Source organism: Cornus florida, unplaced genomic scaffold (genome assembly GCF_030987335.1).
Source record: "Cornus florida cultivar Cherokee Brave unplaced genomic scaffold, ASM3098733v1 CherokeeBrave_3.0.0_Hap2_Chr06, whole genome shotgun sequence".
NCBI classification, from domain to species: Eukaryota; Viridiplantae; Streptophyta; class Magnoliopsida; order Cornales; family Cornaceae; genus Cornus; species Cornus florida.
The window spans coordinates 5,734,616-5,806,704 of NW_026775576.1; the positions used below are offsets into that span (position 1 = coordinate 5,734,616).

General features: G+C 39.2%; 3 pseudogenes; all 3 read right to left on the reverse strand.

The window, feature by feature from the left end:
* Positions 1 to 15,713: 15,713 nt before the first annotated feature.
* LOC132315295 (small nucleolar RNA R71) lies at positions 15,714 to 15,812 on the reverse strand (annotated as a pseudogene).
* A 15,676-nt stretch (positions 15,813 to 31,488) lies between these two features.
* On the reverse strand, positions 31,489 to 31,587 carry LOC132315397 (small nucleolar RNA R71; annotated as a pseudogene).
* Positions 31,588 to 50,744: 19,157 nt separating this feature from the next.
* On the reverse strand, positions 50,745 to 50,843 carry LOC132315327 (small nucleolar RNA R71; annotated as a pseudogene).
* Positions 50,844 to 72,089: the final 21,246 nt, after the last annotated feature.

Consider the following 72,089-nt stretch of genomic DNA (forward strand, 5'->3'; position numbering starts at 1 on the left):
GATATCTACATTCTTACTTTTGTAGAAAAGCATGCTAGATGTTTACTTTTCTCGTAAAGGGCATGGATGCATAACTTTTTGGAAATATTCTTGGTTTTTGGGGTTTTGTGTAATTATGAAAAGTAACTATTTTTAGTCTTAGGGACCATTTTGTAATTTAATTTGGAAGATATTTTCAAAAAGGAACTTTTTGCAATTTCCGAAAAATGTGACAAGTGTCACATTCTCATGGTACCACTTGTTGGCATTGGGGTGGGGAGACTTGGAGGCATAATCTCTTAACACATGGAGGGTGGAGATTCACCCATTTATTGGCCTAGGATTGGACCACTTGTTGGCTTAGTGTAATGACCCAGTCTTTTTCCTCCTTTTTCCATTTTCGGCGATTTTCTTTTTCCGTCTTTTTCCTATTTTGTCTTTTCCTTTTTTCGTCTTTTTCCCGTTTATCGTTTTTCCTTGCGTAACCTTACTTTTAGTGTTCGGATTTGATTCCAGTTTTGCATGCATTCATGATATTTGACTTCCATGACATTGGTATTTTTACTTTTTTTGAAAAGCATGCTAGTTGCTTACTTTATTCATAAAGGGCATGAATGCATACTTTTGGGGTTTTAGTATAATTATGTAAAATAATTATTTTTCATTTTAGGGACCTTTTTGCAATTTATTTTGGAAGATATTTTGAAAAAAGGACCATTTTACAATTTTTGGAAAGTGTGACAAGTGTCACACTCTCATGGAGCCATTTGTTGGCATTTGGGTGAAGAGACTTGGCACCATGACTTCTTGACATTTGGAGGGTGGAGATTCACCCACTTGTTGGCCTTAGATTAATGCACATGTAGCCATTAATTTGTGACAAGTGTAGGCTTAAGATTAAGCCTAGGGTGGAATATTAGATTAATGACAAGTGTAGGATCAAGATTTAGTCTTGCATTGTGTTTGTGAGTGAGGTAGTGCAAGAGTACATAGTGAGTGGAGGATTTCTAGCCCTTCCACACACCATTTTACACTTTACCTTTTTCATTTCATTGTCTCTCATGAGCCCTAGCCAATCCACCATTGGAGGAAAGCTTAGTTCATAGCTTATCCCTTCAATTTGGTTCACTTCCATTCACCTTAGACTAAAAACCTTGGGAGAGAAAAGATTACTCTCACTCTCCTCTTCAATAACCCTAAACTTGTTTTACGTTTTGAGCTTGGTTGCTTGGATTATAGAGATTCGGTTCTCTATTGAGGTAGGGGTAGTAGTATGTTTATATTCTAAGTGTTTTATAATCCTTGGGGTTTAATATATATTGTATACATGCTTTTAATATGATAGTCTTGCATATTATAGGAAACCCTCACATCTTGACTTAGGGTTTATTGATTTAAGCATGTATGATATGTGTAAACCATTTGTAGAAGGATTATATAATTTAGTGATATGCTAAATTCTAGTAATTTCTCATGTGTTATGATATAGAACTCTTGTAGAATTAAAAATGTATATGCAAATTCTATTGACCTGAATTGCTATATTTGTTGTGATAATAATTCTATATTCTTGTGAATTACAAATTGTGATTAATTTAGAAGCTTATAGCTAAAATGTTGATAATTAGTATATAGAGCTTATTGTTGAGGCATGACTTGAATTGATAAGTTTGTGGTATTGTATTATGCATAATATCATGAAGAGTACTTGTCCTTTAATATGCCATTCTAGACTTGGAACCCTAAGACATGGTTTGTATGGTTTAAAAGTACTTGTGCTTGTAAGGTGGTTGATATGCTTTATTATCTATATATATGAGTTTTGAACTTGATATATTTTGGATTATCTTGGGACATTGTTTAAGTGACATGGCTAAAGTTTGGCTTTAGTGCGGGAGGTATGAGTTCTCCCCAATTGAGATAGTGCGTACTAGGGTGGTCTTCCCAGCGGGTTAATGCCCGGAATAACCATTTTGTTCTTGGTTTAGTCCGAGACGTGATGTCCAAATATTCCACTAGTTGATTTCGCATTAAATTTCAAGTTGACAACCAATGCTTAATTGTAGCTTGAAATTTTTGTTATTGGCAAATTGATGTTGTCAAGTACATTGATATTGATATGTATTGCTAAAGAATCATTCAAGTTAGCTTAAGATGATCCCTTAGAATACCTTGAACATAGACGTTAAGTGGAATGCTCCCTTGTATTTGTCTATATTGATCTTGCAATGATATTGAAACTTTAGGGTATACGCATATGCTTCTTCCTACGAGTAACTTGATTACTCACCCTAGTGGTTTGGGTTGTTTTTCAAGTAAAGAGACCATATTCTTGGATGCTCATCATCCTTAGAAGCTTTTGAGCTATTTGAAACATTTTTGTATATTGACATGCACTTGTTTAACATGCCTTTCTTTTGGATGTTAAATTTTGTATACCATGGATGTATGGTATTATAGAAGCTAAGATGGCTTCCTTGATGTGTAATGTATATTTAAGAGCACTTGAAGATGTCTATTTTGTATGCATAACATGAGTCCAAGTGCCATGTACATTTATATCACATGTATGCTAATTTAATCCCATAGTTTGTCTTATGAAATTATGAGAATTCGAGGTTTGATAGGTCGTATTTTGTATATGACATGCTATGTGGCCATGGGCTATTGGAACACGTGTATTTATTCATTTTACATATGCGTACATGTTCACTTTGGCACACAATGCCATTTTTGATGAAATGAACACTTAGAGTAACATCCATTTTCACATTTTTGCTAAATCAGACCTCAAGGGCATTTTTGGTATTTCACTTAAAAAATAAATGTTGGTCTTGACATGGCTGACCAGAAAACATGATTTTAAGGGGGGTTACTTCACAACTTTTTTACAAAAAAGGCCCAGAAAGTCCTCATAATTACATTTTAACTCAGTTTTTTGCTAAGCCTTCAGCAGAACGAGCGCTCGAAGATGTCGCATGAGCGCTCGAAGATGGGGCAGAGAGTTTTAGCCCTTAGGCGTGTGCTGTACGAGCACTTGAAGCCCTTGCATGAGCTTTCGTGGTACTGTTCATAGGTGTGTGTGTGTGTGTGTGTGTCTTGGTTCAACACTGCACCTCTGACTTTAAATCATCATATCTTCTTCATTTTTACTCCGAATTGGTCCGTTCTTAAGTCTAAATTGACCGCGTCAAAATAAGCTTTTCAATGGTACCAATTAGAGTTTCAGATTCCTTTTTTAGCTCAAGATATTCAAATTTTAGTGGAGGGGTGTCAGTTTTTGGCTCGAACCAGGATAGGGTTTTTCTTCCTTCGACTTCAAGACTTGATATCTTTGCCGTCCGGATTCCAAATCAAGTGAATCTTGAGTCCATATTTGTTAATTTTTTGTTGTCTTTCTAATGGTATGCATGGTGGCATCCATTTCAGTTTGAAATAACCATTTTACCCTTGGTTCATTTCTTATCAGGTTTGACATTCTTGTTTCATTGCTTGGCTCATATGAGTTCCATGGCTTCATGGGGAGTCATTTTGGTGCCTTCGGGATGACTTACATCTCTAGAGGTCAGTTTACACATTTTGCTTCTGCATTTTGGATCCGTCATCAAGTCACTTTTCGGTCTTCACCGACGCACCGGGTTTATAAAACTTAGGCCGTCACAACTAGTATCAGAGCTCTTAGGTTTGAATACCTTAGGACGATGGGTTTTGGGTGCATATCATGCTTTTGTTGATATACTTTGATGCATTCACATGCTTTTAATTACATGTTTTGGCATTATAACATGTTTAGGTGTTTCTTGATAACACGCTTACTAGTATGACATGTCTTTATGCTTGTATGCCTATGTGGTTAAGAGCATCCTTGTTTGACATATATGCTTAATTGATTAAGTACTTAATTGTTTTAAGAGTTTTCTTTAATTGCTTTAGCATGACAGCATGTTGCATGCCTTGTCTTGCTTTGTGTTTCGTGCATTCATAGGGTGAGTTGCACTTGGTCATAATAACTTGTGTTATTGTCGGCTATCTTTATTTTGTACATTTAGCATCATGGTTATCACGCGTGGAGAGTCTTAACGTCAGGGCACTGAGGAGCAGGTGGCTGACACCGAGCTCACGAGGGGTCCGGGGAGGCTCAGGATTCCACTTCGTGGCGTGAATGCTAATCCGCCACAGGCACCGACTTACGAAAAGTGGGTTGCTCAGGGAATCACTCAGGGGATCACTGAATCCTTACAGGAGTTGATACGCAGGCAGGTGGCAGGGATATAATTTCCTGCACCGGCACCGATAGTCAATGAGGCACTAGAGTACTTTATGCGACTACAGAGGGTCAAGATTGATCCATTTGTGGGGAGTTTAGATCCGCTAGTCTCAAAAGTTTGGTTGAACCTTATGGTTTGCAAGTCGGAAAGTATGGCGGTACTTACAAATAGGCTGAGGATTTCTTTGACAGCTTCTATGTTCATGGGGGATGTAGATATTTGGTGGAGGTCTATGACCAATGTCCACAACGTTGAGTTGATGACTTGGAACGAGTTCAGAGATTTATTCTTCGAGTGCTTCTTTCCTAGGGCTATTAGGCGGGAGATGAGGACACAGTTTATAGGTCTCTATAAGGGTACTATAAGTGTCATTGAGTATGAGACACGATTTACTTCTTTCTCACGTTATGCCGAGGATATGGTAGCGACAGATGAGGCCAAGGCAATGAAATTTCAGGATGGGCTACATCTTGACATCAGGCCATGAGTCTCAATTCTTGATTTGAGGACTTACAGAGAAGTGGTCCAGAGGGCTATGCTAGCTGAAGCAGAGGAACAGGATGAGTTACGGATCAGGGGTTCACACAAGCAGCCTCGCGGATATAATCCATCATCTTCTAGGAGTCAGTGGAAGAAGGCCAGGGTAGGGAACAATACTCACTCACAGGGGGCATCGCAGCAGAATCGTTCTGCACCCACAATTCCTGTATCATCGAGATCAACCTAGGGAGTGGTTTGTTACCATTGTCAGCAGCCAGGGCATATCAAACCTCGCTGCCCACAGTTTCGAGCACAGGTCAGTCAGACCTCAGTTTTTACAAAAATAGGGCAGGGAGCTTGTTTCTATTGCAAGCAGCCAGGTCATCTCAAGAAGGATTGTCCAAGGTTGTTGAATAAGTCACGTGGTGGCACAGATTCACAGATGGTACCGGCACAGTCTGTAGTGGTTTAGTCTGGTTTCAGAGTCCCTCAGGCACCACAGCCAGTGGCGCTAGTTGGCACTTATCCAGCCAGGGGTTCTACACCTACTGCTTTTACACATCAGTCAGGCTATCAAGGCAGTTCCCAGCAGGGCTCAGGGACTCAGGGACGAGCCTACACTCTTCCACAGGCGAATGCTTCTGCAGGCACCTCTTCAGTTCAAGGTATCTTTCTAGTTTTCAGTTCTTAGGCATGGGTTCTTGTTGACACGGGTGCATCACATTCTTTCATTTCTACATCATTTGCACATTCATTGGTGCTGGAGGTCACACTTCGGGATAGTCTTCTTTGTGTTGACACACCAGTTGGGGGTCCAATGTCTTTGGATCGTGTTTGTCGGGGTTGTGCTATTAAGATAGCTGGGCGGACCTTAGAGTTCGATTTTATTGTTCTTGACATGACGGGCTTTGACGTCATTCTTGGGATGGATTGGTTGTCATTCTTTTGGGCTACGATTGATTGCTTCCGCTAGAGGGTATCCATTTGCACTCCCAACGGAGATTGTTTCCATTTTATGGGAGATCGGAGTGATTCCCACCTAGCGATGGTTTTCAGTATTGGTGAGTGGAGTCGCCACAGATCCTACATGGCTAGTTTGCTAGTTGACGAGAATAGCAGTTTGGGCCGTCGCAAGTGTGCAGTTGTTGAGGAGTTTGTTGATGTCTTTCCAGAGGAACTGGCACAGTTACCTCCTTTAAGGGAAGTTATTTTTGACATTAATGTCATTCCCGGTATAGTGCCCATCTCTATGGCACCGTACCGTATGGCACCGGTAGAGATTGATGAGCTTGATGATTTGAAAGTTAAGGGCTTTATTCGTCCTAGTGCTTCACCATGGGGAGCACCGGTTCTTTTTGGGAAGAAGAAAGATGGGTCTTTGAGACTTTGCATCGATTATTGTGATACCTCTCAGATCCGAGACATGGGTTGATCAGGCCCAGGCCCAAACCTGAGGGAAATATCAAACAATTAATACTTTAATGAACACAGAATACAAGATGAAATAATAAGAAGTGATTAAAAATAGCTGAATTAAATTCTAATGAAAATCCTTATAATATAATTATTAAAATCCAACCTCTAAAACCTCCAATTAATTAACATCTCGAGAATCCATCTAGTGGACCCCTAATAAAAAATCCCAACTGTAAACGAAATAACTGAAAGACGATCCAAAGCTAAAAAGTAAGCAGTCCTATGTAGTCGGTGGAATAGAAATCTGTATCTGCTCTGCACGACCAAGCTTTAACCCTGGAACTGATGAGCACCTGAAAATAATAAAAGAGTGGGTTAGGCCCACATGCAAGTCCTGATCTACTACGATCCAAACAAGAATCCGATACGCAGATACATCTTAGATAGACTCAACAATATCTAGAGTAGTCCATATATGTATATATTACACACTATAGGACGCTCACTAGTCCAATAGGTCTGTCTCAGCCTGAGTAGAGATACCATGCAAATCGCACATTACGTGGTCATGTGTACCTAGACCTACCAGGGAACAGCAACTACTATCCAGCTATCCATCCTAGGTGATATACGCACCGTAACCATGGTCCTGAGACTCAAGCTCATACCATGGCACCATAACATAAATACATAAAGTCCGTGTCCTCCTAATACAGAATATCACCCATCTGATATGGTAGCCCGATATCTATATAACAATTCATCCCAGAAATCCAAATATGTCATTCAGTTGTTTACTAACCTGACACTCACAGAAGTCGGACTTAACTTTTATTGTTAATCTAAACCTCAATCCAGATTAGGTAGGCTTAATGTCTGAACCAATCCATACCTAGTATGCCACCATCCCATACCGGTGCATACTATCCTCCTGTTAACATAGTTGACAAAAATAGTATAATTATCTATCAACCACATTCCAAAATAAACATAAGTATAGTTTAACATGTGTGTCACTAAGCCATGCCTCCACTGAAAGACTCAGAATTCAAGTTTCAGTCCATTAAATTGATAAAACAGGTTTATGCAATTTGCTTCTCCAAACAGTACCATAACTGGTGCATTTATGTACAGATTTAAGCATCAGTTTATTCCAACTAAGCATACACATTATTGAATAAAAATATGCTTAAAACACAGCTGTAAAACATGATTCAAAACTGAAGATCATGTAAAGGCATCAAATCTCCTCCAAACAGTGTTGTAACAGATGAGATATATAACAGATTTAATTATCAGTTGATCCCAACCAAGCATACATATAATTAAATAACAGAATGCTTATAACTCAGCTATAAAACATGATTCAAAACATAAGATCATGCAAAGGCATCAAATCTCCTCCAAACAGTGTCGTAACAGATGAGATATATAACAGATTTAATTATCAGTTAATCCCAACCAAGCATACATATAATTAAATAACAGAATACTTATAACTTAGCTACAGAATACTTATAACTCATGCAAAGGCATCAAAATTTTAAAACAGTCTGCAATGCAAGTCAATTATTCAATCTTCCACATATAAATCTTGGTTTAATCTTATGTTAATTCCGTCTTCAATATTCAAGAGTAAAACATACTTCCTAACATTAATATAAGTTTTTAGCAATGCATTACACCATTATGTGACCTTTAAACAATTTTAGAAAACCCCGTTTTGCCAAACAGTCCCTAAAAAACTCGTTTCTGTGTGTTTTAAGAGAGAGCAGGCTTTTAAAATGGGAGCCTGCTCTATTTTTTCATCTAGAGCCGGCTCTAGGCTTTTAGAGCTGGCTCCACAACACCAATAGCCAACTTTCCCCTTTGGGAGTCGGCTCTAAGAGGTTTGGGAGCCCTCTTTCCCTCCTCTTAGCAGCCTCTTTGTTTCATCTTCCTCCTCTCTAATTTCGATGATCACCAGTCTTCTGAGTAGTTTTTAATACATGTTTTAAGGTCTATCCAGATTCCATATTGATCACAGAATAAGAATATACAACCAAGACTTGAATTTAAACGCAAGACATCACACAGCAGTAGCAAGGTTTCAGGTTAAAATTTTAAAGCAACTAAGAGCAGATTAATTTCACAAGTTAAAATACGGATTAAACATGCATAACAGATAGAATTAAGCCTTAGTTTAATCCTGGAGTCTTCCTAAGCATGCACAGAACACAGATTAAAGGGATAGAATAGAACAGAACTTGCCTTTGAGTTTCAGATTTGAAACTCTAATTCCACAGTTTCTGAATGCTATGCTAGTGTCCTATATTGCAGGTTTACTCCTCTGGTGCTTTGGTTCCACCCAGAAACAACCCTATTCTTTCCTCCTTGAACTGCTTTGTTAAGCACCCAAGGTTACTCTGTGTTTCCTCCTCTGTATCTCTCTGTGTGACAAACTTAAGCTTACGTTTGTTCTCAAACCCTAAACCCCAGTAACATTATCTATTTATAGGCTCAAAAAATTACCCTACTCTGTGTAAAATTAGAGCCAAAACCCTAATTCTAATCCTACACCAACCTTGAGTCGGCTACGTTCCCATAATGTGATAAAACCCATACTACCGTTAAAATAATTTTGCACTAAAACAATTATACAACTAATTAAATTAATAAAAATAATATTAAGACAATTAATGCAAGAGAATATAATTAACCATTTAAACAAATAATTCCAATTAAGTAAACAAAATAAAACAATTAACAAATAATTCCAATTAAATAAGTAAACAAAATAACACAATTAACAAATAATTCCAATTAAATAAGTAAACAAAATAACACAATTAACAAATAATTCCAATTAAATAAGTAAACAAAATAACACAATTAACAAATAATTAAATAAAACAATTAAGCAAATAATTAAATAAAACAATTAAGCAAACAATTAAATAAACCAATTAAGTAGATAATCAAATAATAATAAATTAAATTCCCGGAATATCCTTTTAAAATCAGGGGTATTACATTCTTCCCCCCTAAACAAAAGGAATTCCGTCCTCGGAATTCGCTCTTACTTTCTTCCAATATTTCAGGGAACTGCGAGTGAATGACATCCTCCCGTTCCCAAGTGGACTCAGCCTCATTGTGATGACTCCACTGAACACGTACCAAATGAATAACCTTATTACAAAGGATTTGATTCCGACGGTCGACAATCCGACATGGTGGCTTCAAATAAGTTGCATCCGGCTGCAACTCAATCTCCCCAACATCGATATGCTGATACCGATCCTCATCAAGTAGAAATTTCTGTAATATAGAAACATGGAATACGTTGTGTACGTGGTCCAAATGATCCAGCAGTGCTAACCGATAAGTAACAGCTCCAACTCGATTCGTAATCATGAATGGACCGAAAAATCGCGGTGACAACTTCCCTTTCTTGCCAAAGCGCATGACTCCTTTCATAGGAGACACTTTGAGTAGGACCTGATCCCCAACCTGAAACTCCAAAGCACAAGTGCGACGATCAGCATAGCTCTTCTACCTACTCTGGGCAGTACGCATGCGATCCCTAATAAGAGTTATCTTCTCAGAAGTATCCTTGATGAACTCAGGACCCAAGAATTGGCTCTCGCCAACCTCCATCCAACAAACAGGCGATCGACACGGTTGGCCGTATAACACCTCAAATGGTGCCATCCCAATAGTCTTCTGGAAACTATTGTTCTAAGCAAACTCCACAAGTGGTAAGTAATCCTCCCAGTGGCCCTTGAAATCAAGAACACATGACTGAAGCATATCCTCTATAATCTGATTCACCCGCTCAGTCAGTCAATTAATCTGAGGATGATAAGTAGTGCTAAGGTGTAACTCTATACCCAAAGCCTGCTGAAAACTTTTCCAGAATCCTGACACAAAGCTCGAATCCCTGTCCGATATAATAGACAATGGATGCCATGTAACTTCACAATCTTGGTAATGTAAAGTCTTGCCAACTGCTCTGAGGTGAAGTCAGTGCGAATAGGCAAGAAATGAGCTGATTTCATCAGTCTGTCCACAATAACCCAAATGGAATTGTGATCCTTGAAGGAATTTGGCAATCCTTCCATAAAATCCATAGAAATGCTCTCCCATTTCCAATCTGGTGTCGGCAATGGCTGTAGAGCTCCTGGCGGCCGTTGATGATCAATCTTAACCATTTGACAAGTACTACATCGTGAGACAAAAAGAGCAATGTCCCTCTTCATACCTGCCCACCAAAACTGCCGCTTCATATCTTGATACATCTTGTCGCCTCCTGGATGAACAAAAAACTCAGAGTGGTGAGTCTCAGTCATCACATCCTTCCTCAAATCATCAGCAGAAGGTATCACCCAACGGCCCTTGTATCTCAAACCTCCATCAGTCCTAACATAGTAGAATGAAACCTCTCCGGAAGCTATCTCTGCAACTTTGTCAATGCACTGCTGATCCGTGAGTTGTGCTTTCAAAACTTTGTGAATGATAGAAGGTGTGACTACCATGCAAGCCATGAAGGCATCCGATAATTCATCCACCTTCTTCAACGCATTCCACTCAGTAGTGAATAGAGCGGAAAGACTACCAACATGTCGGCGACTGAGTGCATCCGCCTCCACATTTGCTTTCCCTGGATGATACTATATAGAAAAGTGATAGTATTTCACAAACTCCAACCACCTACGCTATCTTATATTCAACTCTCGTTGAGTGAACAAATACTACATACTCTTGTATTCATTGAATAATCTGAAGGACTCACCCAACAAATAATGCCTCCAAATATGTAGGGCAAAGACTACAGCTGCCAACTCCAAATCATGTGTTGGATAATTAAGCTCGTGAGGCTTAAGCTTCCGTGATCCATACAAAATCGGTCGCTCATCTTGCATCAAAACACATCCAAGACCCTGCAACGAAGCATCCGTGTAGACCAGATACTCTATCCCGCTCTGTGGGGTAGACAAAACCGGTACAGAAGTCAACTTAGTCTTCAGCTTATCAAAAGCTTTCTGAAAATGTTCATCCCACACAAACCATACACCCTTCTTAATCAGATGAGTGAGTGGTCCTGCTATCTTTGAGAACCCCTGGATAAACCTCCTGTAATATCCTGCCAAACTGAGGAAACTCCGAATCTCGGTAGGTGAAGTAGGCTGTCCCCACTCAACCACTGTTGAAACCTTGGCTGGATCCACCGCTATTCCCCTTTCTGACACCACGTGACCAAGAAACTTCACCTCCCGCTACCAAAATTCACACTTCTCGAACTTGGCATATAACTGGTGTTCACGAAGGGTCTGTAAAACTATCCGTAGATGTCTAGTATGATCATCCTCAGACCTAGAATAGATCAAGATATCATCAATGAAAATAATGATAAATTGATCCAAATAGGCTTTGAAGACCCTGTTCATTAAATCCATGAAGACCGCTGGTGCATTAGTCAACCCGAACAGCATCACCCGAAACTCATAAGATTCGTATCGAGTGAGAAACGCTGTCCTTGGAACATCCTACTCCCGAACCCGAAGTTGATGATATCTAGACCGCAGATCAATCTTAGAGAAATAGGTAGCTCCCTTCAACTGATTAAACAAGTCATCAATCCTGGGCAAAGGATACTTGTTACGAATCATAACCTTGTTCAACTCTCTGTAATCTATACATAGACGAAGCGAACCATCCTTCTTCTTCACAAATAACACTGGCGCTCCCCAGGGTAAAGTACTCCTGCGAATAAAACCCTGGCTGAGTAGCTGTTGAATCTGATCCCTCAGCTCGTGCATCTCCACTGGTGCCATCCTATACGATGCCCTAGCAATAGGCGTAGTGCCTGGAGCTAAGTCTATCATAAAGTCGATTTCGACTAGGCGACAACCTTGGAATCTCCTGAAATACATCCAGGAAATCTTGTACAATCGGTATGTTATCTAATGATACAGTAGTCCCCCCCTCCATTTCCTCCTCCATATGGAACAAATAGGTGCTAGTGACCCCGCTAGAACCCGGCATAGCGACGACATACATGTCCTGACCAGGTATGGTGAAAATAACTGACCTATCAAAACAATTAACTTAGGTATGGTAGTGTGACAACCAAACCATCCCAAGTAGAACATCATAAGTGTGCATGTCCAGGACCAATAGATTGGCTAAAAATCAGAGTCCACCAATATCTAATGTCACAGGCCCAACACTCTCATGAAGAATGGTTGTATCGCCCAACGGTGTAGAAATACCCTGAGGTCTACTGCATACCCGAGTCGTCATCCCAGATAAAGCAACAAAAGTCCTAGCTACAAATGAGTGTGTAGCACCTGTATCAAACAAAACACGTCCAAGTGAACCATGAATAGGAAACTTACCCTCAACAGCCTGAGGTGCCTGCATATCCTGTGGCATGGGGTTGTACACCCTGCCTTAATGTAACTACTGTGGTGTGATGAGCGCTGAAAAGTGCATATTTAAACCCCTTAAGTTTAGGTATTCTAGAACCTTTATCTATCTTATTTTCCCATTTTGTATTGATTTCATGTTATTTCCATTTTCAGGTACTTATCCCCAAAATAAGCTAACTCAACCAAATAAGAGCAAAAAGAAGCAAAGTAAAAGGAAGCAAAGGGTAGAATTTCAGCAACTTCGATTGATCTCAAGAAAAGTTCGATCGATCCAACTTTTATCGATCTCTGCACTCCAAGATAGATCCAGGTCATGATGTCATCTTCAAAGATCCCACAAGTTCAATCGATCCAACATCATTCTCTGATCGATCGAACTTTCTTGTCCTTATCCACATGCCAGATCTTATCCAGCTGTACCACCCTACCAACTAGTTTTGTCCTTTTTCCAAAAATATCTTCAAAATATCTCAGATTTATTTTGATCCAAAAAGGCACCGCCATTGAGGATCGATCCAACTTCAATTCGATAGATCTCAGCCATGTTCGATCGATCTCACCTCAAGTTCGATCGATCGAACTTCCCAAATCCCGAGAAATATCCAAATTCCAGCTCATTAAAAGTTGTCTCATATCCAATCATTAGAAAATTATTGGTGTACGAGCCCAGCTAATTTGGGGTGATTTTTGACCTACCTATATAAGGAATATGAGCCACTTTTACACATATACACTTACTTAGACAAGATAATACTTAGTGAGGAAACAAAGGAGAAGAGAAGGCTAGAGACACCATTGGAGACTCTTCATCTACCAAGGAGTAAATTTCTTCCATGGAGCTTACCCTTGAGGGTTGGAGGTCATCATCTATGAGTGGCTAGACATCCTTTTGGGGCTAGAGTTAGCCCCAAGCATGCTTTCTACTTCTTGATTTAAGTATTTTTTAGGGGATTTGTATTGTGATTCATGTCTTGACCCTTATATATATATATATATATATATATATATATATATATATATATATATATATATATATATATATATATCTTGTTTATTCAATGATTTATGTGGTTTAATGCTTCCAATTGATCATTTCATTCTATCCATATGTCTATATATGCTAGAATAGATGTTCATGTGTTTGTCTCTATTTCTTGTGTTATTGATTCATGTCTATGTGTATTAATACTATAGATCTAGAGATTGTCAAGATACAGTGCTTACTGGCATGTTCTTGTGGTTTATTTGATGGTTCACACTCATTTCTTGTTGGATTGTACCTCTCCCTTTGTTTAATTAGTTTAATTTCACATCATTAGCTTAGTTGTATTGTAGTTGTTAAATGGGAGGACAATCCATGTTTGTTGTTGATGTTCCATACTTATGAAATCAAGTAACATATATCTCTAACCTTATGATGTGTTTGGATTATGAGCTTAAAGAAAGGATTAATGGCTTAATTTGATATGTTGTGCTATCCACCATGTTGTTTAGACAATATATGCTTAATTTGTCATCCATACTTGTTAGAACAACCACACACATACACTTTGTTGCAATGCATGTTCTTCCCCTCATTAATCATTCATTAAAGGTGTAGAAAAGTTATGCTTAATAGTGATCTCTAAACCCCAAGATATCTCTCTTTTTTATTCTCTCTATTGCATTATTGTTTACTTTAGTTTAATTTGCATCTAGTTTAATTTAACCAACCAACCACTATTTTGATCATTCGACCTACTAACCCAAATCTTGATTCCTCAACCTAGTACGACACCTCAATCCCTTGGGACGATCCCTTCTCACTCATACTACATAGTATAGGTGTTAAGCGGTTTATAAATTTAAATTATGGTGCCCACTTGACACTAATTTCCAAACTCAATGTTTTGTGCATTGTTTTGTGCGCACGCCGTAGAAGACACCATAGTTTTTGGCGCCGTTGCCGGGGATTGATTGATTGGCAACGTCGTATTTGTGGAATCAATTAGGAATTAGTACTCTTTTGATCGTGTCTTTACTTTGTTTTCAATTTTTGTTACTTATTATGTTTGTTCTTGTTTGACTAGGAGCATTAGGCTAAGAAGGTAAACAAAGGAGTATTCCAAGCAAAGAAGCTAAGCAAGCAAGGAAAAAGGCTAAAATCATAAATAAAATAAAAAACTACTAAGCTAAAAGCTAAAAATTTGGAGTTGAAGTGCTAAAGGACCTTTGTGAGCTTTTTCTTACTCAAACCCTTAGTTAAATCGTCAGCCCGCAAGGAGGCTTGTATTTCAATTCTTAGATAAATCTTAAGCCCACGAGGAGGCAATTTACTTTTCTTGCATATTGTTAAAGCATGGGAGTATGGGAAAATTGTATGTGGAGGAAGTTTGTTAATTGTTGATTTGTTGTGAAGGTGAAGTGTTTGTCATTATTGCTTGTTGTGTTGCATTGTGCATGCATGGTCGTAGATCATTTAGACCCACTCTTGTCCCTTTAAATTTTCATCTTGAATCCATTGTTCGAAACCCTAGGGGAAAAGGTAGTTCTAGTCAATCCATTTCATCAATGGAAGGACACAATGAGGACCATGTGGAGGACCTTGGTTACATTGACCAACAAGGTATCCTCCACCCCAATGTGCATCATGATAATATGCAAGTTCCATTAGGCATGCCAAGGCCATTCGTTCATCCACCACAACAACAAGGCCAAGTTCCATTAGGAATGCCAAGGCTAATCTATGCTCCACCACCTCCTATCATTCAAGGCAATCAAGGTGCCCATGTTGCACCTCCAATTGCTAATCCTCCCCTTGCTTTAAGAGATCACTATGTGCCTAATGAATATAATGCACCCACATGCATTCAATTGCCACCATTTAGAACACACCACTATGAAATCAAGCCACAAACCATTCAAATGCTTCCTAACTATCATGGACTTCCAAGTGAAGAACCTTACAAGCATTTGGATGAGTTTCTTGAAGTATGGTCCACCGTGAAATACACGGACATGCCGGAAGAGTCTTAAGGCTTAAACTTTTTCCATTCACCCTTAAAGACAGGGCAAAATATTGGTTTAACAATCTTAGACCTTTTTCAATAACTTCTTGGGCAGAAATGCAACAAGAGTTCTTGAAGAAGTACTATCCGGTTTCTAAAACCAATGCCATGAGAACTTCAATTAGGGAATTTTCACATGGGGATAGGGAAACATTTCATGAGGCATGGGAATGCTTTAATGAATTACTTAGGAAGTGTCCACATCATGACATGCCCAAGTGGCAATTAGTTCAATATTTCTTTGAGAGCTTATCGGATAATTACAAGGGCATGCTTGATGCTTCCATGGGTGGCTCTTACATTGATAGGCATGAGGATGACGTGTGGCATCTTTATGAGAGCATGAATGAAAATTCTTTGCATCGTACTTTATCTTTGAAGAATGGTAGAAATTCTAGTGGTAGGAAGAGTGTTGGCTTACATCAAGTCGACCACTCTAATGAAATTGCCGCCGAAATGAAATCATTATCTCAAAGGTTTGATCAACCAAAACTCGGCGAATCAAGTATCTTCCTTCCCTAACCATTCTCATCATGCATCTAATGAGACATGTATGACTTGTTCAAGTGTTTCACATTCTACTTCCAATTGTCTCCATGGACATGTGCAAAGTGAGCATCATGAACAAGCAAATGCTGTTTTTGCTAATCAAGGGAACAATCCTTATGGCAATCACTATAATCCTAGTTGGAGGAATCACCCGAATTTCTCTTGGAAAAGCCAAGCAGAGGGCTCAAACCCTTCCTAAAGTGATTTTCAAGGAAAGTACATTTCACCTCCACTAGAAGGCTAAGGTTCCCAAGGTTTTAGATCATCATACCAATCACAAGGAAACCAATTTTCTAATTCTCATTTTCCTAATCAACCATTATACTCCCAAGGAAATGTTAGAAGTCCCACTTTTAAAGAGAAAGTTTTGACCGCTTTGGGCACTTTAGAGGCAAACACATAATTACTTCATTCTCACTCTCAATCCATTGCTAAGTTAGAAACCCAAGTGGGGCAAATAGCTAGTACTTTAAATGCTAGAGAGAAAGGAAAAATGCCTTTGAATACCCTACAAAAGCAACAATGTGTTGTGGAGACTCATTCCTCATCGAAAGGTCACACAATAGAGCATGTCAATGCGGTGACTACCTTGAGAAGTGAAAAGATTGTGGACAACCAAGTGGGTATGTCTAATGAATAGAGTGAACCAGTGCAACCACAAGTTGACACCCGTCCCGTTTCATATCTTATTACTCCTTCATTGCAACTGCATGACCATAAAAATGAGAATGTGTTGAAAAGTGATTTGAAAAGTGATTTTGAAAAGAAAGATTTGCAAAATGATTTAAAAACTTCTTGTGTTGAAGAGACTTCAAAGAAAATTTCTGAAAAGGTTTTTGAACCAAAAGCTCCATTCCCAGATGCCTTAAAAAGATCCATTTCAAATAACAAACAAAAGACCAAAGTAAATGAAATTATGGAAGTGTTTAGGCAAGTGAAAGTCAATCTTCTACTTTTGGATGCAATCAAGTAAATTCCGACTTATGCCAAATTCTTGAAAGACTTGTGCACCCAAAAGAGGAAGAACAAAAGCCAAACACCTAGAAAAGTGGTCTTAACCGAGCAAGTAAGCTCAATTTTGTAGCATAACACTCTACCAAAGTTTAAGGACCCCGGTTCACCTACCACTTCATGTATCATTGGTGATCATATCATTAATCGGGCTCTTCTTGACCTAGGAGCAAGTGTTAATCTTCTTCCATACTCGATATATGTCAAATTAGGCTTAGGAGACTTGAAACTGACGTCGGTAGTTTTACAACTTGCCGACCGATCAATCAAAAAGCCTAAGGGTATCATTGAGGACGTCTTGATTAAAATTGATAAATTCTACTTTCTCGTTGATTTCATTGTCATTGACATGGAACTGGTCCCAAATCCTAAGAGCCAAATTCCCGTTATCCTTGGCTGTCCTTTCTTGGCAACCGCGAATGCCAACATTAATTGTAGGACGGGGATAATGAATATTTCATTTGGCCACATGAAGGTAAAGTTGAATATTTTCAATCCAACCCCCCAACTCATTTGACAAGCATAAAGAGATTAATGTTGTAGAGAAATGTCATGATCTTAAAAGTGAAGGAATTGAGTTTTTGTGTGAGACCAAAGTTTCAAAAAGTCCATCTTCAACCATGAAACCAAAGAAATTTGTTTCAAAATCTTGTTTTGAAAGGGCATAGAAGCCCAAAGATTGTCTTTACCAAAGACCGAAAACTTCTTTTGAGCTTAATCCAACAAGTCCCTTAAAGAACCATTTGTTAGGTGGAGTTCAAAGCACTTATCACTCCATAAAAGAGGAGATGCACTTATCACTCCAAGTCTAGATATTAGCTTTGGGTTTATATGCATTACTAGGAACTGTGATTAGGATTGCATGCACTTTTATATTGAAATTAAGCATTTTGCATAAGTTCGATCGATCTCAAAATGAGTTCGATCGATTGAACTTCCCACTTGCATCAAACCTGTATCCAAATCACTCTCTATCCAATGGTTCGAACAAAACCTGCATATTTCAGCTCTCTGTCCCATCGTTCGAACTTGTTCCTAGATTGAATTAAACTTCTTCGATCGATCCAACTTCATCTTGGATCGATCTGTAGTTCCAACACTTAGAAAAATTTTGAACCTGCATCCACTTGCATCCAAAAGCCTCTCTGTCTCATCGATCGAACATTTCTTCAATTCTATGCATTTTCGATCGATCGAAGGTATTCTGTGATCGATCTTGGGGAGATCGATCTTTGTTCTTTGTTTTTCAATTTTGACTTTGTTTTAAATTCCAAAAAATTATTTATATTTTATTTTTTTTATTTTCTAATATATATATATATATATTATATATTTAAAAATAAATAAAATAAAAAAAAATCAAAAATCATAAAAATACTTTGTCACTTAAGAGGAGAGATTGATGTTAGTTCGATTGATCTGAGATTCAGTTCGATCGATCAAACTGGCAAGGGAATGTTTTTAAAATTGATTCAGGGTCATTCGATCGATTCAACTTGAATCGATCTCAGACCCTCGTTTCTCCTTCGCCGATGCATCCCAACTCTTCCCCATCTCCAGCAAGCATCCCATACGTCGAATCACTCTCTCTTCTCTCGGATCTTGACTCGCATCTCACTCCCCTTCGCATCTCCACTTCTCTCTTCACTCCAGTAAGATCCGAGCCTCCCTCTTGTGATTTCAAGCTTCAATTTGTTCCACACATGTTTTAAATGCTAGATCTAAGCTATTTTGATGCTGAAAATCTCCATTGATGAAGTTTGAAGCTCTTTGTATATATGTGTATATATATGTATATATGGTTGTTTATCTTTAGAGATTTGTTTCGATTTTTGGGAGTATGGGCCTCATAAAGTGATTAGGATTAATGTTTTATTGTGTTGATGGGCCCACGACCATTTTCATGAAGGCCCCGTGCCATCCACGTCACAGATCTGTGACTTTGCGAATTTCACTTCACTTTCGATCGATCGAACTTTTTATTCAATCGATCTGTAACAGATCATTCTCACTCATTCTTGATCGATCGAACTTGAATCGATCTCACATTTTTGTGATCGATCAAACTTCACAGATTTATTTCACACATCTTACACACCATCTCTTGTGTTTCATGCCATCTCATACATGCCCAATGCCTATGTTTTCCACATTGGATGCATTCTATACTTATACTGTCTCCCATGTTTCACATCATGTCACTTATTCCTTGTCACTTAAATAGATTCATGTTCCCTATCTGTTTTGTCTATCCTATTTGACATACATGATTCTATGAACTGTGTTTTAATTCTTTATATCGGCACAAACTTCTTGTGCAAGTTTATTTCCTTTTATTTTGTAGACCATGGCTAGGGTCAAGACTGTAGCCTGCGGACACTATCACCATAAGGGCAGGCCGAGTTTGGATGACGAGGCGGGTCCATCTCATGCCCAGGAGCCCACTCCACCTTAGTGTCCAGTTGACAGCCGCCTACAGTCTTCAGATGGAGCATCTTCTTCACAGGGTGATGCTGAGGTTGAGCACATACCATTTCCACCACCACAGCCAACTCAGCCAGCCCAGGAGTTAGACCAGCCATTACGAAGATACTCACGCCTTCGAGTGGCGCATGAGTCAGTCTTCGACACAGATTTCTTTTCTCGGTCAGTGCTTACCGGGTCAGCATATAATGATATCTTCAGATGGGGCATCTCAGCCATACTAGCCCCTGTCTCATACCCAGTGTACCTGAGGTTGGTCCGGATGTTCTACCAAAACCTCCAGCCGACCCCGAGTAACCTGGCGGAGCTGTGGACCACCATTGTTGGCTACCCAATCCGCATCACTGTGGACACATTGTCCAGATCTTGCCAGTGTCCACACGTCTACCCTCTAGAGCTACAGGACACATATCCCACTCTTTACAGGCCCATATATGCAGACCTGGTCGTTTTACTCACAGGTCACTATGCTAGTGTCGAGACCTATGCCACCCGGACCTATCTTCCAGATGACCTGTGGTTTTTCGACTCTGTCCTGTTCCGTAACATCTTCATGGTTGGCCATAAGACACAGAAGCGCGGCGACTATTTGATAGCTCTGTACGCATTCTGTACAGGGCATTGGTTATCTATTCCAACACTCATCTGGAGCGTCATGATGAAGCTGTATGTCGACCACATCAGCAAGCCAAGCCCAAAAAGGCTAAGTATCTTCCATTTGGCAATCTCATCACCCAGATTCTACGAGACCAGCGTTATCCCTTCCAGCCACAGGTGAACGACTCGGTCATTTGCCTCCCTTTCCTTTTTCTTAAAATTTTACGAATGAATTTTTTTCGTTTAATTTTCTTTTCTGAGCTCTGTTTCGTGTCGCTTAGTGTCATCTCGAGTGCTCAGAATTGGTTTCTGGGACTCTTTCATGTGAATTGACAACTTCCTTTGAGGACCGAGTCATTTTCGCATTTTTCGTTTTTCAGACACTATGCGCTATTTCATCTTTTCCCTATTCTGCCATTTTCCCTATTTTGTCTTATCTCTGTTTGTCAGTTTTTGGCACAACCTCACTTCTCATGCTTGGAGTTGGTTTTTGACTTCACCTGCCTTCATCTTGAGTGGTTTCCTCGAAATACGTATCTTCACTTTTGCAAGAAAGTACTCTGGTTGCTCCCGGTGTCCATAGGGGCATGGATGCAAAGTTCTTTGAAAGTATTTTCTTTTCTTGGGGTGTTTTTCGTAAATATCTTTTGAAGATATTTTATTTCAGGGGTTTTTAAGAAAATATTTTTGGAAGATATTTTCATTCTGGGCGATAAGTGCAGTTTTCACTTTTTAGAGGGGCCATTGTGCAATTAATGAAAGTTATTGCAAAATGTCTTGTTTTGAGCCTGGATCCTCGTACAAGATTCATTTTCACATTTCATCAAGTTGTGTACTCTTGGAATTTCCTCCTGGACGATGTTTTCCAGTTTCAGGGTTTCTGGCCCTAGTTAGCGTCAAACTTGTTTTGGGCATAACTTTTTGCTCGGGACTCAATTTTTGACTCTGTTTCTTCCGTTATTCATATTTTATCATTTTCAATCTTTTTCGTTCACAAAGTTTTGCCATTTGAGTGCGTCTACTCAAATTTTACTTTTTCGCACCCAACGGGGCCCGTTCGGGGCACTTTTTGAGATTTCTATAAAAGGGGGGGTGAGATATTTCATTTTTCATCTTCTCCCCTCTTCATGCACGACCTGAAGCTCCCATGGCGGACCAAGGGGTGCTGCCATCTTCTCTCTCCTCTTTTGGTTCACTTTTCCTTGATGGAAAGTCTTCGGCCTTAACGTTTGTTGTTCCCCTCGCCGTGCTCTACCTTTCCACCTTATTAGAATTCAGTTTTGACCATTTCTTGAGTTTGGTTTTGAGGTCAAGTTATGATTTTGATGGGGCTTTCATGGGGGTTATGTTCACGGCGTTGTCCCCGACAAAACCTAGTAGTTTCGTCGGATTCGGAGCCGTTCCATTTTGAGATTTTCATCTCAAATTGAGGTAGGGGATGTTTTAGGTTTAAATTCTTGTTATATAGCATGCTTGTGATGCTTATACTACTTGTTTTCATGATTAAATATAAAATCTAGAGATTTTATTATTTATTTTTCTTGTATGGGATCTAATTTTCCCGGTTGCTCATGACTTGGTTTAAACATGTAGCATGATTTTATATTGCCCCTTGATATGCTCATTGTCGTGTATTAAAATTGGAACATTTGAATAAGTATTAAAAATTTTATTTAATATTTATCTTAGGTGAAAGATTAATTTACATAGCCTTAACTAGCTTAAAATCAATATGTGTTAGTATATTAAATTAGGCCTTTGCATGCTCTTCAACATAGTTAAATTTGAAAGTAATTGGAGGTGTTTTGAAAATTAGTAAATATTAATTAATTTAATTAATTAATTTGCCCCGAGTGCACTATTCACTCTATTTGAATTCTGACTTGATATTCTTGATTGACATGCCATATAGCTTCACATATATTTGATTTAGAATATTCGGTTAGGTTTTGAAACCTTTTATTTAATTAAATTCTATGTTTAAGATTTAATCCTCATGATGATATACAATTTGGAATTTTGTTATGGCATGCTAGACAATTAAGTTTTGGTATGGTTGTTCACATGTATTAAATTGGGATTTATTGCATAAGAATTGCAACTTTTGTTTTATATTTAACTTTAGTGAAAGTTTAATTCACATGGTCTTAAATTGAATGAAATAAACTTGTAATGTGATATTACATTAGTCCTTGGCATATTCTCTAAGATATGTTAAATTAAGAGCATTTGGTTAAGTTTGAAAATCTAGAGATCTTAATTAAAAGAATTAATTAAAATATATTTTGTGGTCCCAATAGCTTAATTAAGGTTTTAACTCGATATTTATATTGGCCATGACTTGTTTACTAGTATATATTAAATTGGGACTATCTGAAATTGTTTTAGAACCTTAGGATTTAAATTAGTATGATTTAATTAAAGTTCTACTTTGTTGTTCTAACAACCTAATTGAGTTTTAGAATGGATATAGGTGATGACCTTGCCATGCCCTTTAACATGTATTAAATTGAGGTTAATTGAAATTGAATCGGAAATCTAGAGAATTTAATTGTGTTTATCTATTTAAATTCTATCAATTTGCTCCATAATCTAGTTGTGTTTTAGAAGTGGTTTCTATATTCAAATCATGGACTTGGACTTGTTGTATATTCATTTGGTTATGTTCTGAACATTGGATAACATAGTTGCTATGTTTGTATTCATGAGAATATGTTTTCCTTATTGAATATATTGTTTCCTTGTGTAATGATTTGCACACTTCGTGTTTAACATCTTTCATGCATAGCGTGTAACGAATCGCACACTGAAGATTCGACATTCATCATATCATCTTAGTTGTGGATTTAGAGCATGTATTGTATAGGTTTCCAAATTTGGTTGTGCGTAGTAGATAGTTGATTATCTTGCATATTCCTGTTGATATATGCGTTGTTGCACAACTTGTTGATTTTGGAAACTTGGGGATGTCGTTGTTTGATTATGGCTAGGACGTGGTTCTAGTATGGAGGATAGTCCCTCTATATATAGTCTAGTGCGCACATAGGGAGGTTACCCATGGGCTAGTAACCCTAAAGTAACTATGTTGTCGGTCTGATCCGGCGTGACATCCGAGTATCCACTTTGTTTGATTTCGCATTTCATTTTCAAGTTGATAAGTAGATGATGTTGTAACTTGTTGTTTCTTATTTGTCGTTCGATTTTAAGTTACAGGATGTTAACTTTGCGAAATTGTGCTTTATGCGTTGTATTGGAAGTTCCAATGTTGGTTAAATTGCATCGATATTGAAAATCGTGTTTTGATGTTCTAATAAAGCTTAGGATTGATCCTATTGATTCATTTATAACATAAACGTTAGGTGGCATGAACCACTACTGTTATTTTGTGCTTTAGATTCTAAGTTGATGGCTTTGAGAACTTAAACCTTGTTGCATTGTATAACATACTCTTTTGTTGTTGAATTGCATGGATAATGTGATTCTTGTTAACTTGTATTCAAATATGCTTTTGTTATGTTGTATGGATTACTCTAGACCTAGTTCAATTGTATTGAAAATGCAATTCATGTTAATATATGCTCAAGCATTCTTCTTGTCGTGTTCTTTAGATTATCCCAACCATGATTCGTTTCATACATGTATGTATATTATGATTCTTGTTGCTTAGACTCTAAGGTAGCTTAGGATGCTCCCCGAGTCTCACTTGGACATAGACGTTAGGTGGCATGAGCCCCTTTAACATGTTTCACCTTAAGGTGATAAATTTGTAAAATGCTAGGTCGATGCATGCTCATCTCCTACGAGTAGCTTTATGTTACTCACCCCTACGATACTGGGGCATATTTCAGGTACGAAGACTTGGTTCGTGAAGCCTAGCATTCCATGGATGATGAGTAGCTTTCAAGTTTCCATTTCATGCAAATGTTAGCATGAAATGTCATTTTGTAGACTTGTATGTCAAAATATGTATGTTTGATTCCATGTATGTAATGTGTACTTAAGTACACTCCTTTCAATGTATTTGATATGTATGAGATGAGGCCGGAGGCCAATGACATGTATATTGTATTCTATGCAACTTTTAACTTCATGAAATGTTATGAAAAACTTGAAAAATTGCAAGTCATTGCTTCACCACGGTTGCATCGGGTGTGGGAATTCCATTTTCATTCTTTTATAAGGTCTTATTAATCTTGTATGAAGTGTGGCCAAGGGCCAAACGGTCATTTGATCCCGTTTTGCATTTTTGGATTCCATGTTTTCCATTCCAAGTCCATTTTTGCCTTTTTGCCTGTTGGGGTGTCGGATTTTGCATCGGCTATATTTTTAAGCCATGGACCATTGTAGCACGTCTAAATAGGTAAGTTACGTTTGCGTGCATAGTCGTTTCCGGGAAAAACCTCATCGTTTGTGTTTTGAGCCTCTTGTGAATTCATTTCGCATTTTTTTTGCATATTCTGATTTAGGAGCATTATGGACCTTTCACCTCAGTTTTATTTTCTTCTTTCAATATAGTCACTTAGAAACGTGATTTTAGGGGGGGGGGGGGGGGGGTTTCTTTTTCGTGTTTTTCCAGAAAAGGTCATCTTGGTGCCGGAAATCGATCGCAAAGTTCAGCTTTCTGTTATGCATATAGCAGCTTTTTAATCCTCTTGCCCTTTTCTGATCTAGGGGCATTCTGGTACTTCATAGTGTTTATTTTTCATTTTCGTCTGCAACCCGGGTAGAAAACGTGATTTTAGGGGGGGTTTCTTCTTCGTGTTTTTACAAAAAAAATCATCTTAATGCCGAAAACAACTCGCAGATCTGGAGAATCTGGTCGTTCCAGGTTTTTCCGAAAAAAGTGCTGATCTAAGGGGCATTTCGGGTATTTCACTTGTAAAATAAAATCTTCTCTTGACATGGTCATGTAGAAAACATGATTTTAGGGGGGGGGGGGTTTGTTCACAACTTTTTGCCAAAAAATGTGGTTTAAGCCCTCAAAACCACATTTGAAGTCCAAAAATCTGGGCAGGTCCTGCCCAGATTTGAACCCAGAAAATTGTTTTTTTGAAACTTTGAGGCTTCATATCTTCTTCGTCCCGACTCCAAATCAAGTGATTTTTTAGTCTAAGTTTATTAGTTTTTGCTGGTCTATATAACAGTATGCACGGTTGCATCAAATTATATCTGAAAATACCATTTTACCCCTTGTAAAGTACCCTTGCCGCACTGATTTTAAACCCAAAAGTTGGTTTTTATGAAACTTTGACGTTTCATATCTTCTTCGTCCGGACTCTGAATCAAGTGATTCTTGAGTCTAGATTCATTAATTTTTCCCGATCTATCTAACGGTATGCTCATTTGCATCCAATTTTGTCTGAAAAGACCTTTTTACCCCTTGTGAAGTACCCTTACTGCATTGATTTCAAACCCAAAAATGTGATTTTTATGAAACTTTGGAGTTTCATATTTTCCTCATCTAGACTCTGAATCAAGTGATTCTTGAGTCTATCTTGATTAGTTTTTCGTTGTCCTTCCAGTGGTGTGCTCGGTGGCACCCGAGTCCACAGTTTTCAAAAATGACTATTTTGCCCCTGGGGGCTTATTTGTCATATTTTTGGTCTTTTGCTTCCGCGTCAGTTCTCATTGAGTTCCACGACCTCATGGAAGGTCAGTTTAATTTCTTAAAGTCTTGTTTTCTCTTTTTGCTTCCGCATATCGGATCTGTTATCGGGTCAATCTTGGTTCATCACAAGACACGCTGGCCTAAAAACCAGGGTCGTCACAACAGGAGCAGACTGAGTTTAGGGCCCGTTCCTTCAAGAAGAAGGACTAGGATAAGAGCTACAATGCTCTTATCAAGAGTCTGAGGGATGATGTTGTCGAGGTAGCTGAGGATTTGGAGGCAGAGGAGTAGTCAGCAGTAGCAGCAGACCCGGCAGCGGACGATATACCAGTCGATCCGGCTGCCGTACATATGGACATTGATTTAGAGCAGCCTGCCGAGGACGTAGAGCAGCACTCTCCAGTTGGGTCATCCATTCACGATGCAGAGTAGGCTCAGGATCATCATTCTCCCGCTCCAGCGGTACCTGAGGCTCCAGCATAGACACCCGACTTTGGAGAGCGACTCCAGGCTTTGGAGGATGTTGTAGTATCTATTCACGCCGACATGGTCTCTCTCTGAGAGGATGCTATCTCCATTAGAGCTGATATTGGTTCCCTCCGTACGGATGTCATGACCACATTCAGAGATCTATCCAGAGACATACGTGGAGCACGACCTGCCCGTCCTACCTCTTCTTCCTGATCTCTCTATCCCTTTCCTCCTATCATTTTATATATCTGTGATATCTGCATATTTGTGATACTGTTATATTATTTTCGTAGCCGTGTCTGTCGGCTTTAATACTGGATGTACTGTACTTTATTTTTTTATTTATATATATTTTCTGTATGGATGTCATATTTTCATATTCTTATAGCTATCTATTTGACTCCATCAGGTGCATCCCAGTGACTTTAGAGAGAGAGAGTACTACCCAAAACTTTCAGGACCACCCTTATACCTCTCTCTATTTTTTTAGTTGCTATCCCATTTACACTTGCATGACCACTATGCACTGTTATTATCCCTTTTGTTATCTGATGAGTTTATCCAAGTGCCAAATTTTAGGATCACAGTTAATCCCAAGTTTGGGGGGGCTATGCCACCCACTTTGGATACTTCTATCACAACCATTCTTTGCCTTAATTGCACTGGTATACTCTTTCCTTTTGTTCTCTTTGCACATTGAGGACATTGTGCCATTTAAGTTTGGGGGTGATGGTAGTTTGCAATGTTTGTTTTTAAATTCAAAATTTTGAGCATGACTTGTGTATTTGAGAGATTTTCTATGATTGGTCCATAACTAGTTATGATTTTGATCTTTTGAGGACTATATTGCTTAAAATTTAAAAATTGCTTGACTTGAGAGTCCAATACTCCTTGTATGCCTTGTGGATGCCATTTATGAGTAAATTTTTCGAAAGATTGATATCTTGCTTGCATTTGTGGTCCACATCATCCTGATTTTGTGATTGTTTTGAGATTCGCTCTAGTATTCTACACTAGCACAGGCGCACACTAGCATTCATTTATGGGGTACATGCTTTGTTGATTATTGAATTGGTTATATCCCAATTGGGCTAATAGTGCATTTAAAGCTTTCATTCTTGATAAAGGTGGATAGCGATCCCTTTTCACTAAGTAGCTGGGATTCTAGCCTCATCAAGCACTGAACTTCTCGCGTCAAAAGGTGGAGGGCCCAAACTCTAGGTTAATAATAGAATGTTAACAAAAAAAAAAAAAAAAAAAAAAAGCAAGGACTTCTCCTAAAAAGGTGAGAAGTGGAAAATGATTAGATGGAGGTTGTTTTGATTTGTAGCCTAATTGATTTGAGCTTGTTAGTCCTTAGGGGTGTTTGAACGCCTAATGCCCTAAAGCCGTCTGGTTTGGAAGTCATTGACCTAACGCTCAACCTCATGGATCGTAAAAAAGCTTAATAGATCAACACATTGCACCATACTTCCATCTTTGATCCTATAAAATATAAAAAAAATAAAAAAAAATCGAGTGAAAAGAATTACCACACCTAGAACAATAAAGCTTTAATAAAAGGTCTACTTTTTGTCTTGATGATCGGTACTAGATTTGTGTGCTAGTTTGAGGGTAAGGATGTGATCATTTCTTTAGTTGGCTTAGATAGCAACACACTTGATGTCGGTCCACTCAAAAAGGATTCTAGAGTTGTTTTGATTTTCATGATCATTTTCTTGATGTGTAGAGGACCATACTTGCTTGCTTGATGTTAAAATTTTGGGAAATTGCTTGGAAATGTTTTAAAAATTGCATACTTGAGGTAGTTTTCTCCCAATGCATGTTTGCAATATTGGTGCCTCTTCTGAAAGAATGAGCTTAATGTTTGTGGGTATCATTTCTAGAAACCCTCACGAGACTTCACTCATCCACTAGGGGTAACCTAAGGGTTTAAAAGGCTTGTTGCATATGCTAAATGTAATCGTGTTCCATACGAAAGTGGCGTTGTCCATTTATTGCTTTCTAGTTCATAGTTATATAGTTGTTCATTTCATTCCTTTACTTTCTAGTTCATTGCTAGGGACTAGCAATTTTTAAGTTTGGGGGAGTGATGAGCGCTAAAAAGTGCGTATTTAAACCGCTTAAGCTTAGGTATTCTACAACCTTTATCTATCTTAATTTCCCGTATTGCATTGATATCATGTTATTTCCATTTTCAGATACTTATCCCCAAAATAAGCTAACTCAGCCAAATCAGAGCAGAAATGAAGTAATTCTGGGATGAATCAAAGAAAGGAGCAAAGTAGAGCAAAGGGTGGAATTTCAGCAACTTCGATCGATCTCAAGAAAAGTTCGTTCGATCCAACTTTCATCGATCTTAGCACTCCGAGATAGATCTAGGCCATAATGTCATCTTCAGAGATCCCACAAGTTCGATCGATCCAACATCATTCTCTGATCGATCAAACTTTCTTGTCCTTATCCACATGCCAGATCTTATCCAGCTGTACCACCCTACCAACCACTTTTGTCCTTTTCCCAAAAATATCTTCAAAATATCTCGGATTTGTTTTTATCCAAAAAGGCGCCGCCATTGAGGATCGATCCAACTTCAATTCGATAGATCTCAGCCATGTTCGATCGATCTCACCTCAAGTTCAATCGATTGAACTTCCCAAATCCCGATAAAAATCCAAATTCCAGCTCATTAAAAGTTGTCTCATATCCAATCATTAGAGGATTATTGGTGTACGAGCCCAGCTCATTTGGGGTGATTTTTGACCTACCTATATAAGCCACATTTACACATATACACTTACATAGAGAAGATAATACTTAGTGAGGAAGCAAAGGAGAGGAGGAGGCTAGAGACACCATTGGAGACTCTTCATCAACCAAGGATAAGATTTCTTCCACGGACCTTGCCCTTGAGGGTTGGAGGTCATCATCCATGAGTGGCTAGACATCCACTTGGGGCTAGAGTTAGCCCTAAGCATGCTTTCTACTTCTTGATTTATGTATTTTTAAGGGGATTTGTATTGTGATTCATGTCTTGACACTTATATATATAGATCTTGTTTATTCAATGATTTATGTGGTTTAATGCTTCCAATTGATCATTTCATTCTATCCATATGTCTATGTATGCTAGAATAGATGTTCATGTGTTTGTCTCTATTTCTTCTGTTATTGATGCATGTCTATGTGTATTGATGCTATAGATCTAGAGATTGTTAAGACATAGTGCTTAATGGCATGTTCTTGTGGTTTATTTGATGGTTCATACTCATTTCTTGATGGATTGTACCTCTCCCTTTGTTTAATTAGTTTAATTTCACGCCATTAGCTTAGTTGTAGTGTAGTTGTTAAATGGGAGGACAATCCATGCTTGTTGTTGATGTACCATACTTATGAAAGCAAGTAACATATATCTCTAACCTTGTGATGTGTTTGGATTGTGAGCTTAAAGAAAGGATTAATGACTTAATTTGATATGTTGTGCTATCCACTATGTTGTTTAGACAATATATGCTTAATTTGTCATCCATGCTTGTTGGAACAACAACACACACACACTTTGTTGCAATACATGTTCTTCCCCTCATTAATCATTCATTAAAGGTGTAGAAAAGCTATGCTTAGTGGTGATCTCTAAACCCCAAGATATCTCTCTCTTTTATTCTCTCTATTGCATTATTGTTTACTTTAATTTAATTTGCATCTAGTTTAATTCAACCAACTAACCACAATTTTGATCATTCGACCTACTAACCCTAATCTTGATTCCTCAACCTAGTACGACACCTCAATCCCTTGGGATAATCCCTTCTCACTCATACTACATAGTATAGGTGTTAAGCGGTTTATAAATTTAAATTATGGTGCCCACTTGACACTAATTTTCAAACTCAAAGTTTTGTGCATTGTTTTGTGCGCACGCCCTAGAAGACACCATAGTTTTTGGCGCCGTTGCCGGGGATTGATTGATTAGCAACGTCGTATTTGTGAAATCAATTAGGAATTAGTACTCTTTTGATCGTGTCTTCACTTTTTTTTCAATTTTTGTTACTTATTGTGTTTATTCTTGTTTGACTAGGAGCATTGGGCTAAGAAGGTAAGCAAAGGAGTATTCCAAGCAAAGGAGCTAAGCAAGCAAGGAAAAAGGCTAAAATCATAAATAAAAAAAAATTGCTAAGCTAAAAGCTAAAAATTTGGAGTTGAAGTGCTAAAGGACCTTTGTGAGCTTTTTCTTACTCAAACCCTTAGTTAAATCGTCGGCCCGCTTAGAGGCTTGTATTTCAATTCTTAGATAAATCATGAGCCCGCGTGGAGGCAATTTACTTTTCTTGCATATTGTTAAAGCATGGGAGTATGGGAACATTGTATGTGGAGGAAGTTTGTTGATTGTTGATTTGTTGGGAAGGTAAAGTGTTTGTAATTATTGCTTGTTGTGTTGCATTGTGCGTGCATGGTCATAGATCATTAAGACCCACTTTTGTCCCTTTAAATTTTCATCTTGAATCCATTGTTCGAAACCCTAGGGGAAGAGGTAGTTCTAGTCAATCCATTTCATCAATGGAAGGACACAATGAGGACCATGTGGAGGACCTTGGTCACATAGACCAACATGGTATCCTCCACCCCAATGTGCATCATGATAACATGCAAGTTCCATTAGGCATGCCAAGGCCATTCATTCATCCACCACAACAACAAGGCCAAGTTCCATTAGGAATGTCAAGGCCAATCTATGTTCCATCACCTCCCATCATTCAAGGCAATCAAGGTGCCCGTGTTGCACCTCCAATTGCCAATCCTCCCCTTGCTTTAAGAGATCACTATGTGCCTAATGAATATAATGCACCCACATGCATTCAATTGCCACCATTTAGAGCACACCACTATGAAATCAAGCCACAAACCATTCAAATGCTTCCTAACTATCATGGACTTCCAAGTGAAGAACCTTACAAGCATTTGGATGAGTTTTTTGAAGTATGTTCCACCGTAAAATACACAGACATGTCGAAAGAGGTCTTAAGGCTTAAACTTTTTCCATTCACCCTTAAAGACAAGGCAGAATATTGGTTTAACAATCTTAGGCCTTTTTCAATATCTTCTTGGGCAGAAATGCAACAAGAGTTCTTGAAGAAGTACTATCCGGTTTCTAAAACCAATGCCATGAGAACTTCAATGAAGGAATTTTCACATGGGGATGGGGAAACATTTCATGAGGTATAGGAATGCTTTAATGAATTACTTAGGAAGTGTCCACATCATGACATACCCAAATGGCAATTAGTTCAATATTTCTTTGAGAGCTTATCGGATTATTACAAGGGCATGGTTGATGCTTCCATGGGTGGCTCTTACATTGATAGGCATGAGGATGATATGTGGCGTCTTTATGAGAGCATGAGTGAAAATTCTTTGCATCGTACTTTATCTTCGAAGAATGGTAGAAATTCTAGTGGTAGGAAGAGTGTTGGCTTACATCAAGTCGACCACTCCAATGAAATTGCCGCCGAAATGAAATCATTATCTCAAAGGTTTGATCAACCAAAACTCGGCGAATCAAGTGTCTTCCTTCCCTAACCATTATCATCATGCATCTAATGAGAGATGTATGATTTGTTCAAGTATTTCACATTCTAATTCCAATTGTCCCTATGGACATGTGCAAAGTGAGCATCATGAAAAAACAAATGATGTTTTTGCTAATCAAAGGGAACAATCCTTATAGCAATCACTATAATCCTAGTTGGAGGAATCACCCGAATTTCTCTTGGAAAAGCCAAGCAGAGGGCTCAAACCCTTCCCAAGGTGGTTTTCAAGGAAAGTACATTCCACCTCCACTACAAGGCCAAGGTTCCCAAGGTTTTAGATCATCATACCAATCACAAGGAAACCAATTTTCTAATTCTCATTTTCCTAATCAACCATCATATTCCCAAGGAAATGTTAGAAGTCCCACTTTTAAAGAGAAAGTTTTGACCGCTTTGGACACTTTAGAGGCAAACACATAATTACTTCATTCTCACTCTCAATCCATTGCTAAGCTAAAAACCCAAGTGGGGCAAATAGCTAGTACTTTAAATGCGAGAGAAAGGAAAAATGCCTTTAAATACCCTACAAAAGCAACAATGTGTTGTGGAGACTCATTCCTCATCGAAAGGTCACACAATAGAGCATGTCAATGCGGTGACTACCTTGAGAAGTGGAAAGATTGTGGACAACCAAGTGGGTATGTCTAATCAATACAGTGAACCAGTGCAACCACAAGTTGACACTTGTCCCGTTTCATATCCTATTACTCCTTCATTGCATGTGCATGACCATATAAATGAGAATATGTTGAGAAGTGATTTGAAAAGTGATTTTGAAAAGAAAGATTTGCAAAATGATTTGAAAATTTCTTGTGTTGAAGAGACTTCAAAGAAAATTTCTGAAAAGGTTTTTGAACTAAAAGCTCCATTCCCAGATGCCTTAAAAGGATCCATTTCAAATGACAAGCAAAAGACCAAAGTAAATGAAATCATGGAAGTGTTTAGGCAAGTGAAAGTCAATCTTCTAATTTTGGATGCAATCAAGCAAATTCTGGCTTATGCCAAATTCTTGAAAGACTTGTGCACCCAAAAGAGGAAGAACAAAAGCCAAGCACCTAGAAAAGTGGTCTTAACTGAGCAAGTAAGCTCAATTTTGCAGCATAACACTCTACCAAAGTTTAAGGACCCCGGTTCACCAACCACTTCATGTATCATTGGTGATCATATCATTAATCGGGCTCTTCTTGACCTAGGAGCAAGTGTTAATCTTCTTCCATACTCGATATATGTCAAATTAGGCTTAGGAGACTTGAAACCGACGTCGGTAGTTTTACAACTTGCCGACTGACCAATCAAAAAGCCTAAGGGTATCATTGAGGACGTCTTGATTAAAATTGATAAATTCTACTTTCTCATTGATTTCATTGTCATTGACACGGAACCGGTCCTAAATCCTAAGAGCCAAATTCCCGTTATCCTTGGCCGTCCTTTCTTGGCAACCGCGAATACCAACATTAATTGTAGGGCGGGGATAATGAATATTTCATTTGGCCACATGAAGGTAAAGTTGAATATTTTAAATCCAACCCCCCAACTCATTTGACAAGCATGAAGTGATTAATGTTGTAGAGAAATGTCATGACCTGAAAAGTGAAGGAATTGAGTTTTTGTGTGAGACCAAAGTTTCAAAAAGTCCATCTTCAACCATGAAACCAAAGAAATTTGTTTCAAAATCTTGTTTTGAAAGGGCGTAGAAGCCCAAAGATTGTCCTGACCAAGGACCGAAAACTTCTTTTGAGCTTAATCCAACAAGTTCCTTAAAGAACCATTTGTTGGGTGGAGTTCAAAGCACTTATCACTCCATAAAGGAGGAGATGCACTACAAGATTTTTAATCCGAGCTGAAAGAGCCCAACGTCTTACTAGAGACGTAAAAGGCTAGTAAGACATTTCGTAGGGTGTCAAAACCCTATTCCTTCCTCATTTCTATCTTTAATTTCATTTCTTGCAAAGTCTAGATATTGGCTTTGGGTTCATATGCATTACTAGGAACTGTGATTAGGATTGCATGCACTTTTATGTTGAAATTGAGCATTTTGCAAAAGTTCGATCGATCTCAAAATTAGTTCGATCGATCAAACTTGCCACCTATATCAAACCTGCATCCAAATCACTCTCTGTCCAATGGTTCGAACAAAACCTGCATATTTCAGCTCTCTGTCCCATCGTTCGAACTTGTTCCTAGATTGATCTAAACTTCTTCGATCGATCCAACTTCATCTTGGATCGATCTGCAGTTCCAACACTTAGAAAAATTTTGAACCTACATCCACCTGCATCCAAAAGCCTCTCTGTCTCATCGATCGAACATTTCTTCAATTCTATGCATTTTCGATCGATCGAAGGTATTCTGTGATCGATCTTGGGGAGATCGATCTTTGTTCTTTGTTTTTCAATTTTGACTTTGTTTTAAATTTCAAAAATTCCAAAAAAATATTTATATTTTTTTTTATTTTCCAATATATATATATATATATTTATAAAAAAAATAAAATAAAAAAAAATCATAAATCATAAAAATACTTTGTCACTTAAGAGGAGAGATCGATGTCAGTTCGATCGATCTGAGATTCAGTTCGATCGATCAAACTGGCAAGGGAATGTTTTTAAAATTGATTCAGGGTTATTCGATCGATTTAACTTGAACCGATCTCAGACCCCCATTTCCCCTTCGCCGCTGCATCCCGACTCTTCCCCATCTCCGGCGAGACTCCGGCGAGCATCCCGTGTGTCGAATCACTCTCTCTCCTCTCGGATCTTAACTTGTATCTCACTCCCCTTCGCATCTCCACTTCTCTCTTCGCTCTAGTAACTTCTCTCTTCCCTCTTCGCATCTCCACTTCTATCACCACAGGGGCAGGCCGAGTTTGGATGATGAGGCAGGTCCATCTCAAGCCCAGGAGCCCACTCCACCTCAGTCTCCAGTTGACAGCCGTCTACTGTCTTCAGACGAAACATCTTCTTCACAGGATGATGCTGAGGTTGAGCACATACCATTTCCACCACCACAGCCAACTCAGCCAGCCTAGGAGTTAGACCAGCCATTACGAAGATACTCACGCCTTCGAGTGGCGCATGAGTCAGTTTTCGACACAGATTTCTTTTCTTGATCGGTTCTTACCGGGTCAGCATGTGATGATATCGTCAGATAGGGCATCTCAGCCATACTAGCCCCTGTCTCATACCCAGTGTACCCGAGGTTGGTCCGGATGTTCTACCAAAACCTCCAGCCTGCCCCGAGTAACCTGGTGGAGCTGTGGACCACCACTGATGGCTACCCGATCCGCATCACTGTGGAGACATTGTCCAGATCTTGCCAGTGTCCACACGTCTGCCCTCTAAAGCTACAAGACACATATCCCACTCTTTACAAGCCCATTTATGCAGACATGGCCGTTTTACTCACAGGTCACTATGCCAGTGGCAAGACCTATACCACCCGGACCTATCTTCCAGATGACCTGTGGTTTTTTGACTCTATCCTATTCCGTAGCATCTTTATGGCCAGCAATATGACACAGAGGCGTGGCGACTATTTGATAGCTGTGTAGGCATTCTATACAGGGCATTGGTTATCTATTCCAACGTTCATCTGAAGCGTCATGATGAAGCTGTATGTCAACCACATCAGCAAGCTATGCCCAAAAAGGGCTAAGTATCTTCCATTTAGCCATCACATCACCCAGATTCTACGAGACCAGCGTTATCACTTCCAGCCACAGGAGCAGACTGAGTCTAGGGCCTGTTCCTTTAAGAAGAAGAACTGGGATAAGAGCTGCAATGCTGATCGGTTGGTCAATTAACATCAACCTTCGCAATAGCACGAATCATTGTTAAATAGGGCTATTGGTCGGGTAAGTCGAACCACTGGGACTGCGCTAGTCTTACGGCAACCTTAGTGTCTAGAATCTTTCTAGAATGATGAAGGGTTTATAAAGGTTTTGTTGTTTGTCACTTAAGCTAAGAATATTGAAATTGCATAAATTAGAAACTTGCAAGAATTAAAAAGAAATGAAATACAAGTAGAGAAAAACTAGGGAAATGAATCCGCTCCAACCCTATACAAATTCTAGATTGAGATTAAATTGGGAAAATCAACATAAATGATGGTCATGACACATAACAACCCTTGGTTGCTATACTATCCTCAAGAGGTTCATTAAATCAAAAACAAGAATAATCCATCAAAGATTCACATGCTTGAACTACCTAAACTAGGGTGTAGTCTTCAACATGCTCCCTAAGCCAAAGATTATCAAGCCCTTAATTAAATGATGAGAGCACACAAAGTTAAGAATCAAGTATAAACCATCAAAGGGCATCCTAAGCAATGATTTATCAAAGTTCTCAAACTCCATGCCATTAAAACCATTCTATGATCTAACTTCCATTGTCACTATGGAAATGCAAGCAATATGATTAGGAAGAGAAACCATCTAAGACAAGATGAATAGCTCAAAATAATCATGTATAGACATTAGAATTCATTACAACACATATGATGCTCTAGATCATAAAATCACCAACAATAATACATTGAAATCCCAAAAGTAAAATCTACACTAGAACATGCTTACAAGGGAGGGGCTTCATCACCTCCCTAGAGAAGATTTAGTTACCCATAGGAGCAATGGAAGAAGGAAGAAGCTTGAAGACCTCCTCCATTTTCGTGCTCCCTTCTTCAAGCTTGAAGAACTCTATCTCTTTGCCCTCTTCTCTCTCTTCTAATCTTATAGAATATGGGATAATGATATGTGTGGCCTTCCTTGCCTTATCTCCTTCAACAAAGCTCTCTCTCTCCTCCAAAAAACATCCCCAACCACCTCATAAAGAAGTAAGTAGAAAATGAGGAAACCAATGCACAAGTGGCTGCCAAAATGAGAATTCCCAAAGGCAATTCTGCCCCAAATTCGAGCACTCTAAGCAAGGCCTCGAGCGCTCGAATTTAGTGTAAAAATGCCCATGCTTCACTTGCTCCGCCCAGACCTACTTTGGTTAAACAGCCATAACTTTACGCTCCAAACTCCGAATGACGAACTGTTTAAAGATTTGGAGAGCTGATTCAGAGCTTTAAAAACTTCATGTTTTGATGAAGACCCAAATCTCAAGTCTGGTTGGTCGAAAATGGGGAGAAAGGCAGTACTTCAGTGCTGCCAGGCAGTTCTGCGCACCTCTGGTAACAAGGCCATAACTCTCTGCTCCGAGCTCCGAATGATGAACCGTTTGAAGATTTAGAAAGCTAATTCAGAGCTCTAAATATTTCATGTTATGATGGAAGTCCAGTTCTCGAGCTTTCTGGCTCAAAATGGTGAGCAAAGTCCTAACTCCACTGCTGATCTCGTGAAGCAATCTGCCCTAATTTCGAGCACTCGAAATTAGGCCTCGAGCACTCAAAAATTGGCCAGAATGCCCTATGCTTGGTTTGCTCATCCCGGACCTACTTTGGTAAAACGGCCATAACTTTGTGCTCTAAACTCCAAATGATGAACCGTTTGAAGATTTGGAAAGCTAATTCAGATCTCTAAAAACTTCATGTTTTGGTGGAGATCCAATTCTCAAGGATGATTGGTCGAAAATGAAGATCAAGGCAGAATTTCATTGCTGCCAGGCAGTTCTGCGCACCTCTGGTAACAAGGCCATAACTCTCTGGTCCGAGCTCCGAATGACGAACTTCTTGAAGATTTGGAAAGCTGATTCAGAGCTCTAAATATGCCATTTTATAATGGAAGTCCAGTTCTCGAGTTTGCAAGGTCAAAATGGTGAGCAAAGTCCTGACTCCACTGCTGCCAGAAATTCAGAATTGTGCCTTTTGATGGCCAAAACTCCACAAAGCCTTGATCTTGTTCCATTTTGGCCAATGAACCTGAAAATGCATAAAAACATAGAAATGAAGATAATCTACATAAATTAACATACAACGGACTTTACTAATGCAATTTAGGGCGCTTGAATATATAATATTCGGCGCTTATCACACCCCCAAACTTACATTTTGCTAGTCCCTTAGCAAAACTACAATGAATACTTCAACGAAAAGACAACCATGGGCATGCTACTACAAAAATATCATCCATGGTAAAATGAGATAGATACATAGCTCAAATACAACTTGAAACAGACAAAAACTGGAGATGGGGTCATTGGGAAAACTACCTTGCATATATGAAGCATTGATACAAAAATTGGCTAAATACATTTCCACATACATGCATCAACATCAAAGTCTATATAAATAACTCAATTATCATCTCTTGAATGGAAATCAACTCTAGCTTCAGTGAAAATGAATTGGATTCTCAACATGCGGCTTTTACTTTCTTTTCCAATTCCAAAGCACAAGTTTTCAAATCATTGAATTCCCCTTTAAATGAGGTCCCTAAGGCATGATTTTATTTACAAGACAACTTTTATTGCTTGTTGACAATTTATTGTAACTCATAAGCGAAACATAGAATGGTTGTGCAATGCTGAAGTCCCTTAAGCTTTCTAACCAACCTATGTAGCAAGCGTTAGGCCAACAACTCCCAAACCAGATGGCTTTAGGGTGTTAAGTGTAGAGACACTCCATAGGGCTTAATAGCTCAAGTTGGAAAGGCTACGAACTCCAACGAACCATGTTTATTACTAGTTTATTTTTTTGAATGACCGTGCAATGTTTAAGTCCCTTAAGCTTTCTAACCAACCCCTGTAGCAAGCGTTAGGCCAACAACTCCCAAACCAGACGGTTTTAGGGTGCTAAGTGTAGAGACACTCCTAGGGCTTAATAACTCGAGTTGGAAAGGCTACGAACGTCAACTGATCATTATTTTCTTTCTTTCTAAGTTTTTTTTTTTTTTTTTTTTTAGATTCATGCCAAAAGTATTCATCCATTAGGTTCATCAAATCAGATTAACTAGGGCAAGGTCAAGGTCAATCAAGTTGCATGCCTCACAGTTAAGTTTCCAATGTGCATCTGTGCATTGTGAAGCTTAAAAGAGTGTCAAATCCAGCGAGAATTTAATTGAGACATTTATACAGACTAATTTGAATCTACATGATCATTTTAACTCAAATTTTCTTTATTTTCAAAAATATCAGCTGCTTCTATACACAAAGTTTTAAACATATGCTTTCATCTCCAACAGGTTTCAAATTCCATTATCATTGCTTAGCAAAAATGTAAAACCAAAAATACATAAATGCACCCCCAAACTTGAATGTCACATTGTCCTCAATGTGAGAAGACAAGTAAATCAAAATAAGCGCAAAGAGGGTAAAAGAACAATAATACCAAGTGGAGTGACGACGACGTAGATGTTCAGCCATGTGAGTGCGCAACGGCGTCCCCCAAACTTGGACATGAAGACCTATCAAGACAGAACTAATGTACACAGGTGAAAGCATAGGTCTCTTAAGAAAAAAATCAAAACAGAAATGAAAACACTAAGACGAATGTGATTGCAAGGTAAAAATCCATACAAAATACAAATTGGCACATATGAGTCATAAGTGTAAAATGGAAAACAAAACAATGCCAAAAGCCGTGCATTTTTTTTTTTTGAATGGCATGCATGAGGGTGTTGTGGAGGAATTGAGGATGGGGTTGATTGAGTGCGAAGGGTGGTGGGTGGTTAGGGAGTGAAGGTGCCGATAGAGAGATAGTGGCATGTATGGTGGGGTGAGGTGAGGAAGATGGTTTGCAGGTGAGGGAGATGGGGAAGATGGTTGATGCCGAGAGGTGGTAAGGGTGATGGTTTGGTGAGGTGAGTTGTGAGAGATGAGGGCTCGGGTGAGGGAGGAAGAGAAGTTGGTTCACACTTCGAGCACTCGAAATGGGACCTCGAGTGCTCGAAGTCTTGGCAGTGAGTTCGGGTGTGAGCTTCAAACAAGCTCGAGCACTCAAGAGGGAAGTGAGAGGGCTCGGGTGAGGGCTTCAAGCAAGGTGGTAAGAAATTCGAGCACTCGAAATGGGTTCTTCGAGTGCTCGAAGGACATGCAGTGAGTGAGGGAGGGAAGCTGCATGGTGGAAACTTGGTTTGAGAGAGAGAGAAGGTTTAAGGTTGAGGGGTGATGGTTGCTGGGTTGCCGAGAATGGGAGAGATGGTGAGGTGAAGGGGTTGTGGGTTGGTTGGAGGTTGGTGGAGAGGATGGGGTGAAGAGGTTGGTTGATGATGGGAAGGTTGCTTGGTTTGTTGCATGGTGGGCATGTTGGCTAGGCTCGAGCACTCCAAATGGGAGCTAGAGTGCTCGAGCTTGGGGCAGAGAGATTGGCAAGATGTGGAGGGATGTCGAGCACTCGAAATGCCAATTCAAGTGCTCGAAATTGGATCAGTAAGCTCGGGAAAATGAAGAGGCTTACATTTCGAGCACTCAAAAATGGACTTAGAGCGCTCGAAATACAAGCAGTAGCCTCGGAATGGTTTTGTGCAAGCTTCATAGAGCTTTTGAGCACTCCAAAGAGGAAATAGAGTGCTCGAAATGAAGGCAGTAGCATTGAGGTTGAGAGATGAACTTTTGCATGCATTGTAACATTATGTAGTGAGGTTGAGAGATGAACTTTGCATGTCATTCCATTAGGTGCCTCATTCTTATGCATTGTGAATGTATACATGATCAACTGAGAGCTGAAGAATTGATAAAACCTTGCAACATGCTTCCAAATCAAGGCATGGATGGATTATTTTCACCTTGCATGCATGGAAAATAATGAAACATTGCAAATTAATACAATCCAATGCATGGATGGATAATTGTCAAACTCTACACTTCATTGCAATGCAAGGAAAATTTTGAAAATTTTTCAGATTGTGCAATTTTCCTCCAATGAACTTCATTCCATTCCATGGAAAATTTTGAAAATTTTGTTTTTAAACTTTGCAGTTTTTTTTTTTTTTTCAAACTTTGCAATCATCTCAAATGCATGGAAATATTTTTTTGTTTAAACTTTGCAACTCCATTTTAATTCAATGCATGGAAAAATTTAAACTTTGCACTTTCATTCCAATGTAATGCATGGATGGAAAATTTTGAAAACTTTTCAACTTCTTTCTAATGCATGGACAATTTGGAAAGTTTTTCAAAATGTAGCACCTTTCCAACGCATGGATGATTTTGAGAAACTATGATCCAACAATGCATTGAAGATGAGAGGCTATGCATGTGAGTGCCATGTCGAAAGTCCGAGAAAATTGCCTGATAGAGCCAGAAACTTCCGGGAATGAAAACAAGAGTGGAGAAGGTCTAAGAAGTCAGTCTAAAAATGTGGAACACAACTTAAGATAGTTCCAGAGAAAGTTAAATTTTGGCATTTCTTAACCATTTCCTATAAAATTTCATGGCTCAGGCAATTGATCATTAGGGAGGCATTGAAGTCGAAAGAATTGCTCCCCAAGGGTGCTAAATTTAACGTCGATAGCTAGACGCACCGAGATCAGGTTAGTCCTCCTTACCCTATACCATGTCTCTCTAGAGAGTCATAGGTCCCCAAATAGGATAATTCTTTTAAAAGTGGAAGAGGAAGACTTTGAAGACAAAAGTGGAAAAGAGGTAACGGAAAGACCTCAACCCACTCTTCTTTCTCAATGAAGAACTTTGGACTATGGGGCTGATTTGGATTATGGGAAGATGGATCAAGTGAGGGCACACCTAGCAAAGGGTTTTGAAAAATCATATTTAGCATGGGAATGCCCGGAGAATTGTCCTTCAAACTTTCAACATCCTCCCCACACTTATCCGGTGGTTCGGGCTCAACAGTTTGAGATAACTCAAGTGAGGGAATGGGATGAGATGCAAGCTCCCAAGAAAGAGATACATTTGATGTTGACAAAGGAAAAGAATGAATATGTGGATGAATATTAAGCAAAGAATTCACCTCTGAAATGGAATTGTCAACATTAAAATCCTCACAATTGAAATGAGCCAAACAAGCTTTTAGAGGATCCTCCATTAAAGGAGGTGCATCAAGCAAAGGATTATGTAGGGGCTGTTTTGGAGTAGGGTAGACAATCTCTACATCATTATTTTTCCCATTTTGAACCACAATTGCTTCATTTTGATGTGTGGCAACACTTTGATCTTTAACCACCATTTCATCATTTTCACATGTAACAACCACTTGATCATTCTCATGATGAAAGTTACTAGGAGTAATCTCATCATTCATAGAATTTTCTTTTGGATTGGCCATAAATTCAAATGAAAATGTCTCCTCCTCTTCATGATTTTTAGCATTAATCCTTTGTTGAATTTGAGATATTTGGTCATCTATCATTGCACTAACTTGGGACTGGTGATATGGTACCACTTGATTGATAGACTCTACTGTGGATTGCATGCTAGCAAGGGAAGCCAATAGTTGATTGTTGGAGTCCATCATTTGCGTGTGCATAGACTCCATCATTTGTTTGTTAGCAACAATTAGCTCATCCAATGGAGACGGTGGAAAAGGAGAAGAGGGCGGGAAAGGATGATCATTGGGTTGAAAAGGTTGCATATGAGATTGTGGGGTTGAATTTCCTATGTCATGCCACAAGAAGTTTTGTTGGTCTCCCCAACCCGAGTTATAACCATTGAAGTATGGATCACTACCCGGTTCAGAGAAATTTTCATTTGGTTGCTCTAGATAGAAGTCCGAGAATTGTCTCGTTGGAAGACATTCTCTTGTATGATGTGTATGACTAGAGCAAAATGCACAAAACTCATGTGGTGTGTAGAATTGAGTTGGAAGATAACTATTCTCCATCTAGGAGTAATTCAACAACACACAAAGCAATCAACACAACACTTCATCACCATAACCTCCACATACAATGTTCCCATTCTCCTCAATTATCAAGACAAAAAATGTAAATGGCCACGACAAGGACCAATGCTTGAATACGAAATTTAAAACAATTGAAATAGCCTCGACAAGGGCTTGCAATTTAATTACTTCTAAGCTTAACACATGCACGATATTCACAATTCGAAACTAGAAGTCACGAGACTTACCTGGGGTCCTCTATACTTACAATTTGCTAGCATTCCCACGGCGAGCTTCGAGTTCCTAGAATCTCACTTACAACACAAAAAAGGTTAAACCACACAAGAAATATTCACAAAACACAGTATTCACAATCAAACTAAATTTAACCCTAGAACCTTGGTCGCTAAACCGTTTGCAGTCCCCGGCAACGGCGCCAAAAATTGATCGGTTGGTCAATTAACATCAACCTTCGCAATAGCACGAATCATTGTAAAATAGGGCTATTGGTCGGGTAAGTCGAACCACTGGGACTGCGCTAGTCTTACGGCAACCTTAGTGTCTAGAATCTTTCTAGAATGATGAAGGGTTTATAAAGGTTTTGTTGTTTGTCACTTAAGCTAAGAATATTGAAATTGCATAAATTAGAAACTTGCAAGAATTAAAAAGAAATGAAATACAAGTAGAGAAAAACTAGGGAAATGAATCCGCTCCAACCCTATACAAATTCTAGATTGAGATTAAATTGGGAAAATCAACATAAATGATGGTCATGACACATAACAACCCTTGGTTGCTATACTATCCTCAAGAGGTTCATTAAATCAAAAACAAGAATAATCCATCAAAGATTCACATGCTTGAACTACCTAAACTAGGGTGTAGTCTTCAACATGCTCTCTAAGCCAAAGATTATCAAGCCCTTAATTAAATGATGAGAGCACACAAAGTTAAGAATCAAGTATAAACCATCAAAGGGCATCCTAAGCAATGATTTATCAAAGTTCTCAAACTCCATGCCATTAAAACCATTCTATGATCTAACTTCCATTGTCACTATGGAAATGCAAGCAATATGATTAGGAAGAGAAACCATCTAAGACAAGATGAATAGCTCAAAATAATCATGTATAGACATTAGAATTCATTACAACACATATGATGCTCTAGATCATAAAATCACCAACAATAATACATTGAAATCCCAAAAGTAAAATCTACACTAGAACATGCTTACAAGGGAGGGGCTTCATCACCTCCCTAGAGAAGATTTAGTTACCCATAGGAGCAATGGAAGAAGGAAGAAGCTTGAAGACCTCCTCCATTTTCGTGCTCCCTTCTTCAAGCTTGAAGAACTCTATCTCTTTGCCCTCTTCTCTCTCTTCTAATCTTATAGAATATGGGATAATGATATGTGTGGCCTTCCTTGCCTTATCTCCTTCAACAAAGCTCTCTCTCTCCTCCAAAAAACATCCCCAACCACCTCATAAAGAAGTAAGTAGAAAATGAGGAAACCAATGCACAAGTGGCTGCCAAAATGAGAATTCCCGAAGGCAATTCTGCCCCAAATTCGAGCACTCTAAGCAAGGCCTCGAGCGCTCGAATTTAGTGTAAAAATGCCCATGCTTCACTTGCTCCGCCCAGACCTACTTTGGTTAAACAGCCATAACTTTACGCTCCAAACTCCGAATGATGAACCGTTTAAAGATTTGGAGAGCTGATTCAGAGCTTTAAAAACTTCATGTTTTGATGAAGACCCAAATCTCAAGTCTGGTTGGTCGAAAATGGGGAGAAAGGCAGTACTTCAGTGCTGCCAGGCAGTTCTGCGCACCTCTGGTAACAAGGCCATAACTCTCTGCTCCGAGCTCCGAATGATGAACCGTTTGAAGATTTAGAAAGCTAATTCAGAGCTCTAAATATTTCATGTTATGATGGAAGTCCAGTTCTCGAGCTTTCTGGGTCAAAATGGCAAGCAAAGTCCTAACTCCACTGCTGATCTCGTGAAGCAATCTGCCCTAATTTCGAGCACTCGAAATTAGGCCTCGAGCACTCGAAAATTGGCCAGAATGCCCTATGCTTGGTTTGCTCATCCCGGACCTACTTTGGTAAAACGGCCATAACTTTGTGCTCGAAACTCCAAATGATGAACCGTTTGAAGATTTGGAAAGCTAATTCAGAGCTCTAAAAACTTCATGTTTTGGTGGAGATCCAATTCTCAAGGATGATTGGTCGAAAATGAAGATCAAGGCAGAATTTCATTGCTGCCAGGCAGTTCTGCGCACCTCTGGTAACAAGGCCATAACTCTCTGGTCCAAGCTCCGAATGACGAACTGCTTGAAGATTTGGAAAGCTGATTCAGAGCTCTAAATATGCCATTTTATAATGGAAGTCCAGTTCTCGAGTTTGCAAGGTCAAAATGGTGAGTAAAGTCCTGACTCCACTGCTGCCAGAAATTCAGAATTGTGCCTTTTGATGGCCAAAACTCCACAAAGCCTTGATCTTGTTCCATTTTGGCCAATGAACCTGAAAATACATAAAAACATAGAAATGAAGATAATCTACATAAATTAACATACAACGGACTTTACTAATGCAATTTAGGGCGCTTGAATATATAATATTCGGCGCTTATCAAATGCTCTTATCAAGAGTCTGAGTGATGATGTTGTCGAGGCAGCAGAGGATTTGGAGGCAGAGGAGCAAGCAGCAGCAGCAGCAGACCCGGCAGCGGATGATATACCGGTCAATCCGGCTGCCGTACATATGGACATTGATTTAGAGTAGCCTGCCAAGGATGCAGAGTAGCACTCTCTAGTTGGGTCACCTATTCACGATGCGGACCAGGCTCAGGATCATCATTCTCCCGCTCCAGTAGTACCTGAGGCTCCAGCATAGACACCCGACTTTAGAGAGCGACTCCAGGCTTTGGAGGATGCTGTAGTATCTATTCGCGCCGACATGGTCTCTCTCCGAGAGGATGCTGTCTCCATTAGAGCTGATATTGGTTCCCTCCGTACGGATGTCATGACCGAATTCAGAGATCTATCCAGAGACATACGCGGAGCGCGACCTGCCCGTCCTACCTCTTCTTCCTGATCTCTCTATCCCTTTCCTCCTATCATTTTATATATCTGTGATCTCCGTATATTTTTTATACTGTTATATTATTTTTCTAGCCGTGTCTGTCGGCTTTGACACTGGATGTACTGTACTTTTTTTATTTATTTATATATGTTTTCTGTATGGATGTCATATTTTCATATTCTTATAGCTATCTGTTTGACTTCAACAGGTGCATCGCAATGACTTTAGTGAGAGGGAGTATTGCCCAAAATTTTCAGGACCACCCCTATACCTCTCTCTATTTTTTTAGTTGTTATCCCATTTACACTTGCATGACCACTGTGCACTGTTATTATCCCTTTCGTTATCTAATGAGTTTATCCAAGTGCCAAATTTTAGGATCACAGTTAATCCCAAGTTTGGGGGGGACTATGCCACCCACTTTGGATACTTCTATCACGGCCATTCTTTGCCTTAATTGCATTGGTACACTCTTTCCTCTTGTTCTCTTTGCACATTGAGGACATTGTGCCATTTAAGTTTGGGGGTGATGTTGTTTTGCAATGTTTGTTTTTAAATTCAAAATTTTGAGCATGACTTGTGTATTTGAGATATTTTCTATGATTGGTCCATAACTAGCTATGATTTCGATCTTTTGAGGACTATATTACTTATAATTTAAAAGTTTTTTGACTTGAGAGTCCAATACTCCTTATATGCCTTGTGGATGCCATTTATGAGTAAATTTTTCGAAAGATTGATATCTTGCATGCATTTGTGGTCCACATCATCCTAATTTTGTGATTGTTTTGAGATTCGCTCTAGTATTCTACACTAGCACAGGCGCACACTAGCATTCATTTATGGGGTACATGCTTTATTGATTATTGAATTGGTTATATCATAATTGGGCTAGTAGTGCATTGAAAGCTTTCATTCTTAATAAAGGTGGATAACAACCCCTTTTCACTAAGTATTAAGTAGCCGGGATTCTAGCCTCATCAAGCACTGAACTTCTCGTGCCGAAAGGTGGAAGGCCCAAACTCTAGGTTAATAATTGAATGTTAACAAAAAAAAAAAAAAAAAAAAAAAAAAAAAAAAAAACAAGGACTTCTCCCCTTTTTGGGAGAAGTGGGAAATGATTAGATGGAGGTTGTTTTGATTTGTAGCCTAATTGATTTGAGCTTGTAAGTCCTTAGGGGTGTTTGAATGCCTATTGCCCTAAAGTCGTCTGGTTTGGGTGTCATTTACCTAACACTCGACCTCATGGATCACTAGAAAGCTTAATAGATCAACACATTGCACCATGCTTCCATCTTTGATCCTATTAAAAAAAAAAATAAAAAAATAAAAAAATAAAAAAATAACCGCACCTAGAACAATAAAGCTTTAATAAACGGTCCACTTTTTGTCTTGATGATCGGTACTAGATTTGTGTGCTAGTTTGAGGGTAAGGATGTCATCATTTCTTTAGTTGACTTAGATAGCAACACACTTGATGTCGGTCCACTCAAAAAGGATTCTAGAGTTGTTTTAATTTTCATGTTCATTTTCTTGATGTGTGGAGGACCATACTTGCTTGCTTGATGTTGAAATTTTGGGAGATTGCTTGGAAATATTTGAAAAATTGCATACTTGAGGTAGTTTTCTCCCAATGCATGTTTGCAATATTGGTGCCTCTTCTGAAAGAATGAGCTTAATGTTTGAGAGTATCATTTCTGGAAACCTTCACGAGACTTCACTCATCCACTAGGGGTAACCTAAGGGTTTAAAAGGCTTATTGCATATGCTAAATATAATCGTGTTTCCTACGAAAGTGGCGTTATCCATTTATTACTTTCTATTTCATAGTTGTATAGTTGCTCATTTCATTCCTTTACTTTCTAGTTCTTTGCTAGGGACTAGCAATATTTAAGTTTGGGGGTGTGATGAGCGCCGAAAAGTACGTATTTAAACCCCTTAAGCTTAGGTATTCTAGAACCTTTATCTATCTTAATTTCTCGTTTTGTATTGATTTCGTGTTATTTCCATTTTCATGTACCTATCCCCAAAATAAGCTAACTCAGCCAAATAAGAGCAGAAATGAAGCAATTCTGGGAGGAATCAAAGAAAGGAGCAAAGTAGAGTAAAGAGTGGAATTTCAGCAACTCCGATTGATCTCAAGAAAAGTTCGATTGATCCAACTTTCATTGATCTTAGCACTCTAAGATAGATCTAGGCCATGATGTCATCTTCAGAGATCCCACAAGTTCGATCGATCCAACATCATTTTCTGATCGATCAAACTTTCTTGTCCTTATCCACTTGCCAGATCTTATCCAGCGGTACCACCCTACCAACCACTTTTGTCTTTTTCCCAAAAATATCATCAAAATATCTCAGATTTGTTTTTATCCAAAAAGGCACCGCCATTGAGGATCGATCCAACTTTAATTCGATAGTTCTCAGCCATGTTCGATCGATCTCACCTCAAGTTAGTTCGATCGAACTTCCCAAATCCCGAGAAAAATCCAAATTCTAGCTCATTAAAAGTTGTCTCATATCCAATCATTAGAGGATTATTGGTGTACGAGCCCAGCTCATTTGGGGTGATTTTTGACCTACCTATATAAGGAATATAAGCCACTTTTACACATATACACTTACTTAGAGAAGATAATACTTAGTGAGGAAACAAAGGAGAGGAGGAGGCTAGAGACACCATTGGAGACTCTTCATCTACCAAGGAGCAGATTTCTTCCATGGAGCTTTCCCATGAGGGTTGGAGGTCATCATCTATGAGTGGCTAGACATCCTTTTAGGGCTAAAGTTAGCCCCAAGCATGCTTTCTACTTCTTGATTTAAGTATTTTTGAGGGGATTTGTATTGTGATTCATGTTTTGACCCTTATATATATATATATATATATATATATATATATATATATATATATATATATATATCTTGTTTATTCAATGATTTATGTGGTTTAATGCTTCCAATTGATCATTTCATTCTATCCATATGTCTATGTATGCTAGAAGAGATGTTCATGTGTTTGTCTCTATATCTTGTGTTATTAATGCATGTCTATGTGTATTGATGCTATAGATCTAGAGATTGTTAAGACATAGTGCTTAATGGCATGTTCTTGTGGTTTATTTGATGGTTCATACTCATTTCTTGATGGATTGTACCTCTCCCTTTGTTTAATTAGTTTAATTTCACGTCATTAGCTTAGTTGTAGTGTAGTTGTTAAATGGGAGGACAATCTATGTTTGTTGTTGATGTTCCATACTTATGAAAACAAGTAACATATATCTCTAACCTTGTGATGTGTTTGGATTGTGAGCTTAAAGAAAGGATTAATGGCTTAATTTGATATGTTGTGCTATCCTCCATGTTGTTTAGACAATATATACTTAATTTATCATCCATGCTTGTTGGAACAACCACACACACACACTTTGTTGCAATACATGTTCTTCCCCTCATTAATCATTCATTAAAGGTGTAGAAAAGGTATGCTTCGTGGTGATCTCTAAACCCCAAGATATCTCTCTCTTTTATTCTATCTATTGCATTATTGTTTACTTTAGTTTAATTTGCATCTAGTTTAATTGAACCAACCAACCACTATTTTGATCATTTGACCTACTAACCTTAATCTTGATTCCTCAACCTAGTACGACACCTCAATCCCTTGGGATGATCCCTTCTCACTCATACTACATAGTATAGGTGTTAAGTGGTTTATAAATTTAAATTATGGTGCCTTCTTGAAACTAATTTCCAAACTCAAAGTTTTGTGCATTGTTTTGTGCGCACGCCCTAAAAGACACCATAGTTTTTGGCGCCGTTGTCGGGGATTGATTGATTGGCAACGTCGTAATTGTGGAATCAATTAGGAATTAATACTCTTTTGATCGTGTCTTTACTTTGTTTTTAATTTTGGTTACTTATTGTGTTTGTTCTTGTTTGACTAGGAGCATTGGGCTAAGAAGGTAAACAAAGGAGTATTCCAAGTAAAGGAGCTAAGCAAGAAAGGAAAAAGGCTAAAATCATTATAAAAAAAAATTGCTAAGCTAAAAGCTAAAAATTTGGAGTTGAAGTGCTAAAGAACCTTTGTGAGCTTTTCCTTACTTAAACCCTTAGTTAAATCGTCGGCCCGCATGGAGGCTTGTATTTCACTTCTTAGATAAATCGTGAGCCCGCGTGGAGGCAATTTACTTTTCTTGCATATTGTTAAAGCATGGGAGTATAGGAACATTGTATGTGGAAGAAGTTTGTTGATTGTTGATTTGTTGTGAAGGTGAAGTGTTTGTCATTATTGCTTTTTGTGTTGCATTGTGCATGCATGGTCGTAGATCATTAAGACCCACTCTTGTCCCTTTAAATTTTCATCTTGAATCCATTGTTCGAAACCCTAGGGAAAGAGGTAGTTCTAGTCAATCCATTTCATCATTGGAAGGACACAATGAGGACCATGTGGAGGACCTTGGTCACATAGTCCAACAAGGTATCCTCCACCCCAATGTGCATCATGATAACATGCAAGTTCCATTAGGCATGCCAAGGCCATTCGTTCATCCACCATAACAAGAAGGCCAAGTTCCATTAGGAATGCCAAGGCCAATCTATGCTCCACCACCTCCCATCATTCAAGGCAATCAAGGTGCCCATGTTACACCTCCAATTGCCGATTCTCCCTTTGCTTTAAGAGATCACTATGTGCCTAATGAATATAATGCACCCACATGCATTCAATTGCCACCATTTAGAGCACACCACTATGAAATCAAGCCACAAACCATTCAAATGCTCCCTAACTATCATGGACTTCCAGGTGAAGAACCTTACAAGCATTTGGATGAGTTTATTGAAATATGTTCCACCGTGAAATACACGGACATGCTGGAAGAGGTCTTAAGGCTTAAACTTTCTCCATTCACCCTTAAAGACAAGGCAAAATATTGGTTTAACAATCTTAGGCCATTTTCAATAACTTTTTGGGCAGAAATTCAAGAAGAGTTCTTGAAGAAGTACTATCCAGTTTCTAAAACCAATGCCATGAGAACTTCAATTAGGTAATTTTCATATGGGGATGGGGAAACATTTCATGAGGCATGGGAATGCTTTAATGAATTACTTAGGAAGTGTCCACATCATGACATGCCCAAATGGCAATTAGTTCAATATTTCTTTGAGAGCTTATCGGATTATTACAAGGGCATGGTTGATGCTTCCATGGGTGGCTCTTACATTGATAGGCATGAGGATGACGTGTGGCGTCTTTATGAGAGCATAAGTGAAAATTCATTGCATTGTACTTTATCTTCGAAGAATGGTAGAAATTCTAGTGGTAGGAAGAGTGTTGGCTTACATCAAGTCAACCACTCCAATGAAATTGCCGCCGAAATGAAACCATTATCTCAAAGGTTTAATCAATTTTTAATCAACCAAAACTCGGCGAATTAAGTATCTTCCTTCCTTAACCATTCTCATCATGCATCTAATGAGACATGTATGACTTGTTCAAGTCTTTTACATTCTACTTCCAATTGTCCCCATAGACATGTGCAAAGTGAGCATCATGAACAAGTAAATGCTGTTTTTGCTAATCAATGGAACAATCCTTATGGAAATCACTATAATCCTAGTTGGAGGAATCACCCGAATTTCTCTTGGAAAAGCCAAGCGGAGGGCTCAAACCCTTCCCTAGGTGGTTTTCAAGGAAAGTATATTCCACCTCCACTACAAGGCCAAGTTTCCCAAGGTTTTAGATCATCATACCAATCACAAGGAAACCAATTTTCTAATTCTCATTTTCCTAATCAACCATCATATTCCCAAGGAAATGTTAGAAGTCCCGCTTTTGAAGAGAAAGTTTTGACCGCTTTGGGCACTTTAGAGGCAAACACATAATTACTTTATTCTCACTCTCAATCTATTGCTAAGCTAGAAACCCAAGTGGGGCAAATAGCTAGTACTTTAAATGCTAGAGAGAGGAAAAATGCCTCTGAATACCCCACAAAAGCAACAATATGTTGTGGAGACTCATTCCTGATCGAAAGGTCACACAATAGAGCATGTCAATGCGGTGACTACCTTGAGAAGTGGAAAGATTGTGGATAACCATGTGGGTATGTCTAATGAATAGAGTGAACCGGTGCAACCACAAGTTGACACCCGTCCCGTTTCATATCTTATTACTCCTTCATTGCATGTGCATGACCATATAAATGAGAATGTGTTGAAAAGTGATTTTGAAAAGAAAGATTTGCAAAAAGATTTGAAAACTTCTTGTATTGAAGCGACTTCAAGGAAAATTTCTACAAAGGTTTTTGAACCAAAAGCTCCATTCCCAGATGCCTTAAAAGGATCCATTTCAAATGACAAGGAAAAGGCCAAAGTAAATGAAATTATAGAAGTGTTTTGGCAAGTGAAAGTCAATCTTCCACTTTTGGATGCAATCAAGCAAATTCTGGCTTATGCCAAATTCTTGAAAGACTTGTGCACCCAAAAGAGGAAGAACAAAAGCCAAGCACCTAGAAAAGTGGTCTTAACCGAGCAAGTAAGCTTAATTTTGCAGCATAACACTCTACCAAAGTTTAAGGACCCCGGTTCACCTACCACTTCATGTATCATTGGTGATCATATCATTAATCGGGCTCTTCTTGACCTAGGAGCAAGTGTTAATCTTCTTCCATACTCGGTATATGTCAAATTAGGCTTAGGAGACTTGAAACCGACGTCGGTAGTTTTACAACTTGCCGACCGATCAATCAAAAAGCCTAGGGGTATCATTTAGGACGTCTTGATTAAAAGTGATAAATTCTTCTTTCTCGTTGATTTCGTTGTCATTGACACGGAACCGGTCCCAAATCCTAAGAGCCAAATTCCCGTTATCCTTAGCCGTCCTTTCTTGGCAACCGCGAATGCCAACATTAATTGTAGGACAGGGATAATGAATATTTCATTTGGCCATATGAAGGTAAAGTTAAATATTTTCAATCCAACCCCCAACTCATTTGATAAGCATGAAGAGATTAATGTTGCAGAGAAATGTCATGACCTTAAAAGTGAAGGAATTGAGTTTTTGTGTGAGACCAAAGTTTAAAAAAGTCCATATTCAACCTTGAAACCAAAGAAATTAGTTTCAAAATCTTGTTTTGAAAGGGCGTAGAAGCCCAAAGATTGTATTGACCAAGGACCGAAAACTTCTTTTGAACTTAATCCAACAAGTTCCTTAAAGAACCATTTGTTGGGTGGAGTTCAAAGCACTTATCACTTCGTAAAGGAGGGGATGCACTACAAGATGTTTGATCCAAGCTAAAAGAGCCCAACGTCTTGCTAGAGACGTTAAAGACTAGCAAGACATTTCGTAGGGTGTCAAAACCCTATTCCTCCCTCATTTCTATCTTTAATTTCATTTCTTGCGAAGTCTAGATATTGGCTTTGGGTTCATATGCATTGCTAGGAACTGTGATTAGGATTGCATGCACTTTTATGTTGAAATTGAGCATTTTGCATAAGTTCGATCGATCTCAAAATGAGTTCGATCGATCGAACTTCCCACCTGCATCAAACCTGCATCCAAATCACTCTCTGTCCAATGGTTCGAACAAAGCCTGCATATTTCAGCTCTCTGTCCCATCGTTCGAACTTGTTCCTAGATTGATCTAAACTTCTTCGATCAATCCAACTTCATCTTGGATCGATCTGCAGTTCCAACACTTAGAAAAATTTTGAACCTGCATCCACCTGCATCCTAAAGCCTCTTTGTCTTATCAATCGAACATTTCTTCAATTCTATGCATTTTCGATCGATCGAAGGTTTTCTGTGATCGATCTTGGGGAGATCGATCTTTGTTCTTTGTTTTTCAATTTTGACTTTGTTTTAAATTTCAAAAATTCCAAAAAAAATATTTATATTTTATTTTTTTTATTTTCTAAAAATATATATATATATTTATTTATAAAAATAAATAAAATCAAAAAAAATCAAAAATCATAAAAATACTTTGTCACTTAAGAAGAGAGATCAATGTCAGTTCGATCGATCTGAGATTCAGTTCGAACGATCAAACTAGCAAGGGAATGTTTTTAAAATCGATTCAGAGTCATTCGATCGATTCAACTTGAATCGATCTCAGACCCTCATTTCCCCTTCGCTGCTGCATCCCAACTCTTTCCCATCTCCGGCGAGACTCCGGCGAGCATTCCATGCATGGAATCACTCTCTCTCCTCTCGGATCTTGACTCGCATCTCACTCCCCTTAGCATCTCCATTTCTCTCTTCGTTCCGGTAAGATCCAAACCTCCCTCTTGTGATTTCCAGCTTCAGTTTGTTCCACACATATTTTAAATGCTAGATCTAAGCTATTTTGATGCTGAAAATCTCCATTGATGAAGTTTGAAGCTCTTTATATATATATGTATATATGGTTGTTTATCTTTTGAGATTTGTTTCAATTTTTGGGAGTATGGGCCTCATAAAGTGATTAGGATTAATGCTTTGTTGTGTTGATGGGCCCACAACCATGTTCGTGAAGGCCTCGTGCCATCCATGTCACAGATCTGTGACTTTTCAAATTTCACTTCACAGTTCGATCGATCGAACTTTTTATTCGATCGATCTGTAACAAATCGTTCTCACTCATTCTTAATCGATCGAACTTGAATTGATCTCACATTTTTGTGATCGATCAAACTTCACAGATTTGTTTCATACATCTCACACACCATCTCTTGTGTTACATGCCATCTCATACATGCCCAATGCCTGTGTTTTCCACATTGGATGCATTCCATACTTATACTGTCTCCCATGTTTCACATCATGTCACTTATTCCTTGTCACTTAAATAGATTCATGTTCCCTATCTGTTTTGTCTATCCTATTTGACATACATGATTCTATGAACTGTGTTTTAATTCTTTATATTGGCCCTGACTTCTTGTGCAAGTTTTTTTCCTTTTATTTTGCAGACCATGGCTAAGGTCAAGACTATAGCCCGCAGACACTATCACCACAGGGGCAGGCCGAGTTTGGATGACGAGGCGGGTCCATCTCATGCCCAGGAGCCCACTCCACCTCAGTCTCCAGTTGACGGAGCTTCTTCTTCACAGGGTGATGCTGAGGCTGAACACATACCATTTCCACCACCACAGCCAGCCCAGGAGTTAGACCAACCATTACAAAGATACTCACGCTTTTGAGTGGCACATGAGTCAGTCTTTGACACAGACTTCTTTTCCCGATCGGTGCTTATCGGGTCAGCATATGATGATATCTTCAGATGGGGCATCTCAGCCATACTAACCCCTGTCTCATACCCAGTGTACCCGAGGTTGGTCCGGATGTTCTACCAGAACCTCCAGCCTGCCCCGAGTAACCTGGCGGAGCTGGGGACCACCATTGATGGCTACCTGATTCGCATCACTGTGGACACATTGTCCAGATCTTGCCAGTGTCCACACGTCTGTCCTCTAGAGCTACAGGACACATATCCCACTTTCTACAGGCCCATATATGCAGACATGGCCGTTTTACTCACAGGTCACTATGCCAGTGGCGAGACCTATGCCACCCGGACCTATCTTCCAGATGACCTGTGGTTTTTCGACTCTGTCCTGTTCCGTAACATCTTCATGGCCGGCCATAAGACACAGAGGCGCGGCGACTATTTGACAGCTTTGTACGCATTCTATACAGGGCATTGCCTATCTATTCCAACGCCCATCTGGAGCGTCATGATGAAGCTGTATGTCGACCACATCAGCAAGCCAAGCCCAAAAGGGCTAAGTATCTTCCATTTGGCCATCTCATCACCCATATTCTACGAGACCAGTGCTATCCCTTCCAGCCACCGGAGCAGACTAAGTCTAGGGCCTGTTCCTTAAAAAAGAAAGTCTAGGATAAGAGCTACAATACCCTTATCAAGAGTCTGAGGGATGATGTTATCGAGGTAGCTGAGGATTTGGAGGCAGAGGAGCAGGCAGCAGCAGACCCGGCAGCGGACGATATACCAGTCGATCCAGCTGTCGTACATATGGACACTGATTTGGAGCAGCCTGCCGAGGACGCAGAGCAGCACTCTCGGGTTAGGTCACCCATTCACGATGCGGAGCAGGCTCAGGATCATCATTCTCCCGCAGCATAGACACCCGACTTTGGAGAGTGACTCCAGGCTTTGGAGGATGCTGCAGTATCTATTCGCGCCGACATGGTCTCTCTCCGAGAGGATGCTGTCTCCATTATAGCTGATATTGGTTCCCTCTGTACGGATGTCATGACCGCATTCAGAGATCTATCCAGAGACATACGCGGAGCGCAACCTGCCCGTCCTACCTCTTCTTCTTGATCTCTCTATTCCTTTCCTCCTATCATTTTATATATCTGTGATCTCCGCATATTTTTGATACTATTATATTATTTTTCTAGCTGTGTCTGTCGGCTTTGACACTGGATGAACTGTACTTTATTTTTTTATTTATATATGTTTTCTGTATGGATGTCATATTTTCATATTCTTATAACTATCTGTTTGACTCCATCAGGTGCATCGCAGTGACTTTAGTGAGAGGGAGTACTGCCCAAAATTTTCAGGACCACCCCTATACCTCTCTCTATTTTTTTAGTTGTTATCCCATTTACACTTGCATAACCACTGTGCACTGTTATTATCCCTTTTGTTATCTGATGAGTTTATCCAAGTGCCAAATTTTAGGATCATAGTTAATCCCAAGTTTGCAGGGGCTATGCCACCCACTTTGGATACTTCTATCATGGCCATTCTTTGCCTTAATTGCACTGGTATATGCTTTCCTTTTGTTCTCTTTGCATATTGAGGACATTGTGCCATTTAAGTTTGGGGGTGATGGTGCTTTGCAATGTTTGTTTTTAAATTCAATATTTTGAGCATAACTTGTTTGTTTGAGAGATTTTCTATGATTGGTCCACACCTAGCTATGATTTTGATCTTTTGAGGACTATATTGCTTAAAATTTAAAAATTGCTTGACTTGAGAGTCCAATACTCCTTGTATGCCTTATGGATGCCATTTATGACTGAATTTTTCAAAAGATTGATATCTTGCTTGCATTTGTGGTCCACATCATCCTGATTTGGTGATTGTTTTGAGATTCGCTCTAGTATTCACACTAGCACAGGTGCACACTAGCATTCATTTGTGGGGTACATGCTTTGTTGATTATTGAATTGGTTATATCGCAATTGGGCTAGTAGTGCATTGAAAGCTTTCATTCTTGATAAAGGTGGATAATAACCCCTTTTCACTAAGTAGCCGGGATTCTAGCCACATCAAACACTGAACTTCTCACACCGAAAGGTGGAGGGCCCAAACTCTAGGTTAATAATTAAATGTTAACGAAAAAAAAAAAAAGCAAGGACTTCTCCCAAAAAGGTGAGTGATCGGTTGATCAACTATACATCAACCTTCGCAATAGCACGAATCATTGTAAAATAGGGCTATTGGTCGGGTAAGTCGAACCACTGGGACTGCGCTAGTCTAAAGCAACCTAAATGTCTAGAATCATTCTTAGGATGATGAGGTGTAATAAAGAGTTGTTGATTGTTTGTCACTTATACTATGAATTGAAATATGCATTAATGAAAAACTTGCAAGAATTTAAGAGATGAAAGACGAGTAAAGAAGACTAAGGAAGTGAATCCGCCTCCATCCCTATACACATGATAGATTAGACCTAAATTAGGGGGAAAACAACATATGATGGTCAAGAACTACATGGCAACACATAGTTGCCATGTAAGTAATCAAGAGGTACATTAGGTCTCAAACAAGTATAATCCATCAAAAGGGTAAACATGTTTAGACTAACTAACTAAGGTGTAGCTTATACACGTTTACTTAAATGAAAGACTATCAAATTCTTAACAAAATGATAAAGCACATGGAGCTAGAGATTAAGCATACACCATCAAAGGATTTCCTAAGCAATTGTCTATCAAAGTCACCTATCAACATGCCATTAAATCATTTCATAACCTTGTTTCCATTCTCACCATGTAAACTCAAGCAAAAAGATTAATACAAGACATCACCTAACATAAGATAATGAGCTTGAAGAAATCATCCATACATATATAAACATTCATTACACCAAATGAAGTGCTCTTAGCTATGAAAAAGACCATAAATATACATTGCAATCCCCCAATATAGACTACCCTAGGACATGCTTACAAGGGAGGGACTTCATCACCTCCCTAGAGAAAGAGTTAGTTACCCATTGCTAAGCTAGAAGAAGGAAGAAGCTCCATCCAAGACTCCATTTTCGTGCTCCTTCCTTTGCTTGAAGAACTCCTACCTTTGCTCCCTTCTCTCTCCTCTATCTTGCTAGAATATGAAGCTTCCTCCATTTGTGTGGCCTCCCTTCTCTTCTCTTTTATAGATAAGGCCTCTCTCTCTCCCCCAAAAGACATCCTCAACCACCTCATCAATAGGGAAATCCAAAGTTGGTAAATGTAGAGTGCAAGTGGCTGAAATGGGCTATTCCCGAACAACAATCTGCCCAAAATTCGAGCACTCGAAGCAAGGCCTCGAGCACTCAAATTTAGTGTAAAAAGCACCATGCTTCACTTGCTCTGCCCAGACCTACTTTGATGAAATGGCTATAACTTTGCGCTCCGAACTCCGAATGATGAACCGTTTGAAGATTTGGAGATCTAATTCAAAGCTTTAAATACTTCATGTTTTGGTGGAGATCCAATTCTCAAGGATGGTTGGTTGAAAATGAAGATCAAGGAAGAATTTCATTGCTGCCAGGCAGTTCTGCGCACCTCTGGTAACAAGGCCATAACTCTCTGCTTCGAGCTCCGAATGACAAACTGTTTGAAGATTTAGAAAGCTAATTCAGATCTATAAATCTTTCTTGTTATGATGGAAGTCCAGTTCTTAAGTTTACTAGGACGAAATTGGCGACAAAAGTCAGGTTCCACTGCTGCCAAGCTTCAGCATTGTGCCTTTGCATTCAAAATTTCAACAAAACATTATTCTTGCTTCTTTTAAGCCAATGAACCTGAAAATAAACAAAAATGCACAAATGAAGATAATCTACATAATAAAATCAAAAAATGGACATAACTAATGCAATTTAGGGCACTTGAATATGCAATATTCGGCGCTTATCACACCCCCAAACTTACATTTTGCTAGTCCCTTAGCAAAACTACAATGAAAAACTTAATAAAAAGACAACCATGGGCATGCTACTACAAAAATATCATCCATGGTAAAATGAGATATATACATAGCTCAAAAATAACTTGAAACAGAAAAAGAGCTAGAGATGGGATCATTGGGAAGACTACCTTACATATATGAAGCATTGATACTAAACACATTTCAACATGCATGTATCAACATCATAGTCCATATAAATAACTCAATTATCATTTCTTAAATAGAAATCAACTCTAACTTCAGTGAAAGTCGATTGGATTCTCAACATGCGGCTTTTACTTTCTTTTCCAATTCCAAGACACGAGTTTTCAAATCACTGAATTCCCTTTTAAATGAAGTCCCTAAGGCATGAATTTATTACAGAACAAAGCTGACAATTTATCGTAACTCAGAAGTAAAACATAAGATGGTTGTGCAATGCTGGAATCCTTTAAGCTTTCTAACCAACCTATATAGCAAGCGTTAGGCTAACAACTTCCAAACCAGATGGCTTTAGGGTGTTAAGTGTAGAGACACTCCTAGGGCTTAATAGCTCAAGTTGGAAAGGCTACGAACTCCAACTAACCATGTTTATTACCAGTTTATTTTTTGAATGACCGTGCAATGTTTAAGTCCCTTAAGCTTTCTAACCAACCCCTGTAGCAAGCGTTAGGCCAACAACTCCCAAACCAGACGGTTTTAGGGTGCTAAGTATAGAAACACTCCTAGGGCTTAATAACTCGAGTTGGAAAGGCTATGAACGTCAACTGATCATTATTTTCTTTATTTCTCAGTTTTTTTTTTTTTTTTTTTTTTTTTTTTTAGATTCATGCCAAAAGTATTCATCCATTAGGTTCATCAAATCAGATTAACTAGGCCAAGGTCAAGGTCAATCAAGTTGCATGCCTCACAGTTAAGTTTCCAATGTGCATCTGTGCATTGTGAAGCTTAAAAGAGTGTCAAATCCAACGAGAATTTAATTGAGACATTTATACAGACTAATTTGAATCTACATGATCATTTCAACTCAAATTTTTCTTTATTTTCAAAAATTTCAATTGCTTCTATACACAAGGTATTAAACATATGTTTCATCTCCGACAAGTGTCAAGTTATACTATCATTGCTTAGCAAAAATTATGAAACCAAAAATGCATAAATGCACCCCCAAACTGGAATGACACATTGTCCTCAATGTGTGAAGACAAGCATACCAAACTAAGAGCAAAAAGGGGGGAAAAGAACAATAATACCAAGTGGAGTGATGACGATGTAGATGTTCAGCCATGTGAGTGCGCAAATGCTTCCCCCAAACTTGGACATAATGACCTATCAAAACACAACTAAAATATACATGTAAAAGCATAGGCTTTTAAGAAAAACAGTCACATATATATAGATTTTTTTAAAAAAAATGTAAAAATTTAGCTTCTTTTTTTTTTTTTTTTTTTTTTTTGTTCTTTTTTTTTTTTTTGGTTGGCATGGAGGCATGGCTCGGGTGGAGAGAAGGTGAGTTGGTTTGGTTTGAGTTGGTGAGAGTGAGGGAGAAAGGTGGTTACATGGTGGTTGATTGGTGGAGGTTTGGGAGGTTAAAGGTGGTTGAGGGGTGAATGGTGGTGGGTTTGTGGGTTGATGAGAGTTGGGTGGTTTGTTTTTGGTTGTGAGGTGGAGAGATGCCGGGAGCTAAGTTGTGGTGTGTAGTGGTATGTTTGTGGTTGATGCTGCATGCTTGAAAGGGTGGCATGGTTTGGTGAGGTGAGTTGGGGTGGGGTTGGTTTGGTGCATGGTGTAGATGGTTGGGTGGTGAGGAAGGTGCTGAGAGAGAAATGGTTAGGTCTGGGTTGGTTTTAAAAGAGAGAGGTAGGCTTAGTTCGAGCACTCGAAGTGTGTCTTCGAGTGCTCAAAAATCTGGCAGTGGGCTCGGCTGTTGGGTGTGTGAGAGCTCGAGCATTTGTGAGCACTCGAAGCTTGGCTTCGAGTGCTCCAAAATATTACAGAGAGGTGAGGGTGATGTGTTGTTTGTGCATGGGTTTGAGGGTTGGTTGATGTTTGAGAGAGTGGCTCATGCATGGTTTGCATGCTGCATGGGTTGGAGGGTGGTGCTCGGCTGTTGAGTGAGAAGAGAGTGGGGTGTTCGAGCACTCGCAAGGGGGAGCTCGAGTGAGGTGAGGGTGATTGGTTATTGTGGGTTGAGAAAATGGGTGGTTGGGTGGTTATTGCCAAGGGAGAGATGGTGTTGGTGCATGGGGTTGGGAGATGAAGGTTGGTTGGCTAGCAGTTGGAGCACTCGAGATGAGGTTGAGATTACTCGAGAGTAAGGCAGAGAGTTGGGGTCTTTGGGTGAGAGAAGTTCGAGCACTCGAAGTTCAACTTCGAGTGCTCGAAGCCTGGACAGTGAGCTCAACTGATGAGTGCATTTGAGTGCAAGCTTTATGAGGGCATTTGAAGATCGATCAAGCTGTTGCATGCAGTGGGCTTGAGTGTTGGGTAGGAGGAGTTCGGATGAATGAAGCTTGGGAGGAAAATTGGACCACTCAAAGCTTGCATGAGGATTAAAGCAATGCATGAATGCAATGCAATGATGCCTTAATGCAACATGTGAACCTGAACTCTAACATTTCTTGACCATTTCATGCAATGCAAGTTCTTGAACCTGAACTTAATGCAATGCAAGTTCCTTTGCATGCATGAATAAACTGTGCATCATGTTGGCATCAAAGCTGCATGCATTATGATTATGATTATGATAAAAATATGTATATATATATATATAGATTTGATTATTGATTATTTATTTTTTTGCTAATTTTTTTTTTTTTTTTTTTTTTAAAAAAAATCTTGCAACTACTCTCTAATGCATGAAAGAATTTAAAAAACTTTAGAAACTTTTTGCAATTTTCTAATGCATGGAAAAATTGCCAACTTTCAGAACATCACACAAAGCATGGGTGGATGTAAGAAAATTTTCAAACCTTTGCAACATGACACAATGCATGAATGAAATTTCTGGAGAAAATTTTAAACTTGCAAATTCATTCCATTCCAATGCATGGGAAATTTTGAAAGTTTTGTTTTGAAACCTTGCAATTTTTCAACTTTTTAATCATCTCAAATGCATGAAGAATTTTGAGAAAATTTTCAAACTTTTCATTAAAAATGAGAAAATATGCACATGAGTCGCATTTGAAAAATCTAATGAAATTGCTAGAAAGCGATAGAGACTTCTGGGAATGAAAATTAGAGTTGAGAAGGTCTAAGAAAAATCAAATTTTTGGCTTTTCTAAACCGTTTCCAAGAAAATTTGCAAGGCACGAGCAATTTCAAAGAGAAGGAAGCTTGGAAATTAAAAGAATTGCTTCCCTTGAGTTGCTAAATTTAATGTCGATAGCTAGACAAAGCTAGAGCAGGCACTAATACTCATAAATTGGATCCGTCAAGAGGACTTCCTCGACTTTTCGGGTTGGGATTATGCCATCAATGCAAGGCTTAAGCCGTTGGCCATTAACCTTAAAGAGTGATCCTTTTGCAGGATCATGAAGTTCGATTGCTCCATGAGGAAAGACAGTAGTGACAATGTATGGACCATCCCATCTTGACCGGAGTTTACCGGGAAAGAGTTTCAAGCGGGAATTGAAATGCCAAACCTTTTGTCCGGGGGCAAAAGAATTTTTGACGATGTGTTTGTCATGAAAAGCTTTAGTCTTTGCCTTACAGATTTTTGCGCTTTCATACGCGTCATTACGCAATTCCTCAAGTTCATTTAATTGCAACGCACGATTAGAGCCGGCTTGTTTGAGATCAAAATTGAACCTTTTTATGGCCCAATAAGCACGGTACTCTAATTCTACCGGGAGATGACATGCTTTGCCAAAGACAAGTCGATATGGTGACATGCCAATGAGTGTCTTATAAGCTGTCCGGTAAGCCCAAAGCGCATCGTTTAGCCTTAATGACCAATCTTTGCGGTCCGATCTAACTGTTTTTTCCAAAATGTGCTTAATCTCCCGGTTAGAAATCTATACTTGACCACTCGTTTGAGGGTGGTAAGGTGTAGCAATCTTATGAATAACGGAATACTTGGTAAGGACGGATTTGAGATAACGATTTCGGAAATGAGATCCGCCATCACTAATGATTGCTCGGGGTGTACCAAAACGACTAAAGATGTGAGACTGAATGAAATGGATCACGACTTTATGATCATCGGTTTTGGTAGCCTCGGCTTCAACCCATTTAGACACATAATCCACCGCTACAAGGATGTACTCATAGCCATAAGAAGATAGAAATGGTCCCATGAAGTCAATCCCCCACAGATCAAAAATTTCAACAATTAAAATGTTGGTGAGGGGCATCATGTCTCTTCGGGACATGGATCCAAGTTTTTGACATCGTTCACACGATTTGCAAAAATTATATGCATCCCGAAACAAGGTAGGCCAAAAGAATCCGCTTTGAAGAACTTTGTTAGCGGTCTTTTTGGCACTGAAATGGCCTCCACAAGCAATAGTATGGCAAAAATTTAGAATGCTTGTGGCCTCGATTTCAGGAATGCATCGCCGGATGATTTGGTCCAGGCAATACTTGAATAGTTCTGGATCTTCCCAAAAGAAATGCTTGACTTGGGAGAAAAACCGGTCCCTCTTTTGTTTGGACCAATGAGCTAGAATTTTGCCAACCGTAAGATAATTGACAATATCCGCAAACCATGGAAGAGTAGAATGTGAAACTTGAAGAAGTTGCTCATCCGGAAAGGAATCACGGATGGCTGTGAATTCTGAAGATTTCTCAATAAGTAAGCGAGAGAGATGATCGGCGACAACATTGTCGGTCCCTTTTTTGTCCTGGATTTCAATGTCAAACTCTTGAAGTAAGAGGATTCATCGAATTAAACGGGGTTTTATCTCTTTTTTCGCTAACAAATGCCTAAGAGCGACATGATCCGAAAAGACGATGACCTTGGAGCCAAGAAGATAAGAGCGAAACTTATCCAAGGCGTACACCACAGCTAGCAATTCTTTTTCAGTTGTGGTGTAGTTCAATTGGGCATCGCAGAGAGTTTTGCTAGCATCATAAATGACATGGGGAAGTTTATCCACACGTTGGCCCAAAACCGCCCCTAATGCATAGTCGGATGCATCACACATGATCTCAAAGGGAAGAGACCAATTAGGGGGTTTCATGATTGGGGCGGATGAGAGGAGAGTGCGAAGTTTGATGAAAGCTTCCATGCAAGCGTCATCAAAATTGAATGGAACATCCTTGGCTAAGAGATTACACAAGGGCCGTGAGATTTTGCTAAAATCTTTGATGAAGCAACGATAGAATCCGGCATGGCCAAGAAAAGAACGAATTTGACGGATGGAATTCGGAGGAGGAAGATTAGAGATTAACTCAACTTTTGCCTTGTCTACCTCAATTCCCCACTTAGAAATGACATGTCCTAAAACAATGCCTTCTTGGACCATGAAGTGGCTTTTCTCCCAACTTAGAATGAGATTCGTCTCTTTGCATCTTTGGAGCACAAGAGACAGATTTTTGAGACATGAGTCAAAGGAAGAGCCAAATACGAAAAAATCGTCCATGAAAACTTCCAAGAACTTTTCAACCATATCCGAGAATATAGATATCATGCACCTTTGGAATGTCGCCGGCGCATTGCAAAGCCCAAAAGGCATGCGTCGATAGGCAAACGTACCAAAGGGACATGTGAATGTTGTTTTCTCTTGATCTTGGGGGCCGATTGCCACTTGGTTATAGCCGGAATAACCATCAAGAAAACAATAGAAGCTTTGGCCGGCTAGCCTTTCTAGGATTTGATCAATAAATGGGAGTGGGAATTGATCCTTCCTAGTTGACGAATTGAGTTTCCAGTAGTCAATGCACACACGCCACCCAGTGGTAATTAGTTGTGGCACGAGCTCACCCGCTGAATTTTCAACAACGATGAGACCGGATTTCTTGGGCACAACTTATGTGGGGCTCACCCACTTGCTATCAGAGATAGGGTAGATGATTCCCGCATCTAGCAATTTGATCACCTCTTTTATGACCACTTCCTTCATATTTGGATTTAACCGGCGCTGGACCTCTCTAGTAGGCTTTGCGTCATCCTCCATATGAATGCGGTGCATACAAATGGAGGGGTCAATTCCTTTCAAATCTACCACTGTCCAACCAATAGCTTCTTTATGCTCTTGGAGCACCGCTAAAAGGTTAGTCTCTTGGTCTTTTTGAAGGTCCGAGGCAATGATGACCGGAAGGGTTTGCTTTGGACCAAGGAACACATACTTGAGATGGGCCGGGAGCGGCTTAAGCTCAAGTTGTGGCAGAGATAGCAATGATGGGACCGGAGGAGTAGTGGAAAGTTAGGGGACCGGAGGAGTAGTGGAAAGTTGGGGAAGTGGTTCTTTTGGAATTTTCCAAGGAGGTACATCCATGATAGCATTAATATCAAGCAAGGAATTGACTTCTTGAATGGCTTGATCAACATCAAAGTTTGAGAAGTCAAAATGGGACATGCAAGTTTAATGAGGGTCATTGCTTAGAATGAAGGGGAGAGATTCTTCGACCACTTCATCAATGACATCCACAAGAAAACAATCATCCTCATTGGAGGGATGTTGAGTTGCATGAAAAATGTGGAGTTTGACTTGCATGTTTCCAAAAGCAATGTCCATCACCCCGGTTAGGCAATTAATTGATGCATTAGCCGTGGCTAAAAATGGCATACCAAGGATCACGGGAATGTGCTTTTTTGGGTCATGGACCGGTTCCGTATCAAGAACCACAAAATCTACCGGGAAGTAGAATTTGTCCACTTTGATGATAACATCCTCAAGAATGCCTCGTGGATGCTTGACCGATCTATCGGCAAGTTACAAAACCACGGAAGTCGGCTTAAGATCTCCCAAACTAAGTTGTAGGTAGACTGAATATGGAATTAAATTCACACTAGCTCCTAAGTCAAGGAGGGCCCTCTCGATTTTTCTGTCACCAATGACGCAAGAGATTGTGGGGGCACCTGGATCCTTATACTTCGGAGGAGTGCTGTGCTAAATGATAGCACTAACATTTTCAGTCAACCTCACCTTTTTTGGTAAATGATTTTTAGAAGTGCACTTTTGAGTGCACAAATCTTTGAGAAATTTTGCATAGGGAGGGATTTGCTTGATAGCATCTAAGAGGGGTAGATTGATCTTTACTTGCCTAAAGACCTCCCACATGTCTTGAATTTTACAATTCTTATTCCCAAAATGTGTCGACTCTTGAAGACGTTGAGGGAACGGAGCTTTTGGCTCATAAGTAGTTTCCACATTTGGGGTGACATGCGTGGGATTTCCGTGAATGGTATTTGGACAAGAAGAACTTGGATTTGGATTGGAAGAGCTTGAATTTGGATTTTTCAAAGGAGGATTTTGTGCCAAAAATTGATCAGTTGATCAACTATACATCAACCTTCGCAATAGAACGAATCATTGTAAAATAGGGCTATTGGTCGGGTAAGTCGAACCACTTTACCACTCCGAAGGGTGGTGATAGCTTGAACATGCTCAAGACTCGGCCCACTCAAAAGAGGGGTTTCATCAATTGCATGTATCCCTCTAGGATTTTCAAATGGTTGAGCGGGAAGCTTACCCTTGTCCTTTCGAAGCAATTGATTCACCGAGTTAGCTATTTGGCCCACTTGATTTTCGAGCTTAGCTATGGATTGAGTATGGGAGTGAACCATTTGGAGAGTAGGCTGCAAAGATGTCAAGAGTTGCTTATTGGAATCCATGATTTGTTGTTCAATGATTCCATCATTTGCTTGTTTGCAGCTACTATCTCGTCAGTTGGACACACAGGAGGTTGATTGGAAACATTTGGATTGTAAGGAGGACGGTAGCTTGAAGAGGCTTGAAATGGTCTACCTTGATATTGAGAAGAGGGCTGATTTTGCTGCCCCTGGTTTTGGAATTGGGAATTTTGTGGGGCTTGTTGCCGCCACAAGAAATTCGGATGATCTCGCCAACCCGGATTGTAGGTGTTGGAATATGGATTGTTCCCGGGTCGTGAGAACATGGCATTAGCTTGCTCTTGGTTGGGATTGGGAAATTACTCCGGTGTGGGGCAATCTCCTGAGAGATGAAATGGACTATTACATGAGGCACATACCGAACTTGCCGAGTTTTGAGACAATGAAGGAGAGAGATGTGGTGCCATTAATTGGTAGAATTTATGAGCTATGGCATCCACTTAAGATGATTCCTCCCTTATTGATTTTGGTTGAGAAAGATTGGTGTTCTTTGCATTGGTTGAGGCCGGAGCCCTATGAGAATTATGTTGAAGTGAATTTTCACTTAAATTCTCAAGTAGGGTCCAAGCCTCATCCGCATTCTTGGACATGAACATCCCACCACAAGAAGAGTCAACCATGAATCTATGGGGTTTGGTCAAGCCAGCATAGAAAGCTTGCATTAATTGCCATTTTGGAATCAAATGATGAGGACATTTCCGAAGAAGGTCTTGTAGCCTTTCCCAAGTCTCATGGAGTTGTTCTCCATCAGTTTGAGAAAAGCTAAGAATGGAACGCCTCATTTGGTTGGTTTTACTCACCGGATAATACTTCTTAAGGAATTCTTGTTGCAGTTGAGCCCAAGAAGTGATGGAATTGGAAGCAAGTGAGTTCAACCAATATTTTGCCCTATCCTTTAAAGAGAACGGGAAGAGATGAAGGTGGAGTGCATTGTTCGGAAAACCTCTCAACCGGATGGTTGAACAGATTTCGAGAAATTCATCAAGATGTTTATATGGATCTTCATTATCAAAGGCATGAAATGATGGAAGCATTTGAATGGTACTAGACTTGATCTCATATTGAGCTGCATCGATGTTTGGCATCACTATGCAAGAAGGGGAAGCATAGGTGGTAGGGATGAAGTGATCTCTAAGAGTCATTGGTTCTACATTCAAAATTTCAGCCCTATCATTATTAACCCCTTGATTTCCCAAGTTTTCTTCATTACCGGCCATTATATTAAATTCAGTTTCAAGATCTCTTATTTGAGTGGATTCCCTAGGGTTACGTCTAAGAGTTCTTTCAAGAGAATTGATATCAATGGGTGAATTAATTGTGGGTAGAGAGAGTGATCTACGGCCAAACATCAACAATTCACAACAACATCATCACAACAAATCTTTATCATCAACTCCACACACGATAGTCCCTTTCTCCTCAATTATCAAGACAGAAAATAAATGGCCACGACAAGGACCGATGCTTGTACACGAAATTAAACAAGATAATAGCCTCTACAAGGGCTTCACAACTAAATTAACTACTTCTAAAATTAACACATGTACGATATTCACAATTCGAAAATAGAAGCCACGAGACTTACCTGGGGTCCTCTAGACTTACAATTTGCTAGCATTCCCACGGCGAGCTTCTAGTTCCTAGAATCTCACTTACAACACAAAGATGGTTAAACCACGCGAAAAATATGCACAAAACACAATAAGCACAATCAAACTAAATTTAACCCTAAACTTTGGTTGCTAAACCGTTTGCAAGTCCCCGGCAACGGCGCCAAAAATTGATCGGTTGATCAACTATACCTCAACCTTCGCAATAGCACGAATCATTGTAAAATAGGGCTATTGGTCGAGTAAGTCGAACCACTGGGACTATGCTAGTCTAAAGCAACCTAAATGTCTAGAATCATTCTTAGGATGATGAGGTGTAATAAAGAGTTGTTGATTGTTTGTCACTTATACTATGAATTGAAATATGCATTAATGAAAAACTTGCAAGAATTTAAGAGATGAAAGACGAGTAAAGAAGACTAAGGAAGTGAATCCGCCTCCATCCCTATACACATGATAGATTAGACCTAAATTAGGGGAAAAACAACATATGATGGTCAAGAACTACATGGCAACACATAGTTGCCATGTAAGTAATCAAGAGGTACATTAGGTCTCAAACAAGTATAATCCATCAAAAGGGTAAACATGTTTAGACTAACTAACTAAGGTGTAGCTTATACACGTTTACTTAAATGAAAGACTATCAAATTCTTGACAAAATGATGAAGCACATGGAGCTAGAGATTAAGCATACACCATCAAAGGATTTCCTAAGCAATGGTCTATCAAAGTCACCTATCAACATGCCATTAAATCATTTCATAACCTTGTTTCCATTCTCACCATGTAAACTCAAGCAAAAAGATTAATACAAGACATCACCTAACATAAGATAATGAGCTTGAAGAAATCATCCATACATATATAAACATTCATTACACCAAATGAAGTGCTCTTAGCTATGAAAAAGACCATAAATATACATTGCAATCCCCCAATATAGACTACCCTAGGACATGCTTACAAGGGAGGGACTTCATCACCTCCCTAGAGAAAGAGTTAGTTACCCATTGCTAAGCTAGAAGAAGGAAGAAGCTCCATCCAAGACTCCATTTTCGTGCTCCTTCCTTTGCTTAAAGAACTCCTCCCTTTGCTCCCTTCTCTCTCCTCTATCTTGCTAGAATATGAAGCTTTCTCCATTTGTGTGGCCTCCCTTCTCTTCTCTTTTACAGATAAGGCCTCTCTCTCTCTCCCCTAAAAGACATCCTCAACCACCTCATCAATAGGGAAATCCAAAGTTGGTAAATGTAGAGTGCAAGTGGCTGAAATGGGCTATTCCCGAACAACAATCTGCCCAAAATTCGAGCACTCAAAGCAAGGCCTCGAGCACTCAAATTTAGTGTAAAAAGCTCCATGCTTCACTTGCTCCGCCCAGACCTACTTTGATGAAATGGCCATAACTTTGTGCTCCGAACTCCGAATGATAAACCGTTTGAATATTTAGAGAGCTATTTTAGAGGTTTAAATACTTCATGTTTTGGTGGAGATCCAATTCTCAAGGATGGTTGGTTGAAAATGAAGATCAAGGAAGAATTTCATTGCTGCCAGGCAGTTCTATGCACCTCTGGTAACAAGGCCATAACTCTCTGCTCCAAGCTCCGAATGACAAACTGTTTGAAGATTTAGAAAGCTAATTCAGAGATATAAATCTTTCATGTTATGATGAAAGTCCAGTTCTTGAGTTTTCTAGGTCAAAATTGGCGACAAAAGTCAGGTTCCACTGCTGCCAAGCTTCAGCATTGTGCCTTTGCATTCAAAATTTCAACAAAACATCATTCTTGCTTCTTTTAAGCCAATGAACCTGAAAATAAACAAAAATGCACAAATGAAGATAATCTACATAATAAAATCAAAAAATGGACTTAACTAATGCAATTTAGGGCGCTTGAATATGCAATATTCGGTGCTTATTAGTGAGAAGTGGGAAATGATTAGATGGAGGTTGTTTTGATTTGTAGCCTAGTTGATTTGAGCTTGTAAGTCCTTAGGGGTGTTTAAATGCCTAATGCCCTAAAGTCGTCTGGTTTGGGAGTCATTGACCTAATGCTCGACCTCATGGATCACTAGAAAGCTTAATAGATCAACACATTGCACCATGCTTCCTTCTTTGATCCTAAAAAAAAAAAAAAAAATTCGAGTGAAAAGAATAACCGCACCTAGAACAATAAAGCTTTAATAAAAAGTCCACTTTTTGTCTTGATGATCGGTATTAAATTTGTGTGCTAGTTTGAGGGTAAGGATGTGATCATTTCTTTAGTTGGCTTAAATTGTAACACACTTAATGTCGGTCCACTCAAAAAGGATTCTAGAGTTGTTTCAATTTTCATGATCATTTTCTTAATGTGTAGAGGACTATACATGCTTGCTTGATGTTGAAATTTTGGGAGATTGCTTGGAAATGTTTGAAAAATTGCATACTTGAGGTAGTTTTCTCCTAATGCTTGTTTGCAATATTGGTGCCTCTTATGAAAGACTGAGCTTAATGTTTGTGGGTATCATTTCTGGAAACCCTCACAAGACTTCACTCGTCCACTAGGGGTAACCTAGGGGTTTAAAAGGCTTGTTGCATATGCTAAATGTAATCGTGTTCCCTACGAAAGTGGCGTTATCCATTTATTACTTTCTAGTTCATAGTTGTATAGTTGTTCATTTCATTCCTTTACTTTCTAGTTCATTGCTAGGGACTAGCAATATTTAAGTTTGGGGGTGTGATGAGCGCTGAAAAGTGCGTATTTAAACCCCTTAAGCTTAGGTATTCTAGAACCTTTATCTATCTTATTTTCCCATTTTGTATTGATTTCGTGTCACTTCCATATTCATGTACTTATCCCCAAAATAAGCTAACTCAGCCAAATAAGAGCAGAAATGAAGCAATTCTGGGATGAATCAAAGAAATGAGCAAAGTAGAGCAAAAGGAAGCAAAGGGTGGAATTTCAGCAACTTCGATCGATCTCAAGAAAAGTTCAATCGATCCAACTTTCATCGATCTCAGCACTCCAAGATAGATTCAGGCCATAATGTCATCTTCAAAGATCCCATAAGTTCGATCGATCTAACATCATTCTCTGATCGATCAAACTTTCTTGTCCTTATCCATATGCCAGATCTTATCCAGCTGTACCACCCTACCAACCACTTTTGTCCTTTTCCCAAAAATATCTTCAAAATATCTCAGATTTGTTTTTATCCAAAAAGGCGCAACCATTGAGGATCGATCCAACTTTAATTCAATAGATCTCAGCCATGTTCGATCGATATCACCTCAAGTTGGATCGATCGAACTTCCCAAATCCCAAGAAAAATCCAAATTCTAGCTCATTAAAAGTTGTCTCATATCCAATCATTAGAGGATTATGGGTGTACGAGCCCAGCTCATTTGGGGTGATTTTTGACATACCTATATAAGGAATATGAGCCAATTTTACACATACACTTACTTAGAGAAGATAATACTTAGTGAGGAAGCAAAGGAGAGGAGGAGGCTAGAGACACCATTGGAGACCCTTCATCTACCAAGGAGCAGATTTCTTCCATGGAGCTTGCCCTTGAGGGTTGGAGGTCATCATCCATGAGTGGCTAGACATCCTCTTGGGGCTAGAGTTAGCCCTAAGCGTGCTTTCTACTTCTTGATTTATGTATTTTTGAGGAGATTTGTATTGTGATTCATCTCTTTACACTTATCTATGTAGATCTTGTTTATTCAATGATTAATGTGGTTTAATGCTTCCAATTGATCATTTCATTCTGTCCATATATCTATGTATGCTAGAATAGATGTTCATGTGTTTGTCTTTATTTCTT